A 72089-nucleotide genomic window follows, 5' to 3' on the forward strand; every position below is an offset into this window, starting at 1 on the left:
CATCTCATATGGTCCATGACGTTCAAAACGTCTTTGAAGTCCCGATTCTAAGCCGTTAAGCATGGTGCACTAAACTATCAAGTAGTCATCATATTGAGCTAGCCAAACGTTCATAACGTCTGCATCTGCTCCTGCAATAGGTATGTCCCCTAGCGGTGCATCAAGGACATAATTCTTCTGTGCAGCAATGAGGATAATCCTTAGATCACGGATCCAATCCGCATCTTTGCTACTAACATCTTTCAACATAATTTTTCTCTAGGAACATATCAAAAATAAACACAGGGAAGCAACAACGCGAGCTATTGATCTACAATATAATTTGCAAAATACTATCAGGACTAAGTTCATGATAAATTTAAGTTCAATTAATCATATTACTTAAGAACTCCCACTTAGATAGACATCCCTCTAATCCTCTCAGTGATCACGTGATCCATATCAACTAAACCATGTCCGATCATCACGTGAGATGGAGTAGTTTCAACGGTGAACATCACTATGTTGATCATATCTACTATATGATTCACGCTCGACCTTTCGGTCTCCGTGTTCCGAGGCCATATCTGTTATATGCTAGGCTCATCAAGTTTAACCTGAGTATTCCGCGTGTGCAACTGTTTTGCACCCGTTGTATTTGAACGTAGAGCCTATCACACCCGATCATCACGTGGTGTCTCAGCACGAAGAACTTTCGCAACGGTGCATACTCAGGGAGAACACTTATACTTTGATAATTTAGTGAAGGATCATCTTATAATGCTACCGTCAATCAAAGCAAGATAAGATGCATAAAACATAAACATCACATGCAATCAATATAAGTGATATGATATGGCCATCATCATCTTGTGCTTGTGATCTCCATCTCCGAAGCACCGTCATGATCACCATCGTCATCGGCGTGACACCTTGATCTCCATCGTAGCATCGTTGTCGTCTCGCCAACTATTGCTTCTACGACTATCGCTACCGCTTAGTGATAAAGTAAAACAATTACATGGCGATTGAATTGCATACAATAAAGCGACAACCATATGGCTCCTGCCAGTTGCCGATAACTCAGTTACAAAACATGATCATCTCATACAATAAAATTCAGTATCATGTCTTGACCATATCACATCACAACATGCCTTGCAAAAACAAGTTAGACGTCCTCTACTTTGTTGTTGCAAGTTTTACGTGGCTGCTACGGGCTTAGCAAGAACCGTTCTTACCTACGCATCAAAACCACAACAATAGTTTGTCAAGTTGGTGTTGTTTTAACCTTCGCAAGGACCGGGCATAGCCACACTCGGTTCAACTAAAGTGAGAGAGACAGACACCCGCCGGTCACCTTTAAGCAACGAGTGCTCGCAACAGTGAAACCAGTCTCGCGTAAGCGTACGCGTAATGTCGGTCCGGGCCGCTTCATCTCACAATACCGCCGAACCAAAGTATGACATGCTGGTAAGCAGTATGACTTATATCGCCCACAACTCACTTGTGTTCTACTCGTGCATAACATCAACGCATAAAACCAGGCTCTGATACCACTGTTGGGGAACGTAGTAATTTCAAAATTTCCTACGCACACGCAAGATCATGGTGATGCATAGCAACGAGAGGGGAGAGTGTTGTCCACGTACCCTCGTAGATCGAAAGCGGAAGCGTTAACACAACGCGGTTGATGTAGTCGTACGTCTTCACGATCCGACCGATCAAGTACCGAACGCACGACACCTCCGAGTTCAGCACACGTTCAGCTCGATGACGTCCCTCGAACTCCGATCCAGCCGAGTGTTGAGGGAGAGTTTCGTCAGCACGACGGCGTGGTGACGATGGTGATGTTCTACCGACGCAGGGCTTCGCCTAAGCACCGCTACGATATTATCGAGGTGTAATATGGTGGAGGGGGGCACCGCACACGGCTAAGAGATCAATAGATCAATTGTTGTGTCTCTGGGGTGCCCCCTGCCCCCGTATATAAAGGAGCAAGGGGGGAGGCGGCCGGCCTAGGAGGAGGGCGCGCCAAGGGGGGAGTCCTACTCCCACCGGGAGTAGGACTCCTCCTTTCCTTGTTGGAGTAGGAGAAGGGAAGGAAGAAGGAGAAGGAAGGAAGGGGGCGCCCCCCCTCCCTAGTCCAATTCGGACTAGTCCATGGGGAGGGGTGCGGCCACCCTTTGGGGCCTTTCTCTCCTTTCCCGTATGGCCCATTAAGGCCCAATACGAATTCCCGTAACTCTCCGGTACTCCAAAAAATACCCGAATCACTCGGAACCTTTCCGATGTCCGAATATAGTCGTCCAGTATATCGATTTTTACGTCTCGGCCATTTCGAGACTCCTCGTCATGTCCCCGATCTCATCCGGGACTCCGAACTACCTTCGTTACATCAAAACACATAAACTCATAATATAACCGTCATCGAACTTTAAGCGTGCGGACCCTACGGGTTCGAGAACTATGTAGACATGACCGAGACACGTCTCCGGTCAATAACCAATAGCGGAACCTGGATGCTCATATTGGCTCCCACATATTCTACGAAGATCTTTATCGGTCAGACCGCATAACAACATACGTTGTTCCCTTTGTCATCGGTATGTTACTTGCCCGAGATTCGATCGTCGGTATCTCAATACCTAGTTCAATCTCGTTACCGGCAAGTCTCTTTACTCGTTCCGTAATACATCATCTCGCAACTAGCTCATTAGTTGCAATGCTTGCAAGGCTTAAGTGATGTGCATTACCGAGACGGCCCAGAGATACCTCTCCGACAATCGGAGTGACAAATCCTAATCTCGAAATACGCCAACCCAACAATTACCTTCGGAGACACCTGTAGAGCACCTTTATAATCACCCAGTTACGTTGTGACGTTTGGTAGCACACAAAGTGTTCCTCCGGTAAACGGGAGTTGCATAATCTCATAGTCATAGGAACATGTATAAGTCATGAAGAAAGCAGTAGCAACATACTAAACGATCGAGTGCTAAGCTAACGGAATGGGTCAAGTCAATCACATCATTCTCCTAATGATGTGATCCCGTTAATCAAATGACAACTCATCTCTATGGCTAGGAAACATAACCATCTTTGATCAACGAGCTAGTCAAGTAGAGGCATACTAGTGACACTCTGTTTGTCTATGTATTCACACAAGTATTATGTTTACGGTTAATACAATTCTAGCATGAATAATAAACATTTATCATTATATAAGGAAATAAATAATAACTTTATTATTGCCTCTAGGGCATATTTCCTTCAGGCATTCCTGCCGAGTTGCTTGAGGAGGCACTTCTGCATGCAGCGCTAAAACGTGGCACCGGCATTTCTCAAGCCGAATGTCATTGTCAGGTAGCAGAAGGCTTCGAATGGTGTGATGAAGGCGGTCTTCAGGCGGTCTGCTGGGTTCAACTTGATCTGGTGGCAACCTGAGTAGGCATCCAAGAAACTCAACAGCTCGCATCCAGCTGTGGAGTCTATCACTTGGTCAATCCGAGGCAATGCAAACGGATCCTTGGGGCAGGCTTTGTTGAGACTGGTGTAATCAATGCACATGCTCCACTTGTTATTCTTCTTCAGTACAAGGACTGGGTTGGCAAGCCATTCTGGGAAGAAAATTTCCATGATGAAGCCGGCTGCCAACAGGCGGGCGATCTCTTCTCCAACGATTGTTCTCTTCTCTTCCGACAGTCGGCGGAGGGGTTGCTTGACAGGCTTGGCATCTGCTCTAACATGTAGCTTGTGCTCGGCGAAATCCGTCGGAACACCTGGCATGTCTTTGGGATACCATGCAAAGATGTCCCGATTCTCACAAAGGAAATCGATGAGCTCGCTTTCCTATTTGCTATCAAGGTTGGTACCTACGATAGCGTGCCTTTCCGGGTGCTGAGGGTCCAAGGGAATCTTCTTTGTTTCTTTGGCCGGCTGGAAGGAGCCCTGGGTCTCTGAATCTTTGGGTTCTGATGATGGGCCCGACTGCTTGCCGGCCATGGCCACCACCTAGTCCAGGAGCTTCTTCTCAGCGGCAATCACAAGGTACTCGGCCAGCCGGCTGCTGGCTGCAGCACAGGCGGACGACTTCTCATAGTCTTCGTTTATCGTGATAATGCCCTTGGTTCCTGGCATCTTCATCTTGAGGTAGGCATAATGTGGCACTGCCATGAACTTGGCTAGAGCTGGCCGGCCTAAGAGCACGTGGTAAGGGCTCTTCAGGTCGACCACCTCAAACCAGATTTCCTCACGGCGGAAATGATTCTTGTCTCCAAAGATGACATCTATCTTGATCTTGCCGATTGGTGAGCAGGAAAGGCCAGGCACAATGCCATGAAATACAGTCCGACTGGGCAGCTGCTGCTTCTCTTTGATGTTCAACTTCCCCATGGTATCGCGGTAAAGGATGTTGATGCTGCTACCGCCATCTATCAGGATTCAGGAGAAACGAGCAGCTCGCCTCTTCGTGGCAAGGGTAGCATCCAACACCAGGGCATAAGAACCCGGAGAAGGCATCACTTCCGGGGGGTCAGCTCGGCTCCAGCTAATAGGCTTCTCAAACCAGTGCATGAATTCTGGAGTGGTCGAGGCAACTGCATTCACATCACGGTGCTGCTGACGTCGGTTGTGTCTGTCGTTGGCCACATTGGTGAAGACAACGTAAGCTCCATGTTCCTCAGGGAAATCATCTTGGACCGCGCCGACTACTGGACGGGCGGCCGGCTGCTGAGGAGGCGGAGCCGGCGGGCCAGCAGGCGGAGGAGGCAGTCCTTCTCCCTTGGCGGTGCGGACAAGCCTGTGGCACTTCCGAGTTGTATGGTTGGACGGCTTTGCGCCGCTGTGGAACTTGCAGGGGGCATCAAGGGTCTGCTCAAAGGAGAAAGAGGGCAGCCACGCCGGCTTGCCACCCTTCTGATGCTTGGGGAGGGGTTGTCCTTCAGGCGGCTGGTCCTCAACTGTCACCACCAGCCGGCTGGTGGAAGCCGGCTGGGGGGCTTTGCGCTTGTTGTCGTTCGGCTGCTGGCGCTGACTGTTGTCTCCAGCCGGCGTTCGAGGAGTCGGAGGGAGCACTTTCCCAGAAGCATCCACTCGGAGCTCCGACTTCATGGAGGAGTCGGCGGTAGCGTACTTGTCTGCTATGATCAGCAGCTCGTCGAGTGTAGCCGGCTCATCGCAGAGGAGTCGATGTTTGAGTAAGGTGCCTTCTCGGCACCCGGCAGTGAAGTACTCGATTGCTTGGACCTCATGCACCCCTTCGCAGGAGTTGCGCAGTTTAGCCCATCGCGTCAGGTAGTCGCGGGTGGACTCGTCAGGGCCTTGAACGCACAGCGAGAGCTGGTGGGGCTTGGGAGGCCGCTTGTAGGTGCTGGTGAAGTTGCGGACGAAGACTTCAATGAAATCTACCCAGTTGTTGATGCTGCGGGGCTTCAGGCTGTTCAACCATGTCCGGACCGTGCCCTGGAGCATGAGCGGAACGTACTTCACGGCAACGCGCTTGTTGCCGTTTGCTATGCTGACGGCAGTTGAGTAGTCAACCAACCAATCTTCCGGCTTCATGGAGCCGTTGTACTTGGGCGTGTCTCTCGGGAGCGAGAACCCTTTGGGAAAGGGCTCGTCGCGGATGCGGGGGCCGAAACAAGGCGGGCCCATCGCGTCTTCTTCTTCTAACGCCAGGGATCGAGCAAGGCGGTCAATCCGGTGGCATGCGTCGTTCTCTCCGACTCCTTCTCGGCGGCCCAGCCGGTCGCCGAGTGTCGGGTGCTCAACAGACGGAGGGGAGGCGCGCCTCTCCCTATGGGGAGGGGGAGGAGGCGGATAGTCGTCCCGTCGATCCACACTCATGGGCGGCCATCTTGGTCGCGCTCGATGGTGAGGCGTGTGCGGCTGCGGCTAGCAGCCGGCTCTTTGTCTCGTCTGTCGCAGACGCCGCCTGTCGGCGTCCGAGATGTCGCGCCTTGATCTCGGCGAGGGGCGGGTTTTCAATCCGCTGGCCGGCTTCTTCCACACAGCAACCGGCTTCTTGCTGCGCGGCAACCACGCCGAGGAGCTGCTGGACGCGCTCCGCCATGCAGCATCGCTCGTCACCCTCCAGGTGGTCCAGCTCGTCTGCTGCCGCCTGGCCGGCTCGTATGTTTTCCATGGGCGTGGCATAGACAGGGCGGTCTGCCCCAAACATGCTGGCGACAGCAGCGCCGCACTACCGGACCGTGCCGATGCGGCTGGGCCCGCCAGCAGCCGGCGTGCTGCCAACAGTGCGGTCGATCTCGCGCTGGTAGGCCTCTGAGAGGCGTCTCATAGTGGCCAACTTCTTGGTGCTTTCGACGAGCGAGACGCGGTGGGCTTCCAGCATTTCAGTGTCGGCGTCTTCTGTGATGGGTGCAGACAGATCCCGCAGCGCTGCCTGCAGCGGGTCTTGGGCACCCCCACCAGAGGCTCCTTCGTGGCTGATGACGAGCACCTCCGTGACGGTGTTGCCGCCGCTGTCGGCGCGAGGGAGCGGGTCGTCGATGATCACCACGTTGGTGGGGAAGGCGTCAAGGGATGCGGTGTCGGAGTCGACAAGTATCGGGTCGGTGGAGCCGATCGACTCCAGGTCGGAGGCCGGCTCGTTGGCGATGTCGAGCTTGCCAAGGAGGTCGAGGAGGCAGCTCTCGGAGCTGGCTGCTCCCGTGTCGGGCGCGGGATCATCGGAGAGGCAGATCTCGCCGATGAGGTCAGCGAGGCAGTTCGCCGCGCAGGCCTCCTCCGCGCCCTGCAGCGCATCGGCGCAAACGCCATCAGGCGTGCCAGGCTGGCTGCGCTCGCCAGGGAGAAACAAGGTTCCCGTCCAGAAAAGATCTTCGGACGACGGTGCACCTAGCCCCACGGTGGGCGCCAAATGTCGGGGGTGTCGTGCGACATATGCCAAAGGATGGCTTATCATGGAGGGGGCTAATAATACGTCGCCGGTGCCAGGAAACGGGATAAGGCACAAACATGCCCGCCGACGAATCTTACCCAGGTTCAGGGCTCTCCTACGAGATAACACCCCTACTCCTGCTCTGCGGAGTCTCCGCATGATTACTCAAGCAACAATGGTGGCTACAAGCTTGCTCCTTGAGCTGTTTCTCTAAAGGGGGAAGAAGAGCAAGGCTAGCCATAACTTCCTGTGTGTGTGTGTGAGTGGGCTAAGGTCTGAACCCTTTGCATGGGTGCCCTGGGGGGTTTATATAGGTCTACCCCTCAGGGGTACAAAGGTAATCTGGCTGGGTGTAGGACCCGACTATTAGTGTCTGCGGTCGCCGGCTTCTCCGCCGGCCGCTGGGGCCCGCCGCCTGGTGGGCCCTGCTGGCTGTCTCGTACTTAGCCGACAGGTCGCGCCCGCTGCTGGCGGGTCCTGCCGGCTGCTTAGTACTGTGGCAATGCCACTGATGATGCATGCTTTGTCGGGGAAGGTGTGGCTACAGTACCGCCGCCTGGCGGGCGATCACTGTAGCCACTCCCTGTCTCTTCTAATTAATGGCACACAGACTTTGAGGGAGGGGGAGGGCCGCCTGCTGGGAGCCGGCCTCCCCCATGCCGACTGATGGGAGCTTGCCGCCTTCTGGCTTCTCATGGACAGGTAGGGCCCGCCGCCTGGGGCCGTACCGACAGCCCGTAGTGGGAGCATGGCCTTCTCTGCCATGGGTGATGTCATGGACTGCGTGGCAACAGTGCCGCGCCGGGCGGGGGATGTCCGCCCAGTACGCCGCACTGTGGCCATGCTCTGCCTTGGATTCGGGGGTGGCAGGCTGCACTGTAGCCACGCCCCGTCTCGTCGTCATAATGTGGTGCAAACTTAAAGGGGCGGAGGGGCCGCCTGCTAGGAGCCGGCCTCTCTGGGGGCCGCCTGCTAGGAGCGTTCCGCTCGGCGATCGTCTGCTGTGCTTTGCTGCCTTCTGGCAGCCGGCCATATGGACCAGCCGGCCCCAAGGAGGCAGCCTTCGGTCTTTGATTCTTGAGGGGCGCAGCCGGCCCCGATGTCTTGAAATACCATGGGAGGCTGATGAGGCTACCTGTGGTCATTTACTCCGAAACTCATCATTCAAATATTTTGTGCCAAACATTTTATTGACTTATTCTTCTAACAATTAAGCACAATTTTTCGATCCATCATTTTCAACTTGTGCTTCCAAGTAGACACGTGTTGGGCCTCCAAGTGCAGAGTTTTGTAGGACAGTAGAAATTTTCCCTCAAGTGGATGACCTAAGGTTTATCAATCCGTGAGAGGCGTAGGATGAAGATGGTCTCTCTCAAATAACCCTGCAACCAAATAATAAAAAGTCTCTTGTGTCCCCAACACACCAAATACAATGGTAATTTGTATAGGTGCACTAGTTCGGCGAAGAGATGGTGATACAAGTGTAATATGGATAGTAGATATTGATTTTTGTAATAAGAACAATAAAAACAGCAAGGTAGCAATTGATAAAACGGAGCACAAACGGTATTGCAATGCTTTAAAATGAGGCCTAGGGTCCGTACTTTCGCTAGTGCAATCTCTCAACAATGCTAATATAATTGGATCATATAACCATCCCTCAACGTGCAACGAAGAATCACTCCAAAGTTCCTATCTAGCGGAGAACATAAGAAAAAATCGTTTGTAGGGTACGAAACCACCTCGAAGCTATTCTTTCCGATCGATCTATCAAGAGTTCGTACTAAAATAACATCAAATAATTTCAGATTCATAGTACTCAATCCAACACAAAGAACCTCAAAGAGTGCCCCAAGATTTCTACCGGAGAAACAAAGACAAGAACGTGCATCAACCCCTATGCATAGATTACCCCAATGTCACCTCGGGAATCCGCGAGTTGAGTGCCAAAACATATATCAAGTGAATCAATATGATACCCCATTGTCACCACGAGTATTCATTTGCAAGACATATATCAAGTGCTCTCAAATCCATAAAAGTATTCAATCTGATAAAACGAAATCTCAAAGGGAAAACTCAATTCATCACAACAAGATAGAGAGGGGGAAACACCAAATGATCCGACTATGTTAACAAAGCCCGCGATACATCAAGATTGTGATATCTCAAGAACACGAAAGAGAGAGACTAAACACATAACTACTGGTACAAACCCTCAGCCCCGAGGGTGGACTACTCCCTCCTGTAAGTGCATCTAGTGCCCCTTAGTGATTTTGGTGTATTGAAGACTTATAGGTTAAGGGACTAATGCGTTTGTGAGTGTACACAGATCTATAAGTCTATGAGGAGTTTGATAATTACAGAGAAAGTCGACCCCTAAAAATGAAGTTCTTCGACTGAAGACTTTGGATTTCTGAAGACTTTCTGAAGACTTTGAAGGGGAAGAAATTGGTGTGACCTTGAAGACTTGGTATTCATTTGAGGAATATGAAGCGTGAAGACTTTTGTTTTCGTAGTTTCATTTTCTCTTTCTTCAGTCTGAGTACTTCTGCAAGTAATTCTTCGCTAAGGAATTTCCTCACCCGCAAATTCCTTAGTGAAGAATTCATAAAAATCGCCTATTCACCCCCCTCTAGTTGATATAACGCACTTTCACCTCCTCATCGTGGTGGCCGCCGGGATGATGAAGATGGCCACCGGTGATGATTCCCCCCTTCGACGGAGTGCCGGAACGGGGTCTAGATTGGTTTTCAGTGGCTACATAGGCCTGCGGCGGCGGAACTTCTGATCTAGGTTAACCCCGAGGGTTTTTGGAATATTCGGGAATTTATAGGGCGAAGAGGCGATGCGTGAGGCCACCGAGGTGGGCACAATCCACCTGGGCGCGCCTGGGGTGGGTTGTGCCCCCCTCGGGGGCACCCCCCAAGTGCTGCTCTGGCCCATTGGATGTCTTCTGGTCTATAAAAAATCCATAAAAAGTTTCGCAGTGTTTGGACTCCGTTTGATATTGATTTCCTGCGATGTAAAAAACAAGCAAAAAACAGTAACTGGCACTGGGCACTGGGTCAATAGGTTAGTCCCAAAAAATGTTATAAAGTTGCTATAAAATGATTGTAAAACATCCAAGAATGAAAATATAACATCACAAATACTTCATAAATTATAGATACGTTGGAGACGTATCAGTCTCGGATTGAGGGTAACATGAATGAAGCAGACGATATTTATCCAGGTTCGAGCCCTCTTCATGGAGGTAAAACCCTACGTCTTGCTCTTGTTTATATTGATGAAGATGTATCGAATACATAGTTGATCTACCTCGAGATTGTAATATGTGGTTTAACTCTAGGGCTAGGTGAATGATTTTGCGTTGATGTCCCTCCTGCGGGCTAAACCTTCTGGCTTATATACACGCCAGGGAGGATATCTAGGGTTACAAGGTAGGTATCTAGGAGCAAGGCGGCAGCAAAGATCTTGGAGTATACGTCAAGTCTTTGGTGGAGGTAGTCTCACGCCTCCTGTGTACGGCCTCCTGAATCCATCTTGACCACGGATGAGGGTCCATCGGCCCAACCCTTAGAGAATGGGCCGACTAGGTTAGGACCCCCCAATCCAGGACACCGACAATATGGATACTTGGCCAAGGTAGCATGAGAAAGCATTTAAAAGTAGCAAGCAATTACCATGTCTTCTTCATCGCAATCACTAGGGTTCATGCGATCAACATTGGCCAAGCAACTCGCCCATTTTTGGCATTAGGTGTCGATGGTGGCTCATCGGTGGCGAATAGAATCCCTCGATCGATAGTGGCCACTTGTGTTGCATCCGTCGAATAAATCTTTGACGCGGTTCCAATATGTGGCCGCGGATTGGTCACTTTCCACGGATGCATCAAGAGAGACTTGCTTCCACGCCGTACAAATCAACACATCTTCGACGTTCGAATAATTTGTGGTTCTTCCCTTTCACATCATCAATGAAGCCCTCCTCTTTCATGTCAGGATTCTCATCATCAAATCAAGTTGAGTATCATATTCTTGTGATGCATACTGCTGAGAGACAAAATCTTTGTTCGTGACATTTGTCATGATCAAGACTACAAATGCACATACACACAATCTCACATTCTATTCATATGAAACATGAGAAAATAACAATAAAAAAGAAGAAATTCTTTTTTTACCTATGCGACATTTCGTCGAGCACGTTGGAGGTGGTGGCCGTGGGCATGGACGGGTCCTCCTAGACGGCCGACGGCGTGACTTGTGGTGGTGGGGGAGCAGCCGTGCCATCACCAGGCACACTCGGCGGCAAGTGAGCAGTCGAAGCAGCCGCGACCGCCTTGGTCTTATTCGGTCGGGATGAAGCCGCAGCGGGGTTGCGAGGCGGCCGCTGTCGGGCCGCCCCCACGAGGTTTGGCCACGGTCGCCTTCTTCGCCGGTGGCGCACCCATTCCAACGGCGACCACGGGACGGTGGGAGCAAATCCTGCGCGGCGAGTTGGGGGAGGCATAGCGGCGGTGGCGGAGTTGAAAAAGGTGGGAGACACGATGGCGGCCATGGCGAGGTGCGTAAGACCGGTGGCGGCCGCGGGGTTGGGGGAGTCGACCATGCGGTCTGGTGATGGCTGGTGGGCTGCGGGAGGCGGGAGGGCGGGCGTGCGACAGGAAATTTCCGCATGGCAGTTGGGGGTTCGCGCGACGCGTGGCTGTTTTACTTTTACTCACGCGGTGGCTGGTGATGTATATTTGCATCGCTTGGTGATTATTTTACATCTAAAGAGTAAAACCTGAGATTTTTTTTTTGCATCTACATCATGTGTTGGAGGGACGTTGTTAGGCCTTGGTGATGCATATTTCGGTTATTTTTACATGGGTGTCATAAATAAAAATAAATAATGTCGACAACAAATTCAACCATGGGTGTCATAAAAATCTACAAATCTTCTTAGACTGGTCATAGTGGGGAGTAACTTAGACTAGTAACATGCATATGTTACTAGTCCATGTTACTATCTCTATAGTGCATACTATCATACATTAGTATCATAGGTGATCTCATTTATTGCCATGCATGACACATAGTAGCATCATATTTATTATGTTACGATATCTATCTATGTTACTATAACCATCTCTCTTCTTTAATTACCTGCCACATAAGCATGTTTACGAGTCCCAAGTGCATGATACTACTTATGTTATCCCCACTATGACCAGCCTTATAGGAACCGGCTCCTCTACTGTGCAGCGGGCACGGCAGAGATGCTACAGTACCCCGAGACAGCGTAAATACAGAAGGCACGGCAGGGTGACTGTAGCCCAAATTACTGTTTGCACACTGTAGCAGAAATGTACTCTTTCGGTTCGGTTCTGTAGCATTCGCACTGTTTGCGCACTGTACCAAATAGATCTGAGCCATTTATACTGCATCTAACAGCTGATAGACGCCCAAAGGCAGGGTACTGTAGCGTCCCTGCCGTGCTCCCTGCACGGTAGAGGAGCCGGTTCCAGCCTTATAACCATGGGTGTCATAAAAATACCAAATCCAAGATCGATCGTACTTCAAAACTTCCGTTAAGGACAGTAGCAGATCGAACTGTGTTATAAGATCCATGCCCGAAATTAGAAAATCCCGCAATTTACCCACAGGAAAAAAATGGGGAAAAAAAGGCGCATCATGGAGGCACAGGCACCGAACCATTTCAGCGTCTCCACGGTCGCATCGCACTCCCACGGCCTCGCTCTCGCAAATCTCTCAGATCTCCTCCTCTTTCCTCCCTCCCCCGCTTCTGTCGCGGCCATGGTTGACGAGCCCCTCGACCCGCCGCAGCCGACGCCGGCGGCGGCGGCGCCTCCCGCGCCGCTCCTCCGCCCGCGGCGCGAGGCGTTCGAGCACGGCCTCCTGCCCATCCCCAAGCTCATCTTCCCGGAGGGCACGCTGGCGCAGACCCTCTCCCAGCTTAAGGAGAAGCTCGCGCCCGCGGCCGCCGCCGCGGGAGACGGGCGCGTGGGCGCCGCGGCCCTCGCGGAGGCGCTGCAGATCCCGCCCGACCAGGCGGCGCTTGCGATCGGCATACTCGCGGCGGTCCTCCCCGCGGAGGACCCGACGCTAGACGCCGGCGGGGGTGGTGCTGGCGCCGACCTCCGCGACGTTCTGCTCTTCCTCTACATCCAGTCGTACAAGCGCCTCGTGCCGCGCCCGCACAAGGACTCGCCCGCCGTCGCCGACGTCTGGCCATCCACCTCAGCGTTCGACGGCTACCTGTCCGCTCTCTCTCCGATCCAGGTCAGGACGCGGTTCCGTTGGTTCGAATGCTCCCGTTAGAATTTTGCTGCTCGCATAGAAGTATATAGAACAACGTAGATGGGAGCTGAAAGGATTAAACCACTTGACGTTTACCAATTGCCATCCGCTTGGAAACTACATCCTATATTATCAACAATGGAACTGGGACATTGAATCAAGCAACGAAACAATTGTGTGTTGCCTTTTGCGTGGATGGATTATTGATTGCACAGAAGTCGTGCTATTCTGGACAAACATGCATTGCTAAGTCCAGTGGTGCATATCGCTGCCATGGGAAACCTAGTATTAAATTTACTTCTAGATGAGCTGCCATATTGCCTACTATCATCCTGTATTCATATAAAACTAGTGTGACTTGCCAAAGCATGCCAAATGTTTTCTAGAGGAAACTGGTGACACGTTTCATCAGACATTTCTTTCATCACCTTCAGTGCTCCAGCAATTGTATCCTTGAACTTTCTACTGCGCTAGTTAACTGTCAACATATTAATGGGGACTTGGAACTCATGTCCCAAACATCTCCGCACAGGCTCTGCTTAGAATAAGAGGTATCTTGCAGTGATATTCATCTAAGCTTGTGTCCATAATCCCATCTTGGAATGCGTTGAGAGCCGCCTGCACTTTTTTTTCCTATATAAATCTGTCATTTGGGGGTTTCTTATCTGTTCCAGTTCCATATTTTGTATTTTTGTAGCAACCATGGCTTATGTTACATGTTTTCTTGTATAATAGACGTTCTTTTTGAGTTAATCGTTATCGTTTGAAAGGGTGCCAATTGCCCTTAGCCCATATCAGTCGTACCATATCGGCACCCTTGTAATTTCTTTTCTTTTGCAAATACAACTAGTTAGCTTATCTTTTCTTTTGACATCATCCTCACTTAGTGCTTCGTATGTCTATTGTTTGGCAGCTTGTACGCAGTAATAGCCGTCGCTTTATACCTTCTCAAGCAGATGAAGAAATTCACCAGTTATCTTATCTGCAAAAGCATATGGCTAATATTCTCACTCTATTGGCTGATTCTGTTGAGGGGGAGGGGGATGATTCTCTGGTATGTCATCTTCTCTTTAAGTTACTCAAATTGTTACTATTCATTATATATTGATCATTCTTCATTCTCCACCTTATTTTTCTAGGTGAGTGAAATATTACTTGGCCTCCGTTTGCTGTTGTTGAACTGTGCCGTATTGTGTTGATTGTATAATCTGCTATAGAAGATTTAGCCACAAAGCTAGGCAAAATCGGGCCAAACAAACACTAAAATAGGCAAAATGGGTTTTGCAAACGAGATTATCATTTGACTGTAGATCCACAATGCCAAATACAGCCTTACAGTTCTTACCTCCAATCCTCCATGTAGGTTATGAAGTCTGTTAGGGTGTGTTTAGTTGTAGAACCAAGTGGAATGGAATGGAACGGTTCCATTCCATTGGAACGGAATGGTTCCGTCTTAGTGTTCAGTAGAGCTAATGAGATGGAACGGAATGGTTCCGTCTCAGCGTTTGGTTAGAGGAATAGTTTAAGAACATGTCACGAAGAATTATTTTCTCCAAGTGCTAGTATGGTGATTAAATACGTATCAACTAGTACTGGTACTGAGCATCAACAGCAGCGCATCAACTAGTAACATCAAGCAGGGTGGAAGGGAAATAGATTTCTTCCGTCGCCAACCAGGTGAAGATTGCTGCTCTCGCCGTCAAATTCAGAAGTATCAAGTAGTATGAAGATTGCTGCTCACGGAAATCAATTCGAATGTATCAACTAGTATCAAGGTAGGTGCTCCCGGAAATCAATCTGAAGTCAGGCAAATCGCTCCAACCGAGCGGTGTCAGGCACCAATAGCGGCGAGGCGCTGTTGTCCTGCTCGTGCTCTGCTTCGCTCGTTGTGGCGACAGGCACCAACAGCAGCGACGACAGGAACAAGGCGCGGGAAAAGAAGACCCACGAGTCCGTCGGGACGACGCGGCGGCCACCGACGACGACAGGAACAGGCAACCGCGTCCTGCTCTCTGTTTATGTTGCTCCGCTGGCTACTAGCCTGCTGCCTGCTGCTAGATCGCCTCCAAGCTGTTGCTGCACGCCATGGGAGAGGATAGACGACTGGGACGCGAGGTACTGAGGTACAGCCGGCGCCGGAGAGCGAGAGAGGTGTTTTGGGCGGCGGCGGCGGCTCAGATAGAGAGAGGGAGAGGTGCGGGAGGGACGCGGCGCTGAGGGGGAGAGGCACGCGAGAGAGGTGGTTCCGCGTGGTCCGCTCCTTTTCGAGGAACGCCTCGGTTCGGCATAATCAGCGAATATGCTGTTTCATGGAACTAGTGGGTTCCGATTCCTTCGACTAACTAAACACGGGAACGGGTCCTAGGGATGGAACCGACCCATTACATTCCATCCGATGACAGAAACCAAACACACCCTTAGGTGTTAACTATAACCAGAGGCTAGAACCATCCGTGGATAACATGTCTACAATAAATGTATCAAGCAATCGAAACAAAAGATCAAGGGTAGAACAACCCACTGACATATACGTCTGCAGACACAAATTGTATAAAACACATAAAGCAAAAGGTCAATGGTAGCACACAGTTGATTCAGTTAAATATATATTACTTAAGTGAGTTCTTGTCTTCATGTGCAACTGAGAATAGATCTATTTTCTTCTCACATCTGAGGACATATTGTGAAGGTAATTCTTTGTTGGAACTTGACAAAGGGGCTTAGTTTCGACTACAAATAATCGGCTAGCTAGTGTTCTTTTCAATGGAGGAAATATGAAAGACGATCTTGATGTTATGCTGCTAAAATCTGATGATATGGTAACTGTATTATGCCATCTTTTGTGCAGGTACTAACAATGGAGACTTTTGAGCACCTTGGATTTCTAGTGCATTTTTCGGAAGGAACATCCCTAAGCCAGGCAGCCACATTTTTTGCAAATTCTGATCCAGACATGCCGGCTGCTCCAGTATCTGCTGCTCAGGTCCATGATTGGATTTTGCAGAATATTGTTTCTTCATTGGAGTTTTATACTGAGAAATCTACAGCAAAGGAAGGGAGCCAGCAGATAGCGTCTGATCTTGATGTTACCATGGCAGATGCCAATACAAGTCATCCAAGGAACAGCACACCTACTGTTGCCAATCCCGCATTCCATAGAAATTCTACATTTGTGGAGGGTTTCTCCAAAACTTCTGTTGTCAAGCATGCATCTGATGTCAAAGGAAATTCAGTGAAGGTATAAATCGTAGTTATTTTAGTATTAGTACCAGAATGCTTTGTTTAATACTCCTTCCAAGATACTTATTTTGGGACGGAGGGAGTAACAGGTAGCCCACTTGGATGTTTGAAAGGAATGAAGAGATTTAACACGTTTAATCCCAACATGTTCGCATTGTCCCACCCCAGATGCAATGTAGTGTTGATCAAGAAATTTTGTATGTGTCTAGTGTCATAAGTGATTGCATGGTTGAATTTTCTCCTGGGGCCACTGTAACCATAGTCAAGAATCTTTTGATCACTGGATTTGCAGTGAAGCATTGCTTTCTCTTAGAAGGAAAGAAGTACTATGTAGCCAGGTCTGTATTATTAACGGAATAATCATGCAAAGTTGCATTACTTGGGTCAGGATATATATACAAGGTTAAAGCAGACGAGAAATATGCAGGCCGTTGATCTGATCTGGAAAGAACCAATATAAAATCTCCTGTTGTGCTGGACACTTTGGAACACCCTCTATCCTCTCTAATTGTCAGTGTTGAAATATGTTTTGTGTAAATTATCAGCATTGTTTAACACGTACTGCAAACTGTATGTGTAGGTTTTGAACTGCCATGATTCCGTTATTTATATATTAGCACCGGTGAAGTATGCTACTGTGTATGGATGTTCTGATACTACCGTTGTTCTTGGTGCTGTCGGCAAGGTATGCATGCATGGCATTTGGTCATTCCTCACCCCCTCTGTTAATGTGTATTCAATTTGCTTTGAGGCAATTTGTGTCTTGGTAGAGCTAAATAGCATAATATCTGCTTCAGTATACACTGTGTTCTGTGCATGCAAATAACCATTAGCCACATGCAACACATATGGATTATGGACTTGAAATACTTGTATGATCAATCTTAGTTCCTATGTTCTCCCTACTAATCTTGACTCGTCTTGTTCTTGTTTGACATGAACCTCATAGTGGCTCTCCTTCTAACGATAGCATCACACAGGCAGTTGGCGTGATGCCAATGATGGTGGTATGATACTGTTCGTCACATGAAGAGTTCATGTGATTCCACCAACAGTGACGTGATTTGTCCAAAGAAGAGTCGGTGTGCGATGTCAATGCCAAACGTGAACCGACTTGTCAAGATTAGGGGGAGAATGTTGGAGCTAGTATTATCTGTTTAAATATTTTGAGTCCTTGCATGCTACATATGACTAATCGTTAGCTCCATGCATAGAAGCTAGCGTGTCTTGGACTGTGTAATTAGAACTAATTCCACAGGTGTTTGTGCTGCATGTGGTCTAGTGTGGATGTATCTAGACGTATTTAAGTTCTAGATACATCCATTTTTATCCATTTCTCTCCGTCCCAAAATTCTTGTCTTAGTTTTGTCTAAATACGGATGTATCTAGTTACGTTTTAGTGTTAGATACATCCGTATCTAGACAAATCTAAGACAAGAATTTTGGGACGGAGGGAGTATTATATATGATATGTTTGGATGCAACAACGAAACATAACAGCCTACGACCTACATGTTACGTGTCTGTATTTTCAGTCACTGGTGGACAGTAGCCACCTGGATTCTGCTTTTGCAGCATTGCAGAAAATTCACTTGTTTGTTTTGGAATTGGGGAACCGTTTTTCATTTTGTCTAATGATCGAGTCAACCCTATCACTGAGAGGATAGATGAATATTCATTATTTTTGGCTTTTCGTCCCCATGGAAAAAAAACTAGATGGTGAGAATAATGGCAATAGAGGGGTGGTTCATATTGTTGTGGACCATTGCTGGAAAATTCTTATGACACGGATAAAAATTTCAAGAAGTTATTTGAGTTGATATGCTGTATAAGTAGCAAAGAGGAAAAATGGGAAATATGATCGCAGATGGATAATTGGTGTCTTGTTGGTCATTCGATTTTTGCTATTTTTGCCTCAACTCTGCCAATTACATTTCAAGAATATAATGTTTCGTGTTGTCAGGTTATAAAGGTGGAGCATTGTGAAAGAGTGCATATTATTGCAGCTGCAAAACGAATCTGTATTGCCAACTGTCGTGAGTGCATCTTCTACTTGGGAGTAAATCACCAGCCTCTTATCGTGGGGGACAACCATAAATTACATGTGAGGTTCTGCTACTCTTTCTGTTCTAAACTGTTAGTCAGGACTAGCTGCTGCGTAGCAATTAAGTGGCGTATGATGAACAGTTGTAAATTATTAACAATTCATTGACATGTCTAGTCATCATGTGTAATAATACACCATGAATGAATCATACATCATTTGTGCGGTACATACTGTGTATGTCACTACACCTAGAACTAAGATCCGTAAACTGTATTTATGAGTGAAAATCTGCTGCTCTGTTACTATTAAGTGAAAAAGGAAGATTAATCGCCAATTGTATACGAGTAACCATTCATGACTGCCGAATACTCTGAATACATAGGTTACAGTTGGAAAAGGTGTGACAGTCAATGTTGTGAACTTCTCGACACGATAGTATAGTAACAGTAATGCTTTAATTTTTAAATTTTGACATTGTGAAATTTCTCCATTCATGTATGAACAGATTGCTCCATTTAATACTTACTATCCAAGATTGGGTGAGCATCTGACACAAGTTGGTGTAGATCCCTCTACCAATAAATGGGACCAACCTTTTGTATTGGGAGTCGTTGATCTGCATGATTCATTGTCCCATCCTGCTGGGGTTTCTGATGTTCAAGCCGAATCTGCTACTTGTGTAGATCCTGATCTATTCACAAACTTTTTGGTATGTTAAGTACATTGTAAGCTTTTAGCTATAGCATGATAGTATGCTTCTCGGGCCTTGTTTATCTTTTCACAATAATTTTCTCTTGTATAAAAACAACTAAACATGACTACTTCCGTCTGCAGATTCCTAATTGGTTTGAGGATGAAGTACAAGAGCCTACAAAATGCAATCCTTTTCCATTGCCTGAAATTTATCAGGCATCGCAAAGCAAGAAGGTACATTAACTTCGATAAACTTCCCTAGAATGATGTTTCTATTATAATTTACTCAATGCTAAGGCTGTCTAGTGTGATTCACACTGCCTCATGGCCATAATGCAAATCAGTATTGATTTGTTAATGTTGTTTGGGTACAGTTTGTTCACTTCTCTATATTTTACTAGCACAATGCTCGTGCGTTGCTACGAACTGCTTAAGAGCATAATTTTGAGTTGGAGTCACATTTTTACAATTTTTATTTGTTCATTCTGCTAGTGTTGGTCTCACATGAAAGTAGTAGTATACTTGTTTATTTGTTTTAGGTCTCACATATAAGTAAAAGCACATTTTTTTATTTATGTATCTTGGAAGGTTGCTAGTCGAGTACTCTTGCTAGTCCCACAAGTGGGTAAGGGTGTATTTTTTATTGATGAAGGTTGTTGGTTCTACATGTGGATAAGGGTGTATTTTTTATTGATGAAGGTTGTTGGTCCCACATATGAACTCACCACCAACTCCAATCTTTATAAGTAGGAAAGATTTACTGTTTAGTATTCCTAAAAGTCACATGTTCCTAAACATGCCATATCATCTTCAGCAAGCTGTTCTGGAAGATTCTAAAAAAACTATTCGGGAGCTGCAACTTGACGAAAATAGGAAAAAGGAATTAGCAAGCGCCCTTCACTCGCAGTTCAAAGATTGGCTATATGGTAATTTTTCATCTGTGCATTCAGTTATTTCATAGCACGTACATATCACTTCTGCCTTTTATATGTCAGTAGTTACACTTGGTGCTTTATCTCCATGTCTCCATCTGTTTCATTATTGTGGTGACGGGGTAAATACCACATAAGATAGGATGCAATGCAACCTTATTTAACTATTTGGAATGCAGTCCAATCTTATTTAACTATTTCGTTAATGCCCTTGGAATGCAACTGGAAGGAAAACAGGACCGGTATGTCATGTCTTCTTGGATTCCTATGAAAATTCTTTAAAGAGGCCTTAAGTTTTTTTTTTGAAACCGAGGCAGTGCCGAAAGCTTTGCCTCTTCTTTGATACTTCCTCCATTACAAAAAAATGATGTTTTGAGAATTTTAAGACAGACTAAGGAGGTGGCTGGAATCTCCTTTATATCCTTCGTTTTTCTGCTAGTGACCGAACAGCCAACATTAGAGTGGAGGAGGGGCACGGTAAGAGAACATGTTGGGAAATGTGGAAAAATGTTACTCCCTCCGTCCCATAATATAAGGACGTTTTTCAAGCTATGTTAACTTGAAAAACGTTCTTATATTATGGGACGGAGGGAGTAGCTAGCTAGGACGTCACTTAAATTGGAAGAGAGGTAGTATTTGCCAAAATGGCGGGTGGTGGCATAGATTTCTCTTGGAACACATGAGCATTTTGCTCGTTTCAAATGATCCAATTGGTTAGCATGGCAAGGGAGGTCATTGGCTCGCAGTTGATGATGTCGCTAGACGTCATGTTGATCCGCCAATTCTTGATTGAGTGCTTCGCCGCTCACCGAGCTAAATCAAGCGCTCCAAGGCCTAGCCATTCCTTGACCATTCTCCAAACATGCAAGTTCTTTTACGCTGGCTGGGAGGATTTCTGCGATTCCAATCTCAATACCAGTCAACCAATCAATAGTACTCCCTACAACAACAACAACAAGCCTTTACCCCAAACAAGTTGGGGTAGGCTAGAGCTGAAACCCATAAGATCTTGCGACCAACTCATGGTTCGGGCACATGGATAGCAAGCTTCCATGCACCCCTGTCCATAGCTAGTTCTTGGTGATACTCCAATCCTTCAGATATCTCTTTATGGACTCCTCCCATGTCAAATTCGGTCTACCCCGACCTCTCTTGACATTCTCCGCACGCTTTAGCCGTCCTCTATGCACTGGAGCTTCTGGAGGCCTGCGCTGAATATGCCCAAACCATCTCAGACGATGTTGAACAAGCTTCTCTTCAATTGGTGCTACCCCAGATCTATCTTGGGGTACTCCCTCCGTTTCTAAATATAAGCCTTGTTAGAGATTTTTTTTTTTGAAACGGAGGCAAAAGCTTTGCCTCATCCATTAAATAAGAGAGAATAGAGTTTCAATACGGCTATATACGGATGTATATAGACTTATTTTAGAGTGTAGATTCACTCATTTTGCTCCGTATGTAGGTCGTATTGGAATCTGTAAAGACTTATATTTAGGAACGGAGGCAGTACAAGTTATGTCGGTATAAATGATACACCGCTGTACTGTATGTTTGTAGTCCACAACATTTACTGTATTTTCCATCAGTGCTCAATGGAGTATTGCTGATTGTGTGCATTGAGTAATGCAAACAATATCTGTTCATGTTTGCAGCTACGGGCAACATCCGCCAGCTCTACTGTCTGCAAGGCGACTAACCATGCAGTCAGCTGCTTTCGTCAACAGAGGTGTGCATCCGCAAGACTGTTCTTCATCCTCTTTGCTGGCTAGTTGGTGCGACTCCTGAAACATTCGGCGGCACATCGTCGAAGCTGACCTTACTCCCAGGAGTGGTTTCCGCCTGCTCTTCAGCCTTGTGTAGAACCGAAAGAAAAGTGTAAAAAGGAACAGGTGTTGTTGCCTCTTTTTTCTTCTCTTTTGCAAAGTAGCTTGATATGTTTCCCCCAATATCTTTAGGTCGTTAGGATATTTGGTCTTGGTTTCCCGGTGGTTGCACAGTTTTTTTTTGGGCTCCAGAAGTTCCACGGATACTTAACAGGCATTGTTAACCACTCAACTTTGCAAAAGAAATGAACATTTGAAATCCCATCATTGTATTTCTGATTTCTAATAGTACTCATATGCCGATAAATAAAATACTAATATTCAACACTAACTTCTAACGGATTGCTATAGCACACGTAAGTGCCATTTTTTTTTTGAGTCGGCACACGTTTTTTTTTTAGTCCTTGAGTTGGCACACGTAAGTACTGCGGTGCTGTGAGGGAGGAATGCTTGCTAAGCCGGAAAAAAAGCCCATGCCTCGGGCTGGGTCGCAACTTGCCTGCTCCCGTCTCCCGAACCAGCCCTCCTTTCTCTCTGAGATCCTCTGTGTCTTACGTACATCTGATGTTCTACATGTGCAGTCTGGTTGCAGGGCCTCTTTTAGTACGCAAGATTTTGAAAACATAGAAATAAGGGAAAAAACAAGAATATGTATAAATAAACGAAAATGATAAATCTCAAACGTTTGGGATTTGACCATGGCAAATCGATCGTTTGTTGTATGACAATTTTAGTGACGTGAGGATGATAAGTTTAGTTGACTCATAAGGCAATTTTCTGGCAAAAAATACACTGAGCACGGATTTGCTATGAATGTTCGGGTGTTGGGTCCTAAACAAGTGTGTAAAGCAGAGTATTGAACACATGGGAATTTTGCAACCGTGTGTGTTTGGTTCATAGGAATAGGAAGATACACATGAATCATGATAAACACAGTCAAATCACATGAAAAAAACTATAATTAGGATGTTGTGTCGTCTAAAAGAAAAAAAAGGATGTTACTGTGTCACTAAAGGTCACATCTCGTATTTTGTGTGTATGAATTCTAGAAAAGGGTCCTAAGTGGATTGTAAATTCTTCTTTCTTCAAAACTGAGATGAGAGGAAATTTTCATCAATTTTTCATTTGTTACACTCTTCCGAACTAACCGTATGAACCATGTCATCAAAAGAAAATATTCATTCATTGTTCCTATAAACCAAAGAGGCCCTTAACTTTTGCTAGGACAATTACCTTTCCGTGGCTTGATTTTTTTATTCTTCAAAACTGATTGAGTGTTTCAGCACATAATGTTTTCTGATACAATTTTTCTGTAGCATAACATTATACCACAATCGTTGCGGCAATTTGATTATCATATGCATAGAGTGTTCCAATCATGGGGTATCTCGTCGTACTGATTTCTGTTTTTCCTTCAATCAATCAATCAAAAAGAAAAAGGTATCGATATGGGTTCGGGTCGTACTCATAGGGCCACGGCCCGAATGCCATGCAAATACGTACCGCTGCCTATCCAGTTTAATCACCCACGCGCGCTGCGCCTGGCGCACACTACTACCGGCAGCGTTGTTCATGCACGATTTTTCTTTTGGATCAATGCATGCATGATTGAATGCATGGGCGTTCACGTACGTATTTGTTGCATACCGCGCCCTGTCTTTCCAGCTTGTCAATCGTCGTTGGCTTGAACCAGGGTTGCCTCAAGGGTTTTTCCCCGGAAAACTAGGAGCCCTCGTTACGGGCGGCTAGGGTTTCGGTGGAGACGGAGGCGGCCGCTGTCATCTCGCCGGCGGGTCGCAACACTCCTAGGGTTGAGGATGGCCTCGTCCTCGGATCCCAGCAAGGGGAAGCAAGGGGCTGCGCCGGACAGGTCGGCGAGGGCTCAGATGGAAGAAGCCATGGGTAGATTGGATCTCACAGAGGAGGAAGCCAGCCCCCTGGTGGTGGACGATCTTGAGGAAGGACCGCAACAGAAGTGGGCGATTGCTGGGAAAATTCTGCACCGCAAAGTATTCCACATCCAGACGATCGCAAACGCATTGAGGCCGGCTTGGGGAAACCCTAGGGGTTTGTTCTTCAGGCCAGCAGGAGAGAATATTTTCGTGGCGGAGTTTGAAAATCGCCGCGATCATGATCGTGTGCGTGAAGGATCTCCGTGGCACGTCAGTAGGCACGCAGTGATTCTAACTGATTTCGATGACAGCATGCGTCCGTCGGGGCTCAGTTTCGATAAGCTTCAATTGTGGGTTAGGGTTCTAAACCGTCCCTTCAACATGCAGAACGAAGTCAGGGGACTGGCGGTGGCCAAGCAAATTGACAATACTTTGGCGTCAGTACAGTTTGATCCTGTTGGGGGGTTTCTCAGAGCACATGTGACTATTGATGTATCAAAACCCCTGCGACGTTGGATCTTGATTGATTCTGCAAAGAGAAAGAGTAGAGATTGGTACGATGTGTAGTATGAACATGTGCCAAATTTCTGTTTCTCGTGTGGTCGTCTTGGCCACGCTGATATGGTTTGTCCTACACCTGGTACCCGAGATGAGAAAGGAGATTTGCCGTTCAACACGAGTCTGCGAGCACCGGAGGATAGCAAACCTAGTGGCTCAGGGGATAGCTCATCAAAGGACCATCAGAGCTCTAACAATAGTAGGACTGATGCGGCTGCCCAAAAGAATAAGGCAAGTGGATCAGCTGAGGTTACCTCCCCCAGGAAGAATCGAGAGAACTTCAATAAGCATAAGGGAGGCCCCCAGCAGAATCAAGTCTACCGTAGGGTGGAGAGTTCTGCTTTGGCAAATTCTGGTAAGGAACAAACTGACAAAACAGCAGCAGCGCCAATGGATATGGTTTTGTTCAATGCAAAGGGCAGGATAATTCAGAAGGAACTGAAGGTCGGGGCGAAGCTTCGGTAGAACCTGATGCAAAGAAAAAGAAACCAACGCCTCCAACATCTGAAGACTCGGCAGCGGCTGCTAGTCAGCCTTGCCGGGGCCAATGAATTATCTAAGCTGGAACTGCCGGGGGCTTGGGAACCCCGAGGCAGTTCGAGAGCTTCGCAAGATTGTGAAGAAAGAAGGGCCTTCCCTGGTTTTTGTTATGGAGACAAAGATTAGGGCGACAAGGGTGGAAAATCTAAAGCATTCACTTGGGTTTGCGGGATGTTTCGCGGTTGATAGTACTGGTCTCAGTGGTGGAATTGGATTGTTTTGGTCCAAGGATGTAACGGTTGAACTAAAAAACTTCAGTTCTAGTCATATAGATGTTATGGTCCGGAAAGCTGATGGTACTGCTCCGGCATGGAGATTTACCGGGTTCTATGGAGCCCCAAGAAGTGAGGAAAGGCATCACAGTTGGAGGTGTTTACGCACACTGCATGCTATTCAACATCAGGCATGGTTGTGTGTCGGCGGTTTTAACGAGACGGCGTACGGCACCGAGCACTTCAGTCGCGCTGCTAGGCCGGAGTGGCAGATGCGTGCGTTTCGGGAGGTGTTGGAGGACTGCTCTTTGCAGGACTTGGGCTTCTCTGGTGTACCTTTTACATGGGATAATAGACAGGCAGGTGGTGCTAATGTGAAAGCCCGCCTTGATCGTGCTGTAGCAAATGCTGAGTTTCTACAACGTAATGAGAATTCACGTGTACGCCATATTAGTTCTGTAGAATCATACCATTGCTTTGTTTTGATTGAAACTCGTGATTCATTGAATAAAGGGGGACCACGACAGTTTCGATATGAGAATGTGTGGCAGACTCATGCTGACTATGATAGTGTTGTGATGGATATGTGGCGTCGGAACCATACTGGGCAGGGTCTTGCATCGATATCGGCTACTTTGCAATGTATGCAGAGGGAGCTGGGGTCTTGGGGGGCACGAGAGTTCGGCTGCCTCGCAAAGACAGTAAGGAAACTTCAGAAAAAACTTGAAATACTCCGAAAACAGTCGGTTGGGAGAGGGCCCACCGAGGAGGAGAAAGTAACGGTGGTTAAACTGCGGGAGGCACTCCGGCAGGAGGAAGTATGGATGAGACAGAGATCGAGGGTGCCGTGGCTGCGACAGGGTGATCGGAACACAAAATACTACCAGGCTCAAGCAGCCCAGAGGAAACGTATGAACAGAATTTCTAACCTTCAGAGAGCTGACGGCACAATGTGTGCTACTGAAGAGGAAGATAAAACCGAGATTCAGTCGTTCTATCAAGCATTATTTACGACTCAAGGCTTCCATGAGATGGATGAACTGCTGCAATATGTTCCTGAACGGGTGTCTATGGAGATGAACACCTCCCTGGATAAACCCTTCGAGGCTGATGAAGTGAAGACGACATTGTTTCAGATGTCACCGTCCAAAGCGCCGGGTGTGGATGGATTCACTGTGGGTTTTTTTCCAGAGGCATTGGGAAGTTATTAAAGATGATCTGGTGCCAGCTATTCTGGACTTTGTTAATGGAGGGGAGATTCCGTCGGGATTTAACGATACGTCAATTACTCTTATACCCAAGGTACGGAACCCCAGTCTATCTCATAATACCGTCCTATATCCTTGTGTCCGGTTCCCTATAAAATTGCTTCGAAGATGATCACCAATCGTCTCAAGCTTTTGATGGATATAGTTGTGGGGGAGGAACAGAGTGCGTTTGTTCCCGGTCGCCTAATCACGGATAACGTACTTGTGGCTTTTGAAAGCGTACATACGATGAGGAGAAGAAAGAAGGGGAAAAAATATTCGTGTGCAGTTAAGTTAGACATGATGAAGGCCTACGATCGAATGGAGTGGCATTATTCGGAAGCAATCATGTTGAAACTTGGCTTCAGTGCAACTTTTGTGAGGTTGATTATGAAGTGTGTCTCATGGGTGAGATACACCGTTCGTGTTAATGGCGAGTTGATGCCTTTTTTCACCCCCTCAAGGGGATTTCAGCAGGGGACCCAGTCTCACCCTTCTTGTTCCTGCTTTGTGCGGAAGGGCTGACATCTTTACTAAAGTTTTATGGAGGAGGCCACATTGACAGAGGTATACGCGTGTCGTACAGAGCTCCATGGGTCAACCATCTTTTGTTCGCCGATGATTGCTTAGTCTTTATCAGCGCAACAACAGAAAGTGCGGATAGACTGAATAGAATTTTACTCATCTATGCTTCCTGCTCGGGGCAGTCAGTCAATCGCGAGAAGAGTGCTGTGTTCTTTTCTCCTAATACACCTGCTAGTAGAAGAGAAGCTCTCAAACAAATTCTTGGCGTTTTGGTGGAAGCTTTCAGTGACAGATACTTGGGTCTCCCGACCGCGGTCGGGAGGATCACTAGTGGTACGTTTGATCATATCAGGGAGAGCTCACGTAGCAAAATGAATGGATGGGCGGAACAGCTGCTAGCTTGTGCGGGCAGAGAGATTCTTATAAAATCAGTGATCCAGGCCATTCCTACTTTTAGTATGAGCTACTTCCTATTGACTAAGAAGGTATGCAAAAAGTTGACATCTTGCATGGCAAAATTCTGGTGGAGCGGTTCCCTTGATAGACGATCTTTGCACTGGATATCATGGGACAGTCTCGCATCCCCAAAGGTTAACGGTGGTATGGGTTTCCGAGATCTACCATTGTTTAACTTGGCATTACTTGGGAAGCATGGGTGGAGGTTCATTACAAATCCGGGATCCCTGTGCAGCCGCGTTATGAAGGGTCGCTATTTTCCTGATGGAGAGTTCATGGATGCTGTGGTGCCACGCTCGTCGTTGGCTGTATGGCGGGCCATTGTTGCTGGCCGTGAAGCTCTCCAGGAAGGACTTGTGAAGCGTGTGGGGACGGGTTCTACCATCTCCATATGGGAAGACAAATGGATTCCGGGATTGTCAACTCTTCAACCGACAGTCATACCGGGGGGCACTACTCTGTCCTGTGTGAGTGAACTTATAGATGAAGAGAACTGGACATGGAAGAGGGACTTGATTCGGGATTTTTTTATTCCCCCTGAAGCGGAAGCAATACCAAATATACCACTTCGTAATGGCGGCGGGGAGGATTTTTGTAACATCCCAAATTTTCAATTTGGAATGTTATACATTACATCATTATGCATAACATATTTTATTGCATTTTGTTTTGCGATCCTAGAAATTCTACGCAACTCGAGGACCCACGGAGAGAGTTGGGGATTTCGTTATTTTCATATTTTGGGTTTTCTCAAATTTTGAAAATAGGATCATTTGTTTTAATTATTTTTCTCTCCGAAAATATTTCATATCAAAATATATGAGAGGGGATAAAATGACTTCTCCACAAATAATGAAATATTGGAGGAAAAATATTAAAAAAACAAATATTTGATTTTATTTGATTATTATTTGAATTAGGAAAAATACGCATTTTTCAAAATTGCATTTAGGCCCCAAATAAATGTTCATCTTGTCCGGCTTGATTTTAGAAGTCGGGGAAAATTTGTTTCAGGATTTTTGGAGTCCGTTTAGTATTTCTTTTATTTGTTTTTCTACGCGAAATTATTAAAAAAAACGCGAACCGACCTTGGGGCGTATTCGTCCAGGACTCCGCCCGGCCAGGCCTTTATAAGGCGCCGCCCCGAGCCCGTCAGCCCACCCGAGCCCCGCGCCAACCCTAACCCTAACCGCCGCCGCCGCCGTCGCCGAGCCGCCGCCGCCCGCCGTCCCGCCGCCCGACGCCGGAGCCGCCGCAGCCGACCCGCCGGACGCCGCCGCCCCGTCCCGCCGGACCCCACCGCCGACCCGCCGGACGCCACCGCCCCGTCCCGCCGGACCCCGCCGCCCCACCCGCCGGACCCCGCTACCCCACGCCGGAGGTAGCCGCCGCCCCCGCCGCCGGCGGTTTTCCTCGAGAGAACCGTACGGTTTTTCGTTCGGTTTTGTTAAAAAAACCTAGATCTGTTTTTTTTCGGTTTCGTTTATTTAGCGGACGTTCGTCCGTACGTTCATTTTAACGAACGATTTTCATTTTTTTTCGCAGGCAGCAAACGTGTTGGGGAACGTAGCAGAAATTCAAAATTTTCTACGCATCACCAAGATCAATCTATGGAGTAATCTAGCACCGAGGGGAAGGAGAGTGCATCTTCATACCCTTGAAGATCGCGATGCGGAAGCGTTGCAAGAACGCGGATGAAGGAGTCGTACTCGTAGCGATTCAGAACGCGGTTGATTCCGATCTAAGCGCCGAACCACGGCGCCTCCGCGTTCAACACACGTGCAGCCCGGTGACGTCTCCCACGCCTTGATCCAGCAAGGAAAGAGGGAGAGGTTGGGGAAGACTCCGTCCAGCAGCAGCACAACGGCATGGTGGTGGTGGAGGAGCGTGGCACTCCAGCAGGGCTTCGCCAAGCACCGCAAGAGACGAGGAGGGAGAGGGGTAGGGCTGCGATATGAGGGAGATGTTCTCGTGTGTATGGCAGCCCCAAACCCCCACTATATATAGGGGAAAGGGAGGGGCTGCGCCCCCACCTAGGTTTCCACCTCTAGGGGTGGCGGCCAGTCCTAGATGGGACTTGGAGGGGCGGCCAAGGGGGGAGAGAGGGGGGGCGCACCACTAGGTGGGCCTTAGGCCCATCTGAGCCTAGGGTTTCCCCTTTTCCCTTCTCTCTTCACCTTGGGCCTTGGTGGGGGGGGGGGGGCGCACCAGCTCACCTGGGGCTGGTCCCCTCCCACACTTGGCCCACGCAGCCCTCTGGGGCCGGTGGCCCCACCTGGTGGACCCCCGGGACCCTCCCGGTGGTCCCGGTACATTACCGATAGCACCCGAAACTTTTCCGGTGACCAAAATAGGACTTCCCATATATAAATCTTTACCCCCGGACCATTCCGGAACTCCTCGTGACGTCCGGGATCTCATCAGGGACTCCAAACAACATTCGGTAACCACGTATATCTATTCCCTATAACCCTAGCGTCATCGAACCTTAAGTGTGTAGACCCTACGGGTTCGGGAACCATGCAGACATGACCGAGACGTTCTCCGGCCAATAACCAACAGCGGGATCTGGATACCCATGTTGGCTCCCACATGTTCCACGATGATTTCATCGGATGAACCACGATGTCGGGGATTCAATCAATCCCGTATACAATTCCCTTTGTCAATCGGTATGTTACTTGCCGGAGATTCGATCGTCGGTATCCCGATACCTTGTTCAATCTCGTTACCGGCGAGTCTCTTTACTCGTTCCGTAACACATCATCCCGTGATCATCTCCTTGGTCACATTGTGCACATTATGATGATGTCCTACCGAGTGGGCCCAGAGATACCTCTCCGTTTACACGGAGTGACAAATCCCAGTCTCGATTCGCGCCAACCCAACAGACACTTTCGGAGATACCTGTAGTGTACCTTTATAGCCACCCAGTTACGTTGTGACGTTTGGTACACCCAAAGCATTCCTACGGTATCCGGGAGTTGCACAATCTCATGGTCTAAGGAAATGATACTTGACATTAGAAAAGCTCTTAGCAAACGAACTACACGATCTTGTGCTAGGCTTAGGATTGGGTCTTGTCCATCACATCATTCTCCTAATGATGTGATCCCGTTATCAACGACATCCAATGTCCATGGTCAGGAAACCGTAACCATCTATTGATCAACGAGCTAGTCAACTAGAGGCTTACTAGGGACATGGTGTTGTCTATGTATCCACACATGTATCTGAGTTTCCTATCAATACAATTTTAGCATGGATAATAAACGATTATCATGAACAAGGAAATATAATAATAATAACCAATTTATTATTGCCTCTAGGGCATATTTCTAACAGTCTCCCACTTCACTAGAGTCAATAATCTAGTTCACATCGCCATGTGATTAATACCCAAGAGTTTACTAGAGTCAATAATCTAGTTCCCATCACCATGTGATTGTAATGAATCCAACACCCATGGGGTTTGTTCATATCTCGCTTGTGAGAGAGGTTATTAGTCAATGGGTCTGAACCTTTCAGATCCGTGTGTGCTTTACGAATATCTATGTCATCTTGTAGATGCAGCTACCACGCGCTACTTGGAGCTATTCCAAATAACTGCTCTACTATACGAATCCGGTTTACTACTCAGAGTCATCCGGATTAGTGTCAAAGTTTGCATTGACGTAACCCTTTACGACGAACTCCTTTTCCACCTCCATAATCGAGAAAATTTCCTTAGTCCACTAGATACTAAGGATAAGTTCGACCGCTGTCATGTGATCCATTCCCGGATCACTATTGTACCCCTTGACTAACTCATGGCAAGGCACACTTCAGGTGCGGTACACAGCATAGCATACTGAAGATCCTACGTCTTAAGCATAGGGGACGACCTTCGTCCTTTCTCTCTCTTCTGCCGTGGTCAGGTCTTGAGTCTTACTCAATACTCACACCTTGTAACACAGCCAAGAACTCCTTCTTTGCTGATCTATTTTGAACTCCTTCAAAATCTTGTCACGGTACGTATTCATTTGAAAGTACTATTAAGCATTTTAGATCCATCCTTATAGATCTTGATGCTCAATGTTCAAGTAGCTTAATCCAGGTTTTCCATTGAAAAACACTTTTCAAATAACCCTGTATGCTCATCAAAAATTCTCATAAACTTTGGAAATATGTCAACAACATATACTCATCAAAAATTCAATAGTGCTCCCACTCACTTCTTTGGAAATATAAGTTTCTCATAAACTTTGTATAAACCCAAAATCTTTGATCATCTCATCAAAGCGTATATTCCAACTCCGAGATGCTTACTCCAGTCCTTAGAAGGATTGCTGGAGCTTTGCATACTTGTTAGCATCTTTCAGGATTGACAAAACCTTCTGGTTGTATCACATACAACCTTTCCTCAAGAAAATCGTCGAGGAAACAATGTTTTGACATCCTATCTGCAAGATTTCATAAATAATGCAGTAACTGCTAATATAATTCCAACAGACTCTTAGCATTGCTACGAGTGAGAAAATCTCATCGTAGTCAACTCCTTGAACTTGTCGAAAAACATCTTAACGACAAGCCGAGCTTTCTTAGTGGTGACACTTACCATCATTGTCTGTCTTCCTTTTAAAATCCATCTGTACCCAACAGCCTTACGACCATCAAGTAGTTCTTTCAAAGTCTATACTTTGTTTTTATACATGGATCCTCTCTCGGATTTTATGGCCTCGAGCCATTCGTCGGAATCCGGGCCCACCATCGCTTCTCCATAGCTCGTAGGTTCATTGTTGTCTAGCAACATGACTTCCAAGGCAGGATTACGTACCACTCTGAAGTAGTACGCATCCTTGTCGACCTATGTGGTTTGGTAGTGACTTGATCGAAGTTTCATGATCACTATCATAAGCTTCCACTTCAATTGGTGTAGGTGCCACAGGAACAACTTCCTGTGCCCTGCTACACACTAGTTGAAGTCATGGTTCAATAACCTCATCAAGTCTCCACCATCCTCCCACTCAATTCTTTCGAGAGAAACTTTTCCTCGAGAAAGGACCCGTTTCTAGAAGCAATTACTTTTGCTTCCAGATCTGAAATAGGAGGTATACCCAACTGTTTTGGGTATTCTATGAAGATGCGTTTATTCGCTTTGGGTTCGAGCTTATCAGCCTGAAACTTTTTCACATAAGCATCGCAGCCCCAAACTTTTAAGAAACGACAACTTAGGTTTCTCTAAACGGTGTCGTCTCAACGGAATTGCGTGGTGCCCCTTTTAAAGTGAATGCGGTTGTCTCTAATGCCTAACCCATAAACGATAGTGGTAATTCGATAAGAGACATCATGGTATGCACCATATCCAATAGGGTGCAGTTATGATGTTCGGACACACCATCACACTGTGGTGTTCCAGGCGGTATTAATTGTGAAACACTTTCCACAATGTCTTAATTGTGTGCCAAACTCGTAACTCAGATATCTCTATGATCATATCATAGACATTTTCTCCTCTTGTCATGACGATCTTCAACTTCACTCTGAAATTACTTGAACCTTTCAATAATTCAGACTTGTGTTTCATCAAGTAAATACACTCAACATCTACTCAAATCATTTGTGAAGTAAGAACATAACGATATCCACTGCGTGCCTCAACACTCATTGGACTGCACACATCAAATGTATTACTTCCAACAAGTTGCTCTCTTGTTCCATCTTACTGAAAACGAGGCCTTTCAGTCATCTTGCCCATGTGGTATGATTTGCATGTCTCAAGTGATTCAAAATCAAGTGAGTCCAAACGATCCATCTGCATGGAGTTTCTTCGTGCATATATACCACTAGACATGGTTCACATGTCTCAATCTTTTCAAAACGAGTGAGTCCAAAGATCCATCTACATGGAGCTTCTTCATGCGTTCTATACCAATATGACTCAAATGGCAGTGCCACAAGTATGTGGTACTATCATTACTATTTTATATCTTTTTGGCACGAACATGTGTATCACTGCGATCGAGATTCATTTTAGGTGCAAGACCATTGAAGGTATTATTCAAATAAACAGAGTAATCATTATTCTCCTTAAATGAATAACCGTATTGCGATAAACATAACCCAATCATGTTTATGCTCAACGCAAACACCAAATAACAATTATTTAGGTTTAACACCAATCTCGATGGTAGAGGGAGCATGCGATGCTTGATCACATCAACCTTGGAAACACTTCCAACACATATCGTCATCTCACCTTTAGCTAGTCTCCGTTTATTCTGCAGCTATTATTTCGAGTTACTAACACTTAGCAACCGAACCGGTATCTAACACCCTGGTGCTACTAGGAGTACTAGTAAAGTACACATTCATATAATGTATATCCAATATACTTCTGTCGACCTTGCCTGCCTTCTCATCTACCAAGTATCTAGGGCAGTTCTGCTTCAGTGACCGTTTCCCTCATTACAGAAGCACTTAGTCTCGGGTTTGGGTTCAACCTTGGGATTCTTCACTAGAGCAGCAAATGATTTGCCGTTTCATGAAGTATCCCTTTTTGCCCTTGCCCTTCTTGAAACTAGTGGTTTTACTAACCATCAACAATTGATGCTCCTATTTGATTTCTACTTTTACGGTGTCAAACATCGCGAATAGCTCAAGGATCACCATATCTATCCCTGATATGTTATAGTTCATCACGAAGCTCTAATAGCTTGGTGGCAGTGACTATGGAGAACCATCACTATCTCATTTGGAAGATTAACTCCCACTCGATTCAAGCGATTTTGGTACTCAGACAATCTGAGCACATGCTCAACGATTGAGCTTTTCTCCCTTAGTTTGCAGGCTTAAGAAACTTGTCAGGGGTCTCATACCTCTTGACGTGGGCACTAGTCTGAAATCCCAATTTCAGTCTTCGGAACATCTCATATGTTCTGTGACATTTCAAAAACGTCTTTGGTGCCACAATTCTAAACCGTTAGCATTACGCACTGAACTATCATGTAGTCATCAAAACGTGTATGCCAGATGTCTCGCAACATCTACAGACGACGCTGAGGTTCAGCACACCGAGCGGTGCATTAAGGACATAAGCCTTCTGTGCAACAATGAGGACAATCCTCAGTTCACGGACCCGGTCCGCATAATTGCTACTATCAACTTTCAACTAAATTTTCTCTAGGAACATATCTTAAACAGTAGAACTAAAGCGTAAGCTATGACATAATTTGCAAAGACCTTTTGACTATGTTCATGATAATTAAGTTCATCTAATTATTTAATGAACTCCCACTCAGATAGACATCCCTCTAGTCATCTAAGTGATACATGATCCGAGTCAAACTAGGCCGTGTCCGATCATCACGTGAGACGGACTAGTCATCATCGGTGAACATCTCCATGTTGATCGCATCTACTATACGACTCATGTTCGACCTTTCGATCTCTTGTGTTCCGAGGCCATGTCTGTACATGCCAGGCTCGTCAAGTCAACCTAAGTGTTTCGCATGTGTTCCGAGGCCATGTTTGTACATGCTAGGCTCGTCAACACCCGTTGTATTCGAACGTTAGAATCTATCACACCCGATCATCACGTGGTGCTTCGAAACAACGAACCTTCGCAACGGTGCACAGTTAGGGGGAACACGTCTCTTGAAATTTTAGTGAGGGATCATCTTATTTATGCTACCGTCGTTCTAAGCAAATAAGATGTAAACATGACAAACATCACATGCAAATCATAAAGTGACATGATATGGCCAATATCATCTTGCGCCTTTGATCTCCATCTTCGAGGCGCGGCATGATCACCTTCGTCACCGGCATGACACCATGATCTCCATCATCGTGTCTTCATGAAGTTGTCTCGCCAACTATTACTTCTACTACTATGGCTAACGGTTAGCAATAAAGTAAAGTAATTACATGGCGTTTTTCAATGACACGCAGGTCATACAATAAATTAAGACAACTCCTATGGCTCCTGCCGGTTGTCATACTCATCGACATGCAAGTCGTGATTCCTATTACAAGAACATGATCAATCTCATACATCACATATATCATTCATCACATCCTTTTGGCCATATCACATCACATAGCATACCTGCAAAAACAAGTTAGACGTCCTCTAATTGTTGTTGCATGTTTTACGTGGCTGCTATGGGTTTCTAGCAAGAACGTTTCTTACCTACGCAAAAACCACAACGTGATATGCCAATTTCTATTTACCCTTCATAAGGACCCTTTTCATCGAATCCGATCCGACTAAAGTGGGAGAGACAGACACCCGCTAGCCACCTTATGCAACTAGTGCATGTCAGTCGGTGGAACCTGTCTCACGTAAGTGTACGTGTAAGGTCGGTCCGGGCCGCTTCATCCCACGATGCCGCCGAATCAAGATAAGACTAGTAACGGCAAGTAAATTGACCAAAGTCGACGCCCACAACTACTTTGTGTTCTACTCGTGCATAGAAACTACGCATAGACCTAGCTCTGATACCACTGTTGGGGAACGTAGCAGAAATTCAAAATTTTCTACGCATCACCAAGATCAATCTATGGAGTAATCTAGCACCGAGGGGAAGGAGAGTGCATCTTCATACCCTTGAAGATCGCGATGCGGAAGCGTTGCAAGAACGCGGATGAAGGAGTCGTACTCGTAGCGATTCAGATCGCGGTTGATTCCGATCTAAGCGCCGAACCACGGCACCTCCGCGTTCAACACACGTGCAGCCCGGTGACGTCTCCCACGCCTTGATCCAGCAAGGAGAGAGGGAGAGGTTGGGGAAGACTCCGTCCAGCAGCAGCACAACGGCGTGGTGGTGGTGGAGGAGCGTGGCACTCCAGCAGGGCTTCGCCAAGCACCGCAAGAGACGAGGAGGGAGAGGGGTAGGGTTGCGACATGAGGGAGATGTTCTCGTGTGTATGGCAGCCCCAAACCCCCACTATATATAGGGGAAAGGAAGGGGCTGCGCCCCCACCTAGGTTTCCACCTCTAGGGGTGGCGGCCAGCCCTAGATGGGACTTGGAGGGGCGGCTAAGGGGGGAGAGAGGGGGGGCACACCACTAGGTGGGCCTTAGGCCCATCTGAGCCTAGGGTTTCCCCTTTTCCCTTCTCTCTTCGCCTTGGGCCTTGGTGGGGGGGCGCACCAGCTCACCTGGGGGTGGTCCCCTCCCACACTTGGCCCACGCAGCCCTCTGGGGCCGGTGGCCCCACCTGGTGGACCCCCGGGACCCTCCCGGTGGTCCCGATACGTTACCGATAGCACCCGAAACTTTTCCGGTGACCAAAACAGGACTTCCCATATATAAATCTTTACCTCCGGACCATTCCGGAACTCCTCGTGACGTCCGGGATCTCATCAGGGACTCCAAACAACATTCGGTAACCACGTATATCTATTCCCTATAACCCTAGCGTCATCGAACCTTAAGTGTGTAGACCCTACGGGTTCGGGAACCATGCAGACATGACCGAGACGTTCTCCGGCCAATAACCAACAGCGGGATCTGAATACCCATGTTGGCTCCCACATGTTCCACGATGATTTCATCGGATGAACCACGATGTCGGGGATTCAATCAATCCCGTATAAAATTCCCTTTGTCAATTGGTATGTTACTTGCCCGAGATTCAATCGTCGGTATCCCGATACCTTGTTCAATCTCGTTACCGGCAAGTCTCTTTACTTGTTCCGTAACACATCATCCTGTGATCATCTCCTTGGTCACATTGTGCACATTATGATGATGTCCTACCGAGTGGGCCCAGAGATACCTCTCCGTTTACACGGAGTGACAAATCCCAGTCTCGATTCGCGCCAACCCAACAGACACTTTCGGAGATACCTGTAGTGTACCTTTATAGCCACCCAGTTACGTTGTGACGTTTGGTACACCCAAAGCATTCCTACGGTATCCGGGAGTTGCACAATCTCATGGTCTAAGGAAATGATACTTGACACTAGAAAAGCTCTTAGCAAACGAACTACACGATCTTGTGCTAGGCTTAGGATTGGGTCTTGTCCATCACATCATTCTCCTAATGATGTGATCCCGTTATCAACGACATCCAATGTCCATGGTCAGGAAACCGTAACCATCTATTGATCAACGAGCTAGTCAACTAGAGGCTTACTAGGGACATGGTGTTGTCTATGTATCCACACATGTATCTGAGTTTTCTATCAATACAATTTTAGCATGGATAATAAACGATTATCATGAACAAGGAAATATAATAATAACCAATTTATTATTGCCTCTAGGGCATATTTCTAACAAAATGTTCGTTCTTTAGCCTGTTCGTCCGTTTTTCTTTTTCTCGGATTTTCCGCGATTATTTCTGATCGCGATTTCCGATCTGTTTTTCGTTCTAGTATAACTTTTCGCTCGTTTATCGGAATCAGGCGATTCAAGCGCCTAGAGTTTCGTCTCGAAACCCTCTTTCTGTTTAACCAACTCAAACAAGTTTTTGCTACTGTAAATTTTGACTTAGGTCCAGATTAGTAAACGAAGCTTGTTTCTTTCGCCGTTTTACTTTCGTTGCTTCGTTTGATTTGATTCTTTTTGCAAACCGGAGTTCTTAAGTTGAACTTTCTGGTTAGATATCTTATTTGAGTTTTACCTGTGCATTAGATGAGTACTTATTGTATGCTTGTTTGTTTGCGATAGAGTACCCGGAGTGCGCCGCTTGCTACTTAGAATCCCTAGGTTTCACGGATCATCAGCAAGGCAAGTAACACTTTGATCATACCTCTTTTCATACCCAGTTTTATTGCATTAGATCAATCCTCAAACAATTGCATGATTAGGATCTGATTAAATTGTGGGTTGGGAAGTAGCTGATGAGGTAGAACCTATTGCCCTGTTTATTACCAAACCCTTGGGAGTTACTTCTACGTTTGCTTATATTGCTATGCTATGCTAGTAGACGTGGATTGGGTGAGTGTATCCATGACAGATGTGAGATTGTTAATTAAAGGTTCAGTTTAAGGTGGCTACTTAAACACACATCTGGGTGGATTGAGGCACCTGGGTATTCTAGCGATTGCCTGTTTTTTTTATGGACCGCCACCCAGGCTCAAAGGGATCATGAGATTATTCATGCTAGAAACTTCCGTGTGCAGCCACAAGCTATTATGGGCTCTAGCATAGTTGATTAAGTTGTGTGAACTCTTACAGTGGTAGACTAGCAGATGTAGGGGTTGTAGGTGGTACTGTCTACCCGATCGTAAGGTGCAAACGCTTCTGAAAGACTATGTCTCGGTCATCCGTTTCTCAAACATCATGTAGTCCGAGAATCTCAACGGAGGAGATCGAGTCTTGTGGGGAAAAGTGCGCAAACCTCTGCAGAGTGTATAAACTAATCATGGTTAGTCGTGTCCCCGGTTATGGACAACTTGAGTATCTATTACTTGGATTATCATGTGAATCTCATCATGTTACTTTAATTAATTTTGTTGGGATTAATGTTGAAACTTAATTGGGATTGAGATGGTGTCACCCATTCTCAATGTTTAACAACCACCAAGATAGTAAATAAAATTTATTCCTTTGCAGTAGGGAAAAATTGTCTTTTCGCAAAACTGTAACCATAGAGCTTTCCACCAGCCAAATATGCATGTAGTATAGTATTATTCTGTTCATTACTCTCTATGTGTTACATTGCCAGCATATTCCATGTGCTAACCCGTTTTCGGGCTGCAACATTTCATGTTGCAGACTTTTCAGACGACGAGTAAGGTGCCTTAGGTCGTGGTTCTATACTCAGTGATGCCGTTGGAGTTGATGGACTCGTTTATCTTCCAAGTCTTCCGCTGTTATCGTTTTTAGATGGCCTTAAGCCATATTTATTGTATTAAGTTCTCTTTTGAGACATTCGATGTAATAAGTGTGTGATTGCTACTCTGTTATAAATCCTTCGAGTACTGTGCATGTCAGCATTACTGATTCAGGGATGAGCCGTCTGAGGTCTGATCGCTAGAAGATGGTATCAGAGCACACGCTGACTGTAGGACACGACCACTAAGCTTAAACCCTAGATCACTATTCTCTTCTCATTTCTGACTCCTCTCCATTTTTCACTCTTTTAGGATGGCGGATGCAAAGAACAAGTTCATGCAACCAGATGAAGATACACCCTTTGGACGCCACTTGAAGGAAGTCACTAGATACCTGAACATCGGAATACCTAGCTTCACCGGAACCTACAACGCCACACTACCAGAAGAGGAGCGTTGGATGATTCAAGTTCAAGTTCCAGGAAGGACGTTCATGCCCGTCACCGAGCCCATAGAGTTTTCCTTTGATGCACCAACCTGGAGTCTAGGAAAGAGCATGGCAGCCCACATCACCATGGGACGCATTGGAGAAGTTTACCACAAGGAGCTTAAGGATACCATTTACCAGATTTGTGGGCGCCGAGATGAGCAATGGGAGATGATCAGCACCAAGAAGGATAGATCAATTGCAGCATTCACCCAGGAGCAAAACCAGCACATTCGTCGCCAGGAGAACCAAATGTGCGCAGGCATGGCGGATCTGAAGAAGGCATTGACCAAGATCACGGAGCTGGAGGAAGAACTCAAGGCTACACGCGAGGATTATACGGAGGAAATCGTCGCACTGGTGGAGAAGAATGACGACCTGGAAAAGAAGATCGGAGTATTCATGGGAGACCCAGCACCAGGAGGAGAAGAAGATGATTGCGCTTGCCCGAATAACTACATCATCATCGACGACACCGACTCGGACCCCAGTGAAGATGACTTTGTTGATGAAGCTGGAGCAGATATCATGCAGTCTTCGACCAATCAAAATTTCTAGTAGACCACCATAATCAGTAGTAGTATTCCCCCATGTATATAGTATAGTCCGAGCACTTTGTGACGATAGTTAGATCGATTGTATGCCTTGTTTGAATTGATTTGAGTGATATTGATTGTGTTTGTCCCATGTGCATATGGGTAGTGTTTTCTCTCTAGACCTCATTCTATTCTAAATTCTCATCTTTTCTAAACCCATCAGATGCCTCCGAGACGCGACACCGGATTTGTTTTCCCACCGGAGATCACTCAGTTGATTCAGCAGAAGAATGTCTTGATGCAAGCACTAGTACAGAACCAAGGCAACAACAACAAAAACAACCCACCACCACCACCTGTTGATCATTTGACCCGTTTCTTGAGGCTAAATCCGCCGGTGTATTCCAGTAGCACCGAGCCGATTGTTGCAGATGATTGGCTCCGCAAGGTTGGAAGGAAGTTGACCACTACAGGATGCACAGATGCGGAGAGAGTGCGTTTTGCCGCACACCAGCTTGATGGACCCGCAGCATCGTGGTGGGAGAATTACACAGCCACCCACCCTATTGACACTGTCACATGGGACCAGTTTCAGCAAGCTTTCCGTACTGCCCATGTTTCAGCAGGAGCTATGGCCATGAAGAAGCGTGAGTTTCGCAACTTACGCCAAGGAGGACGCACCGTAGGCCAGTATGTGGAGGACTTTAGTAAGTTAGCACGTTATGCCCCAGATGACGTTGCTACAGATGCAGCCAAGCAGGAGAAGTTTCTGGAAGGGCTGAATGATGAGCTGAGCATGCAGTTGATGGTAGCAACCTTCAACAACTACCAGGAGTTGGTAGATAGAGCTCTCATGATTGAAGGGAAGCAGCAGCAGATTGAAAGCCGCAAGAGGAAGTATGGACAAGGGAAGTACAATTCTGGAGCTCATCAGAAGCCACATTTTACCCCGAATTCGGGAGGACCTTTTCAGCATACCCATGGAGCAGGAGGTTCGCACAACCATAGTGGACCCAAGAATGGGAATGGGAATGGAGGAAGCAACAGACAGAACCGTACCAACCCATCAACCCCAGCTAAGAGAGATCTGAGCCAAGTCACTTGCTACAAGTGCCGGAAGACTGGACATTATGCTAATGAGTGTCCTGAAGCTAAGAATGGAAATGGCGATGGAAGCTCTGGGAAGAAGCCCAACCCTTTCAACAAAGGACATGTGAACCACGTGAATGTGGAGGAGGTTGAAGCACAGCCCGATGTAGTAATAGGTAAGTTTTTGGTTAAGTCATTTACTACAATCGTTCTTTTTGATACTGGTGCATCGCATTCATACATATCAAGGGGATTTGTGGATAAGTTTAAGTTGCCCACCAAAGTTCTTAGAACACCTACGTTAGTAACCTCGCCAGGAGCAGAGTATATGGCAAGCCAAGGATGTTTTCAGATGCCATTGGCCATAGGTAGGCATGTTTTCCCCTCAGACCTAATAGTTTTGGAGTCGAAAGGTTTGGATGTGATTTTGGGAATGGATTGGCTATCGATGTATGGAGGAAACATCGATTGCGCCAGTAAGACGATCCTGCTTACTACTCCAGAAGGAAGAAGGATTAAGTATGTATCCCGGCATGTGTCGAAGAGGACTCAAGTGAATTCCTTATCAGGAGTTGTACAGGAGGAAGTGCCAGTGGTGAAGGATTTCCCTGACGTATTTCCAGAGGAGTTGCCAGGCATGCCACCGGATAGAGACATTGAGTTTTTGACTGAGCTTTTACCAAGCACAGGGCCAATATCTAAGAGACCGTACAGGATGCCCGCAAAGGATTTGGAGGAGATTAAGAAGCAGATTAAGGAGTTGCTGGATAAAGGCTATATTCGCCCAAGTTCTTCACCTTGGGGATCGCCAGTGCTTCTAGTGGAGAAGAAGGATGGATCGTTAAGGATGGTTGTTGATTATCGAGGACTGAATGAAGTGACCATCAAAAACAAGTACCCACTGCCGATGATCAATGATCTGTTTGACCGCTTACAAGGAGCTAAGGTATTTTCCAAGATCGATCTGCGGTCAGGATACCATCAGTTGAAGATTCGAGAGCAGGATATACCTAAGACGGCTTTTACCACCAGGTATGGGTTGTACGAGTATACTGTTATGTCATTTGGTCTGACTAACGCACCTGCCTATTTCATGAACCTGATGAACAAGGTGTTTATGGAGTTTTTGGATAAGTTCGTCGTGGTGTTCATTGATGATATTTTGGTCTACTCCAAGAATGAAGAGGAGCATAAGGAACATTTGCGTTTGGTACTTGAGAAGCTCAGAGAACATCAGTTATACGTCAAGTTCAGCAAATGTGAGTTTTGGTTGAAGGAAGTTGGATTCCTCGGACATGTTATATCCGGAGAAGGAATAGCAGTAGACCCCACCAAAGTTGACACTATGACAAACTGGGAATCACCCACATCAGTTGGAGAGATCCGGAGTTTTCTTGGACTTGCAGGATACTACCGGAGATTCATTGAGAATTTCTCGAGGATTGCAAAGCCCATGACGGAGCTGTTGAAGAAGGACACCATGTTCAACTGGACTGAGGAATGTGAAGCTAGTTTCCAGGAGTTGAAGAAACGTTTGGTTACATCGCCAGTATTGATTCTGCCAGATCAACGCAAGGATTATGAAGTATATTGCAACGCTTCTCATCGAGGACTTGGAGCAGTGCTAATACAGGAGGGAAGAGTTGTTTCATATGCCTCACGACAACTTAAACCCCATGAGTTGAATTATGCTACACATGATTTGGAGCTAGCAGCCGTAGTGCATGCGTTGAAGACATGGAGACATTTTCTCATCGGAAACCATTGTGAGGTGTACACGGATCACAAGAGTTTGAAGTACATTTTGACGCAGAAGGAGTTGAATCTCAGGCAAAGGAGATGGTTGGAGCTCATTAAGGATTATGATATGAGATTGCATTATCACCCAGGGAAGGCTAACGTAGTAGCTGATGCGTTGAGCCGCAAGAGCCATGTCAACACACTCATGACTGGAGAGTTACCCAAGGAGTTAGCAGAGGATCTTCGTGAACTATGTTTGGAAATAGTTCCGAGAGGCTATGTAGCAGCATTGGAGATTCAGTCTACTTTGATGGATAAGATCAGAGAAGCTCAGAAGACAGACAAGGAGATTGCTGAGATAAAGGAAAGGTTGAGTAAAGGAAAAGCCAAGGGATTTCGTGAGGATGAGCACGATACCTTATGGTTTGAGGACTGCGTTTATGTGCCCAATGATCCGGAGATTAGGAAGTTGATTTTGCAAGAGGCCCATGATTCACCATATTTGATTCACCCAGGAAATACCAAGATGTATCTGGATTTGAAGGACAGTTTCTGGTGGACCGGAATGAAGAAGGATATTGCGGAGTATGTAGCAGTTTGTGATGTATGTCAGAGAGTGAAGGCAGAGCATCAGAAGCCAGCAGGATTGCTACAACCATTGCCGATACCCGAATGGAAGTGGGATAAGCTAGGCATGGATTTTATCACGGGATTGCCCAGGACTCGTTCAGGCTATGACTCGATATGGGTTGTAGTCGATCGTTTGACGAAGGTAGCTCATTTCATCCCAGTAAAGACCACTTATACCAGTGCTAAGTTGGCAAAGATATACATGACCAGGATCGTATGTCTGCATGGAGTTCCGAGGACCATTGTATCAGATAGAGGAACCCAGTTTACTTCAATGTTTTGGAATCAGTTGCACGAAACTTTGGGTACCAGGCTAGAGTTCAGTACCGCTTTTCATCCACAGACAGACGGACAGACCGAGAGAGTCAATCAGATTTTGGAGGACATGCTGAGAGCTTGTGCGCTAGATTATGGATCCAGTTGGGACGACAATTTGCCATATGCAGAGTTTTCTTACAACAATAACTACCAATCAAGTTTGAAGATGGCCCCTTTCGAAGCTCTGTACGGAAGGAGGTGCAGGACACCGTTGTTGTGGGACGAAGTTGGAGACCGTCAGTTGTTTGGACCAGATTTGATTAAAGAGTCTGAACAGAAGGTGAAGTTGATTCACGATAGGCTCAAGGTAGCCCAGTCCAGGCAGAAGAGCTATGCGGATTCTAAACGCAAGGAGACAGTTTACGAAGTCGGAGACAGAGTTTATCTTCGAGTATCACCACTTCGAGGAGTGAAGCGCTTTGGAGTTAAAGGAAAGTTAGCGCCACGTTTTGTAGGACCATACAAAGTTTTGGAGCGTATGGGAGAAGTTGCTTACAAGTTGGAATTGCCCGAAGGATTGTCGGGAGTTCACGATGTGTTCCACGTATTCCAGTTGAAGAAGTGCCACGCGAAGATGGCTAAGATACCACTGAGAGATACAGTACCCCTGGAAGCGATTCAGTTGGATAGTAATTTGACCTACGAGGAGAAACCAGTTAAGATTCTCGAATATGCCAGCCGAGTCACCCGCGGCAAGGTTATCAAGTTTTGCAAAGTTCTGTGGAGTCACCATACCGAGGATGAAGCCACCTGGGAGCGAGAGGAAGATCTACGGAAGGACCACTCTCACCTATTTTCTAGCCAACCCGAATCTCGAGGGCGAGATTCATCTTAAGGGGGGTAGGTTTGTAACATCCCAAATTTTCAATTTGAAATGTTATACATTAGATCATCATGCATAACATATTTTATTGCATTTTGTTTTGCGATCCTAGAAATTGTACGCAACTCGAGGACCCACGGAGAGAGTTGGGGATTTCGTTATTTTCATACTTTGGGTTTTCTCAAATTTTGAAAATAGGATCATTTGTTTTAATTATTTTTCTCTCCGAAAATATTTCATATCAAAATATATGAGAGGGGATAAAATGACTTCTCCACAAATAATGAAATATTGGAGGACAAATATTAAAAAACAAATATTTGATTTTATTTGATTATTATTTGATTTAGGAAAAATACGCGTTTCTCAAAATTGCATTTAGGCCCCAAATAAATGTTCATCTTGTCCGGCTTGATTTTAGAAGTCGGGGAAATTTTGTTTCAGGATTTTTGGAGTCCGTTTAATATTTCTTTATTTGTTTTTCTGCGCGAAATTATTTAAAAAAAACGCGAACCGACCTTGGGCCGTATTCGGCCAGGACTCCGCCCGACCAGGCCTTTATAAGGCGCCGCCCCGAGCCCGTCAGCCCACCCGAGCCCCGCGCCAACCCTAACCCTAACCGCCCCCGCCGCCGCCGCCGCCCGCCGTCCCGCCGCCCGACGCCGGAGCCGCCGCCGCCGACTCGCCGGACGCCGCCACCCCGTCCCGCCGGACCCCGCCGCCGACCCGCCGGACGCTGCCGCCCTGTCCCGCCGGACCCCGCCGCCCCACGCCGGAGGTAGCCGCCGCCCCCGCCGCCGGCAGTTTTCCTCGACAGAACCGTACTGTTTTTCCGCCGGTTTTTCGTTCGGTTTTGTTAAAAATAACTAGATCTGTTTTTTTCGGTTTCGTTTATTTAGCGGACGTTCGTCCGTACATTCGTTTTAACGAACGGTTTTCGTTTTTTTTCGCAGACAGCGAACGTTCGTTCGTTAGCCTGTTCGTCCGTTTTTCCTTTTCTCGGATTTTCCGCGATTATTTCTGATCACGATTTCCGATCTGTTTTTCGTTCTAGTATAACTTTTCGCTCGTTTATCGGAATCAGGCGATTCAAGCGCCTAGAGTTTCGTCTCGAAACCCTCTTTCTGTTTAACCAACTCAAACAAGTTTTTGCTACTGTAAAATTTGAATTAGGTCCAGATTAGTAAACGAAGCTTGTTTCTTTCGCCGTTTGACTTTCGTTGCTTCGTTTGATTTGATTCTTTTTGCAACCGGAGTTCTTAAGTTGAACTTTCTGGTTAGATTTATTATTTGAGTTTTACCTGTGCATTAGACGAGTACTTATTGTATGCTTGTTTGTTTGCGATAGAGTACCCGGAGTGCGCCGCTTGCTACTTAGAATCCCTAGGTTTCACGGATCATCAGCAAGGCAAGTAATACTTTGATCATACCTCTTTTCATTCCCAGTTTTATTGCATTAGATCAATCCTCAAACAATTGCATGATTAGGATCTGATTAAATTGTGGGTTGGGAAGTAGCTGATGAGGTAGAATCTATTGCCCTGTTTATTACCAAACCCTTGGGAGTTACTTCTACGTTTGCTTATATTGCTATGCTATGCTAGTAGACGTGGATTGGGTGAGTGTATCCATGACAGATGTGAGATTGTTAATTAAAGGTTCAATTTAAGGTGGCTACTTAAACACACATCTGGGTGGATTGAGGCACCTGGGTATTCTAGCGATTGCCTGTTTTTTTTATGGACCGCCACCCAGGCTCAAAGGGATCATGAGATTATTCATGCTAGAAACTTCCGTGTGCAGCCACAAGCTATTATGGGCTCTAGCATAGTTGATTAAGTTGTGTGAACTCTTACAGTGGTAGACTAGCAGATGTAGGGGTTGTAGGTGGTACTGTCTACCCGATTGTAAGGTGCAAACGCTTCTGAAAGACTATGTCTCGGTCATCCGTTTCTCAAACATCATGTAGTGCGAGAATCCCAACGGAGGAGATCGAGTCTTGTGGGAAAAAGTGCGCAAACCTCTACAGAGTGTATAAACTAATCATGGTTAGCCGTGTCCCCGGTTATGGACAACTTGAGTGTCTAGTACTTGGATTATCATATGAATCTCATCATGTTACTTTAATTAATTTTGTTGGGATTAATGTTGAAACTTAATTGGGATTGAGATGGTGTCACCCATTCTCAATGTTTAACAACCACCAAGATAGTAAATAAAATTTATTCCTTTGCAGTAGGGAAAAATTGGCTTTTCGCAAAACTGTAACCATAGAGCTTTCCACCAGCCAAATATGCATGTAGTATAGCATTATTCTATTCATTACTCTCTATGTGTTACATTGCCAGCATATTCCATGTGCTGACCCGTTTTCGGGCTGCAACGTTTCATGTTGCAGACTTTTCAGACGACGAGTAAGGTGCCTTAGGTCGTGGTTCTATACTCAGTGATGCCGTTGGAGTTGATGGACTCGCTTATCTTCCAAGTCTTCCGCTGTTATCGTTTTTAGATGGCCTTAAGCCATATTTATTGTATTAAGTTCTCTTTTGAGACATTCGATGTAATAAGTGTGTGATTGCTACTCTGTTATAAATCCTTCGAGTACTGTGCGTGTCAGCATTATTTATCCAGGGATGACACTGATGCACAGAGACTTGACCGTCTGAGGTCTGGTCGCTACAATTTTCTTGATTGGGCTCATGAAGTTAATGGAAACTACTCTGTCAAATCCGCGTACCGTGCTCTCGTGACTCTCAAAGAGTGTGCAGCTCTAGAGGAAGGGGCGGCTACAAGCACCTCACAGACGGAAGGACAGATGTGGAAGCGACTATGGAGGCTTAAGGTGTTGCCTAAAGTGCGCGTATTCTGGTGGCGAGTTGTTAGAAAGATTCTGCCAGATGAATGCACTCTTCGGCATAGACATATACAACCACTTTTTTTAGAAAAGGAGGATGACCCCCGGCCTCTGCATCTGGGAGATGCATGCGGCCACTTTATTGATTATTCTCAAGGACCTTACAAAGTATTACAACAATATGCCTGAATCCGCCATCTTGGCTACATATGCCACTACTCGTATCCATATGATGAAGGGGTGCTAGCTGGGCCAAATACCCAGACCACTCACCTAAGCATATCATCAAAAGCCAGAAGCCCCAGCCGAGCCACATACCGGGTCTAGGGCATAAACTGGTCTGACGCACTCACAAGTGTCGTCGCCGCCATCTTCCACATGTCCGTCTTCAGACCAGATATTGAGGCTTTTACCTTGTCAGGCCACTCTGCCATCGACGCCACCATGACGCCGGACAACTACCTCCTCCTGCGTGAGTCCACCACCGCGCATCGGGCGCCGAGTCTCCACTGCGCCACGCCGCCGAGATCCGCCGTCATCAATGTGTAGGATGAAGCACCGCCCCACCAAAAAATACGCCCACTGGTCACTCGATCCCGTGTACGCCTCCAAGAATGACGCCCCCAAGGAGGAAACGACACCAATGCGCCGCCGTCATCCGATCTACTGATCTAGGATTTCCCCCGGAGGTAGCGGATAGAGGTCTGGAGCTTCACCACGGCGATGCCTTCAAGAAGGTAATGACACAAAAGAGTGCCGCCAAGGCCGGTCTTGGCATCAAGCCGAGAACGAGGTTTTCACCCGGATCCGCTCGAAGAACCTCCATCAAGCATCGTGTGCACAGGGCGCCGCCGATCTGAGCCGCCACACATCGAGCAAGCCGCACCGGCCAGATCAGATCTGTCCGGAGGGAAAACCACGCATGGCGACGACCCAACCCCCAGGCTCTCCATGCCGCCACCGCTGATCCGAGGTCAGATGGTCCATCGCCGCAGACCCGGCCGCCGCCGCCGAACGAAGCCAAGGCCGCTGCCAGACGCAGGGCCGGCCGCCGCACCCGCCACCATCGCCTCCCTAGGCCGAGGCCGCCGCCGGTCAAGGCAGGCCCGCCACGCCACCAAGGCCAGATCGGCCGTGCCACCACACGCCGCAGGGCTCCGCACCGCCCCCATGGCGCAGGAGAGAGGAAAGGCCCCCGCCACCGCCGTCAGCCCCCGAGCTATAGGCCGGCGGCGTCCTTCGGCGACGGCGGATGGAGGGACAGAAGGAAGGGGAGCCCCCAGCGGCTAGGGTTGGGATCCCGCCCGAGTCGCCCGAGCGGGGGCGACGCGGGGGGAGCGGGGCGAGATGGAATCCGTCCCCGTTTTGACATATACAACCACTTAGTAGATGCAAAGTGTGTTTGGCAATGGATGAGGATTTGATGCACGCCTTAGTGCATTGCACTCATGCGAAGATGTTCTAGGAAGAAGCTTATGCCTGGTTGGGTGTGAGTCGGCCACGGCTACACCCGGACACGTGGGCTCGTGACATTCTGTCTGACCCACAGTTCACGGACACTCAGAGGGCGCAGATGATTTCCGTTATGTGGGCGATCTGGCATTCTAGAAACAGAATTACGCACGACGGTGAGAAACTGGGCCCGTTGACAACTGTTCGGCGGATTAAGGAAGACATGTCCGTCTTGGAAATACCGAGTTCTGCTGCTGCTATCTTACCGGGGTACAGACGGGTGCCTCCGGAACCGGGGGTGGTAAAAATGAATACAGATGCAGCAATGCGTTCGGTCTTGGCTCAGTGTGGTGCAGGAGGAGTTGCTCGTTCTGACACTCGTTTGCTGGGAGCTTGGAGCAAACCCCATCACGGGGTTACGGATCCGTTCTTTGGTGAGACGATGGCGCTAAGAGATGGAGTTATCTTTGCAAGACTGCGCGGGTTCTCACATGTGATTGTGGAGACAGACTGCCTGGAGGTAGTGAACCTCTGGAAATCTCGCCATAATAGTCGCTCTGTTGTGGCATCTTTATTTGTAGAAATTGGTGAGCTAGCTGCCAACTTTACTTTTTTTTGTATTCAACATGTAAACAGGTCAGCCAATCTACCGGCCCATCTTTGTGCTAAACATGCATGTTCACTGATGGCAATCGAGAGTTGGACTGACACTAGACCTTCCTTCCTGCTCACTAGCCTGTTGGCTGATGATGCTAGGAGTGCCTCAGTTGAATAAAGCTCGCAAGTTTGAACGCAAAAAAAAAATCATCATTGGCTTGTGTTGGGACGTATACGTACGAACGTGGCCCGGTCGCGTGGTGCACAGGCGCGTCGGAGCCATGCATGGATGCTCCCTCGGGGAGATCGGTTATAATAACACCAAGTCGCAGCAGAATCGGCCTGGCAGGCTAGATCTACGGGCACGTTGTGGGGGCCGATAAACGAAGTCCGGAGGGGCTTCGTATCTGCTCTCTGCTCGTCAGACATGCATCACACTCGAGGTCGTAGTAGTACGTAACTAGAACATGGAGGCGCGCGTTGTCGCGCCCGCCAATATTAACAAAAGAACAAAATATTTGAGCAAATTTAGTCATTGAAAAAATTAAAGAAAATTGAAAGGTTCAAAATTACAGTGTTGAATGTGGATTTGGGATGATAATTTTGAATAATTCAAATTATGGAACGGATCGACGACTCACGTGGTCGTCACTGGCGTGCAACAATCACTTGCACCATCGGTGTTCTCCAAGAGCACGAGGAGATCTTGTTGGAGGTATTAGAGTTACAGGGCATCCTATTAGGAATGTCAATTTGGGAAATCCATGGGCTTGAAACATGAAACAAATTTGAGTTATTTCCGCCAGTCTTCAGCATGTGTATTCAGGTCAGTGGCAGATCTTTTTGAAGGTGGAATGATCGAGAGTCACTTGCTAATACCTCTGCTAGAGTGATGGCACTTGAAGGAGGACAATACCAAGATGAGGTCTTTGGTGAACAAGATGCTAGATCTAGGAAAAAGAAAATAATTGTATGTATTCATCCATCTGTTTATTATGATCATCGGCCTTGTGAGCAACAAGGGGCTCTTTCTTTCCCGTTACAAAAAAAGGATCACAACAACAAAGAGAAGCATTTTGACTTGGTTGCTTCTGAGACCTAGACATCTCGTGTTGGGTTGATACTTTCTAGTTCAAGCATACAAAACCAGGCACAATAACTTACTGAATGTATATGGTGACAGTGTGAATGTATACCCTTAACTGTGTGAAAGTGTTATTCTGCTGCTGCGATGCAGATAGATCAAGCCGTGCTGGAACCTGCTAGGAAGAAAATATATTTTATTAGACACAAACAGTCATCGGCTCCTTGATCGTGTACTCGAGAATCTTTAGGCGTTTTATGCTAGTGGGGTATGTCGTGTGGCACAGATGGAATATGAACACTAAAAAATAGAGGACAGCCGACGACAGAAAAGGATACGGTGACTGGAATAAAAAGTGAAGAGATAGCCCACAATACACAGCAAGTTAAAAGGTGCAAAGGATTAAAAATTAGGAGGAGAAAGAAGAACCACCGGTCCGGAAGCCTTTTCTGCAAATGAAGCTCTGATCCGACACCCGGTAATTACTGTCATGAGAAAATTCTAACAGGTGACTCCTCATTCCTGAACAAGTATAAATATGTAAGCAAGGAATTTCACTGATGAACAGCAGGAGGTCAGACACGAGAAATAAGGTGGAAATGAAAGTAATGAAACGTAATACAAGCTGGATCATGCACGCGTTCCCGACCCAGCCTCTTCGCTACCGGAAATTTCAGGCGGCGCCGATTAATTGATGGGCTGATTATCCATGATCTTCCTCCCGTAATCGTCCTTGGTCAGAGCCTAAGGAGGAAGAAGAGAAGGCGCCCAGGCCCACATGCACGTGGAGAAGCGCGGAAGCGGGAGGAATGGCGACGGGGCGGGAAGGCAGGCGCGCCGCCGCTGCGGGGAACGAGCGGTCCCTTGGGATGGGATGGGCCTTTGCGCGCATTCGGCCTCTGAAGGGCCCAATTAAGCAGAGCACGTTTAGCTCGACCTGCGGAGCAGCGGCCCGATTACGTGTGTCGTGTAGGTCGCTGACGCAGTGAAAACGCTGGGCGCTGGGTGGGTGAATAACGGAACAATCTGGGACGTTTTTATGTTAATCTGACGGCTGACAACGTCAAATCGCTGTGGTGGCTCGTAGGTGGCTCTGTTATACTGTTTTGTAATGGGCTAATGGCTGAGGACTCCGACGCATTCCGCTAACTGTTATTTTTTCCCTGTAAAAAAACTGTTATTTTTTCAGTTACAACAGTTTTTTTTTTGAGAATCTTCCGTTACAACAGCTAAGTGAGTAATGTAAAGAGGAATTAGCCCGGTTTAAAGCAGGTCATAGTGGAAAATAGATTAGACTTGTAACATGCATATGCACCAGCTAATCTATGCTAGAGCAACTCTAACCGGACGATCCATTTCGTCCCCAAAGTCCGTTTGGATCACCGCGGACAAAAACGATGGCCCAACGCGTCGACCCATTCCCAAAACCCGTCCGCTTCGCGTCCGCCCGGATCCATTTTCGACCCAAACTTGCGCCTGAAATGCGTCGGAGCGGACACGTCACGCGTCCCCTCTGTGTCCGTCGCGGTCCCACATGACGGCGGGCCAACAACCGAATGCGGTCATATTAATAGCGGCACCGACACCGGGCCCACGCGTCATCCAGTGGAAGCGTCCTTTTTAAATCCATGCGTGCGCGGGGGAGGGGGGTGGGGGCTCATCCACTTACACTTCCGTCCACATCCCACCACACCCTCGTGCTTCCTCGCCGACAAGCGAAACTGTAACATCCCAAATTTTCAATTTGGAATGTTATACATTAGATCATCATTGCATAGCATATTTTATTGCATTTTGGCAAATCCTCGATAAATCCTAAGCAACTCAAGGACCCTCGGAGAGAGTTGGGGATTTTCCCGGTTTTTCATATTTGATTTTTATCAAATAATAAAACGAGGATTTTTGGTTTTAATTATTTTTCTCTCAGAAAAAATATTTCATATTAAAATAAATGAGAGGAGAAAATATGACTTCTCCACAATAATTGAAATATTCGAGGAAAAATATTAAAATCAAATATTTGATTTTATTCGGATTTTATTTGCGATTCTAATTGCATTAAAAAAATTAGCACGTTTTCAAAACTGCATTTTTGGGCCAAAAAAATGTTCATCTTGTTCTAATTATTTTAATTAGACGGGAAAAATTTGTTGTAGCATTTTTGGATTTTTATTTCTTTTTCTGTGAATTTTTTTTAGATTCAGCGAATTAAAAAAACGCCAAGCGCGCCGACTGGGCCGAAGCCTAGCCGACGGCCCAGCCTGCCCCGCGCCCGTCTCCCTCCCAAGCACGGCTCCCGCGCAGCCGCCGAGTCCGGCTCGAGCACGCCGCCCGCCGCCGCCTTGCCCCCTCCTCCACGCCACCCCCTCCCCCTCCTATAAGTACCCCCCCCGCCCCGCCACCTCTCGTCACCCCGCCGCCCCAACCCGCACCCGCCGCCGCCGCCAGGAGCGCCCGCGCCGCCGCCGAAGACGCCGCCGCCCGCCGCCTCCCGTCGCCGCCCGAGCCCCGCCGCCCGAGCCTCGCCGCCCTCGCCGCCCCTCGCCCGACCCGCCGGAAGCCCCGCGGGAGCTACTCGCCGAGGTAGCCGAACGCCGTCGCCGTGCCCGGTTTCTAAAAAAAAACGCCCCGGTTTTTTTTCTAAACCCTAGTTTTTTTATATATAGATCGGTTTATTTTTTTTCAGTTTTATTACTTAGTGAACGTTCACCGATTCGTTCGTTTTAATGAACGCGTTCGTCGGTTTGACGCTGTTAACGAACGTTCGTTCGTTTAACCGTTCGTCAGTTTTCTTTTTCGTCGGATTTTTCGCGATTATTCCAGATCGCGATTTCTGATCAGATTTTCGTTCTGGTTTAACTTTTCGCTCGTTTATCGGAATCAGGCGATTCAAGCGCCTAGAGTTTCATCTCGAAATTCTCTTTCCGTTTAACCTACTCAAACAAGTTTTTGCTACTGTAAAATTTGACTTAGATCCAGATTAGTAAACGAAGCTTGTTTCTTTCGCCGTTTGACTTTCGTTGCTTCGTTTGAGTTGAATCTTTTTGCAAACCGGAGTTCTTAAGTTGAACTTTCTGGTTAGATCTTTATTTGAGTTTTACTTGTGCATTAGATGAGTACTTATTGTTTGCTTGTTTGTTTGCGATAGAGTACCCGGAGTGCGCCGCTTGCTACTTCGAATCTCTAGGTTTCACGGATCATCAGCAAGGCAAGTAACACTTTGATCATACTTTTCACTACCCAGTTTTATTGCATTAGATCAATCCTCAAACATTGCATGGTTAGGATCTAATTAAATTGTGGGTATTGGGAAGTAGTTGAGGTAGTACCTATTACCTGTTTTATTATCAAACCCTTGGGAGTTATTTCTACGTTTGCTTATATTGCTATGCTATGCTAGTAGACGTGGATTGGTTTTGAGTGTATCCATGACAGATGTGAGATTGTTAATATATGGTTAAACTTAAGGTGGCAACTAAAACTCACATCTGGGTGGATCGAGGCACCTGGAGAACCCAGTGCTGCCTGTATTTTTGGATATCCCGGAGTACCCGTGCGATCATCCTATGGACCGCCACCCAGGCTCAAAGGGATCATGAGATTATTCATGCTAGAAACTTCCGTGTGCAGCCACAAGCTATTATGGGCTCTAGCATAGTTGATTAAGTTGTGTGAGCTCTTGAAGAGGTAGACTAGCAGATGTAGGGGATGTAGGTGGTACTGTCTACCCGGAGTAGAGAGTTAACGCTTCTGAAAGACTGTGTCTCGGTCATCCGTCTCTCAAACATCATGTAGTGCGAGAATCAAGCGGAGGTGATCGAGTCTTGTGGGGAAAAGTGCACAAACCTCTACAGAGTGTACAAACTAATCATGATTAGCCGTGTCCCCGGTTATGGACAACTTGAGTATCTAGTACCTGGATTATCATGTGATTCTCATCATGTTACTTTAATTAATATTGTTGGGTTAATGATGATACTTAATTGGGATTGAGTTGGAGGTACCTTCTCAATGTTTAACAACCACCATGATAGTTAAATAAAATTTATTCCTTTGAAGTAGGGAAAAATTGGCTTTTCGCAAAACTGTAACCATAGAGCTTTCTACCAGCCACATATGCATGTAGTATATTATTATTCTGTTCATTACTCTCTATGTGTTGCATTGCCAGCATATTCCATGTGCTGACCCGTTTTCAGGCTGCAACGTTTCATGTTGCAGACTTTTCAGACGACGAGTAAGGTGCCTTAGGTCGTGGTCTTATACTCAGTGATGCCGTTGGAGTTGATGGACTCACTTATCTTCCAAGCCTTCCGCTGATATCGTATTAGATGGCCTTAAGCCATATTTATCATACTTATTCTCTCTTGAGATATTCGTTGTAATAAGTGTGTGATTGCTACTCTGTTATAAATCCTCTATTTGTACTGTGCGTGTCAGCATTACTGATCCAGGGATGACACTGGTGCACAGCAGCACAGACTGTTTGAGGTCTGGTCGCTACAAAAGGTGGTATCGGAGCACACGCTGACTGTAGGACACGACCACTAAGCTTAAACCCTAGAACATTTCTCTCTTCTCATTTCTGACTCCTCTCCACTTTCTACTCTTTTAGGAATGGCGGATGCAAGGAACAAGTTCATGCAACCAGATGAAGACACGCCTTTTGGACGACACTTGAAGGAAGTCACTAAGTACTTGAACATTGGAATACCAAGCATCACCGGAACCTACAACGCCACATTACCTGAAGAGGAGAGCTGGAAGATTCAAGTTCAAGTTCCAGGAAGGACGTTTACGCCAGTCACTGAGCCTATAAAGTTGTCATTTGAAGCACCAACCTGGAGTTTAGGGAAGAGCATGGCAGCCCACATCTCTATGGGACGCATTGGAGAAGTCTACCACAGGGAGCTTAAGGATACTATTTATCAAATTTCTGGACGCTAAGACGAGTAATGGGAGATGATTAGCACCAAGAAGGATGGATCCATTGCAGCTTTCATCCAGGAGCAAAACCAACACATTCGTCGCCAGGAGAACCAGATGTGCTCAGACAAGATAGATCTGAAGAAGGCATTGACGAGGATCAAGGAGTTGGAGGAAGAACTCAAGGCTACACGCGAGGATTACTTGGAGGAAATCGTCGCACTAGTAGGGAAGAATGACGACCTGGAGAAGATTGGAGTATTCATGGGAAATCCAGTATCAAAAGCAGAAGATGATGAATGCGCTTGCCCGGATAACTACATCATCATCGACGACACCGACTCGGACCCCAGTGAAGATGACTTTGTTGATGAAGCTGGAGCAGATATCATGGAGTCTTTGACTTATCAAAATTTCTAGTAGACCACCATATCAGTAGTAGTTTTCCCCATATATATAGTATAGTTCAAGCACTTTTGTAACGCTAGTTAGATCGATTGTATGCCTTGTTTGAATTGATTGAGTGATATTGATTGTGTTTGTCTCATGAGCATATGGGTAGTGTTTTCTCTCTAGACCTCATTTCTATTCTAGACTCTCATCTTTTCTAACCTATCAGATGCCTCCGAGACGCGACACCGGATTTGTTTTCCCACCGGAGATCACACAGTTGATTCAACAACAGAATGCCCTGATGCAAGTGTTAGTACAGAACCAAGGCAACAACAACAACAACAACCCACCACCACCACCTGTTGATCACCTAGCCCGTTTCTTGAGACTAAATCCGCCGGTGTTTTCTAGCAGCACCGAGCCGATTGTTGCAGATGATTGGCTCCGCAAAGTTGGAAGGGAGTTGACCACTGCAGGATGCACAGATGCGGAAAGAGTGCGTTTTGCCGCACATCAGCTTGATGGACCCGCAGCATCATGGTGGGAGAATTACACCGCCACACACCCTATTGACACTGTCACATGGGACCAGTTTCAGCAAGCTTTCCGTACAACCCATGTTTCAGCAGGAGCTATGGCTATGAAGAAGCGTGAGTTTTGCAACCTACGCCAAGGAGGACGCACCGTAGGCCAGTATGTGGAGGATTTCAGTAAGTTAGCACGTTATGCACCAGATGACGTTGCCACAGATGCAGCCAAGCAGGAGAAGTTTTTGGAAGGACTGAATGATGAGCTGAGCATGCAGCTAATGGTAGCAACCTTCAGCAACTACCAGGAGTTGGTAGATAGAGCACTCATGATTGAAGGGAAGCAGCAGCAGATTGAAAACCGTAAGAGGAAGTATGGACAAGGGGAGTATAATTCTGGAGCCCAGCAGAAGCCATGTTTTACCCCGAAATCGGGAGGATAGTTTCAGCATACCCATGGAGGAGGTAGTTCGCACAACCCTAATGGCCCCAAAAATGGTAATGGGAATGGAGGAAGCAACGGGCAGAACCGTAATAACCCATCTACCCCAGCCAAGACTGGACATTATGCAACTGACTGTCCTGAAGCCCAGAATGGAAATGTCAATGGAAGATCTGGGAAGAAGCCGAACCCTTTCAACAAAGGACCTGTGAACCATGTTAGCGTGGAAGAGGTTGAAGCACAGCCTGATGCAGTAATAGGTAAGTTTTGGTTAAGTCATTTACTGCACTCGTTCTTTTTGATACTGGTGCATCGCATTCATACATATCAAAGGGATTTGTGGATAAGTATAAACTGCCAACCCGAGCCCTTAGGTCACCCATGTTAGTAACCTCGCCAGGAGCAGAGTATATGGCTAGTTTATGGTGTGATCGGTTACCATTAAGGATTGGTAACTATGTTTTTCCCTCAGACCTAATAATATTGGAATCGCAAGGATTGGATGTGATATTAGGCATGGATTGGTTATCAAAGTATGGAGGGAACATCGATTGTGCCAGTAAGTCGATTTTGCTTACCACCCCAGAAGGAAGAAGGATTAAGTATGTATCCCGGCATGTGCCGAAGAGGACTCAAGTGAATTCCTTATCAGGAGTTGTACAGGAGGAAGTACCAGTGGTGAAATATTACCCGGATGTATTTCCAGAAGAGTTGCCAGGCATGCCACCGGATAGAGACATTGAGTTTCTGATTGAACTTTTGCCAGGCACAGGACCGATATCTAAGAGACCGTACAGGATGCCCGCAAAAGATTTGGAGGAAATTAAGAAGCAGATTAAGGAGTTACTGGATAAAGGCTATATTCGCCCAAGTTCGTCACCTTGGGGATCGCCTGTACTTCTAGTGGAGAAGAAGGATGGATCGTTAAGGATGGTCGTTGATTACCGTGGATTGAATGAAGTAACCATCAAAAACAAGTACCCACTGCCGATGATCAATGATCTGTTTGACCGATTACAAGGAGCTAAGGTATTTTCCAAGATCGATCTACGATCAGGATACCATCAGTTAAAGATTCGAGAGTAGGATATACCTAAGACGGCTTTTACCACCAGGTATGGGCTATACGAGTATACCATTATGTCATTTGGTCTGACTAACGCACCTGCCTATTTCATGAACCTGATGAACAAAGTGTTTATGGAGTTTTTGGATAAGTTCGTCGTGGTGTTCATTGACGATATTTTAGTCTACTCCAAAAATGAAGAAGAGCATAAGGAGCATTTGCGTTTGGTACTTGAGAAGCTCAGAGAACACCAGTTATACGCCAAGTTCAGCAAATGTGAATTTTGGCTGAAGGAAGTTGAATTCCTCGGACATGTTATATCCGGAGAAGGAATAGCAGTAGACCCCGCCAAAGTTGACACAGTAACAAGTTGGGAATCACCCACGTCAGTTGGAGAGATCCGGAGTTTCCTTGGACTCGCAGGATACTACCGGAGATTCATTGAGAATTTCTCAAGGATTGCAAAACCCATGACTGAGCTATTGACGAAGGACACCAAATTCAATTGGACTGAGGAATGTGAAACTAGTTTCCAAGAGTTGAAGAAACGATTGGTTACATCACCAGTGTTGATTCTGCCAGATCAACGCAAGGATTATGAAGTTTATTGCGACGCTTCTCGTCGAGGACTTGGAGCAGTGCTTATGCAGGAAGGAAGAGTTGTGTCATATGCTTCACGACAACTTAAACCCCATGAGAAGAATTATGCCACGCATGATTTGGAATTAGCAGCCGTAGTGCATGCGTTGAAGACATGGAGACATTTTCTCATCGGAAACCATTGTGAGGTGTACACGGATCACAAGAGTTTGAAGTACATTTTCACGCAGAAGGAGTTAAATCTCAGGCAGAGGAGATGGTTGGAGCTTATTAAGGACTATGATATGAGATTGCATTATCACCCAGGGAAGGCTAACGTAGTAGCTGATGCGTTGAGCCGCAAGAGCCATGTCAACACACTCATGACAGGAGAGCTACCCCAGGAGTTAGCCGAGGATCTTCGCGAGCTATGTTTGGAGATAGTTCCAAGAGGCTATTTAGAAACATTGGAGATTCAGTCTACCCTGATGGAAAAGATCAGAGAAGCTCAGAAGACAGACAAGGAAATTAACGAGATAAAGGAAAAGATGAGCAAAGGAAAAGCCAAGGGATTTCGTGAGGATGAGCACGATACCTTATGGTTTGAGGACCGCGTTTACGTGCCCAATGATCCGGAGATCAGGAAATTGATCTTGCAAGAGGCCCATGATTCACCGTACTCGATTCACCCAAGAAATACCAAGATGTATTTGGATTTGACGGATACTTTCTGGTGGACCGGACTAAAGAAGGATATTGCGGAGTATGTAGCAGTTTGTGATGTATGTCAGAGAGTGAAGGCAGAACATCAGAAGCCAGCAGGATTGCTACAACCATTGCCGATACCCGAATGGAAGTGGGATAAACTAGGCATGGATTTTATCACGGGATTACCCAGGACTCGATCAGGCTATGACTCAATATGGGTTGTAGTCGACCGTTTGACGAAAGTAGCTCATTTTATCCCAGTGAAGACCACTTACACCAGTGCTAAGTTGGCAAAGATATACATGACCAGAATCGTATGTTTGCATGGAGTTCCGAGGACCATTGTATCAGATAGAGGAACCCAGTTTACCTCGAAGTTTTGGAATAAGTTACATGAAACCTTGGGAACCAGGCTAGAATTCAGTACAGCCTTTCACCCACAGACAGATGGACAGACCGAGAGAGTCAATCAGATTTTGGAAGACATGTTGAGAGCTTGTGCGCTAGATTATGGATCTAGTTGGGACGAAAATTTGCCATATGCAGAGTTTTCTTACAACAACAGTTATCAAACCAGTTTGAAGATGGTCCCTTTCGAAGCTTTGTACGGAAGGAGGTGTAGAACACCATTGTTATGGGACAAAGTTGGGGACCGTCAGTTGTTTGGACCAGATTTGATTAAAGAGTCTGAACAGAAAATGAGGTTGATTCGCGATAGGCTCAAGGTAGCCCAGTCCAGGCAGAAGAGTTATGCGGATTCTAAACGTAAGGAGACAGTTCACGAAGTCGGAGACAGAGTTTATCTTCGAGTATCACCTCTTCGAGGAGTGAAGCGCTTTGGAGTTAAGGGAAAGTTAGCGCCTCATTTTGTAGGACCATACAGAGTTTTGGAACGTATGGGAGAAGTTGCCTACAAGCTGGAATTGCCTGAAGGATTGTCAGGAGTTCATGATGTATTTCATGTTTCCCAGTTGAAGAAGTGCCACGCAGAGATGGCTGAGATACCACTGAGAGATACAGTGCCACTGGAAGCGATTCAGCTGGAAAGTGATTTGACCTATGAGGAGAAACCAGTTAAGATTCTTGAGTATGCCAGCCGAGTCACCCGCAGTAAGGTTATCAAGTTTTGCAAAGTCCAGTGGAGTCACCATACTGAAGATGAAGCCACCTGGGAGCGAGAGGAAGATCTACGGAAGGACCACTCTCACCTATTTTCTAGCCAACCCGAATCTCGAGGGCGAGATTCATCTTAAAGGGGTAGGTTTGTAACATCCCAAATTTTCAATTTGGAATGTTATACATTAGATCATCATTGCATAGCATATTTTATTGCATTTTGGCAAATCCTCGATAAATCCTAAGCAACTCAAGGACCCTCGGAGAGAGTTGGGGATTTTCCCGGTTTTTCATATTTGATTTTTATCAAATAAAAAAACGAGGATTTTTGGTTTTAATTATTTTTCTCTCCGAAAAAATATTTCATATTAAAATAAATGAGAGGAGAAAATATGACTTCTCCACAATAATTGAAATATTGGAGGAAAAATATTAAAATCAAATATTTGATTTTATTCGGATTTTATTTGCGATTTTAATTGCATTAAAAAAATTTGCACGTTTTCAAAACTGCATTTTTTGGCCAAGAAAATGTTCATTTTGTTCTAATTATTTTAATTAGACGGGAAACATTTGTTTTAGCATTTTTGGATTTTTATTTATTTTTCGGTGAATTTTTTTTAGATTCGGCGAATTAAAAAAAAAATGCCAAGCGCGCCGACTGGGCCGAAGCCCAGCCGACGGCCCAGCCTGCCCCGCGCCCGTCTCCATCCCGAGCACGGCTCCCGCGCCGCCGCCGAGTCCGGCTCGAGCACGCCGCCCGCCGCCGCCTTGCCCCCTCCTCCACGCCACCCCTCCCCCTCCTATAAGTACCCCCTGCCCCGCCACCTCTCGTCACCCCGCCGCCCCAACCCGCACCCGCCGCCGCCGCCAGGAGCGCCCGCACCGCCGCCGAAGACGCCGCCGCCCCGGAGCCCGTGCGCCACCGCCCGCCGCCTCCCGTCGTCGCCCCGTCGCCGCCCGAGCCCCGCCGCCCTCGCCGCCCCTCGCTCGACCCGCCAGAAGCCCCGCCGGCGCTACTCGCCGAGGTAGCCGAACGCCGTCGCCGTGCCCGGTTTCTAAAAAAAAACGCCCCGGTTTTTTTCTAAACCCTAGTTTTTTTATATATAGATCGGTTTATTTTTCGGTTTTATTACTTAGTGAACGTTCACCGATTCATTCGTTTTAATGAACGTGTTCATCGGTTTGACGCTGTTAACGAACGTTCGTTCGTTTAACCGTTCGTCAGTTTTCTTTTTCGTCGGATTTTCCGCGATTATTCCAGATCGCGATTTCTGATCAGATTTTCATTCTGGTTTAACTTTTCGCTCGTTTATCGGAATCAGGCGATTCAAGCGCCTAGAGTTTCATCTCGAAATTCTCTTTCCGTTTAACCTACTCAAACAAGTTTTTGCTACTGTAAAATTTGACTTAGATCCAGATTAGTAAACGAAGCTTGTTTCTTTCGCCGTTTGACTTTCGTTGCTTCGTTTGAGTTGAATCTTTTTGCAAACCGGAGTTCTTAAGTTGAACTTTCTGGTTAGATCTTTATTTGAGTTTTACTTGTGCATTAGATGAGTACTTATTGTTTGCTTGTTTGTTTGCGATAGAGTATCCGGAGTGCGCCGCTTGCTACTTCGAATCTCTAGGTTTCACGGATCATCAGCAAGGCAAGTAACACTTTGATCATACTTTTCACTACCCAGTTTTATTGCATTAGATCAATCCTCAAACATTGCATGGTTAGGATCTAATTAAATTGTGGGTATTGGGAAGTAGTTGAGGTAGTACCTATTACCTGTTTTATTATCAAACCCTTGGGAGTTATTTCTACGTTTGCTTATATTGCTATGCTATGCTAGTAGACGTGGATTGGTTTTGAGTGTATCCATGACAGATGTGAGATTGTTAATATATGGTTAAACTTAAGGTGGCAACTAAAACTCACATCTGGGTGGATCGAGGCACCTGGAGAACCCAGTGCTGCCTGTATTTTTGGATATCCCGGAGTACCCGTGCGATCATCCTATGGACCGCCACCCAGGCTCAAAGGGATCATGAGATTATTCATGCTAGAAACTTTCGTGTGCAGCCACAAGCTATTATGGGCTCTAGCATAGTTGATTAAGTTGTGTGAGCTCTTGAAGAGGTAGACTAGCAGATGTAAGGGATGTAGGTGGTACTGTCTACCCGGAGTAGAGAGTTAACGCTTCTGAAAGACTGTGTCTCGGTCATCCGTCTCTCAAACATCATGTAGTGCGAGAATCAAGCGGAGGCGATCGAGTCTTGTGGGGAAAAGTGCACAAACCTCTGCAGAGTGTACAAACTAATCATGATTAGCCGTGTCCCCGGTTATGGACAATTTGAGTATCTAGTACCTGGATTATCATGTGAATCTCATCATGTTACTTTAATTAATATTGTTGGGTTAATGATGATACTTAATTGGGATTGAGTTGGAGGTACCTTCTCAATGTTTAACAACCACCATGATAGTTAAATAAAATTTATTCCTTTGAAGTAGGGAAAATTGGCTTTTCGCAAAACTATAACCATAGAGCTTTCTACGAGCCACATATGCATGTAGTATATTATTATTCTGTTCATTACTCTCTATGTGTTGCATTGCCAGCATATTCCATGTGCTGACCCGTTTTCGGGCTGCAACGTTTCATGTTGCAGACTTTTCAGACGACGAGTAAGGTGCCTTAGGTCGTGGTCTTATACTCAGTGATGCCGTTGGAGTTGATGGACTTACTTATCTTCCAAGCCTTCCGCTGTTATCGTATTAGATGGCCTTAAGCCATATTTATCATACTTATTCTCTCTTGAGATATTCGTTGTAATAAGTGTGTGATTGCTACTCTGTTATAAATCCTCCATTTGTACTGTGCGTGTCAGCATTACTGATCCAGGGATGACACTGGTATACAGCAGCACAGACTGTTTGAGGTTTGGTCGCTACAGAAACCCTAGACATGGGGTTCTTCAGTGGCAGTGGCTTCGGCAAGAGCAAGGGGAAGTTCACGCCGGCGCTTCCTCCTCCCGTGCTCCTCCATCGTTGTCGGCGCCTACCCACCCCGCGCGGCAACGTCTGCACATCCCGGTGCACCAAGCGCGGTGGCATTGGGAGTTCTAGCAGCTGCCGCCGTACCCCGACGTTACACTACCGCACCACTGGCATCTCGATCCGCAGCGGATCCCGGTGCCGGCGGTGTCGCGGTCACAGCGGGCGCACGCCGAGGAGGTGCGCAGGCGCCGGGAGCAGCTCATGGCAGAGCAACGACACATGCCCGAGTACGCGGCCGACTCTCCCCCTTGGGAGGTCTGGTTTGCCCTCGAACACGAGGAGCAATGGCGGCTCGGCGTGCACCACCACCACGTCAACCCTCGCCTCCCCTAGTTGTCAAGCCGGAGGAGGAGGAGGACGAAGTTGCCTACAAGGCGGCGCTGGTGGCGGCCTTGGCGAACTCCATCGAGGAGGAGCAGATGAAGGCGGAAGCGCAGGAGGCGGACTACCACGTGAGGCTGGCGGAGGCCATGGCCCTCTCCGCTGCCGGCGACCGCGTGGTGCCGCCGTCGCCGCCGCCGTTCACCCCCTCCCTCGACGCCCGCGCTCGAGCCGGCTGAGCGGTACGTCTGGACCGGCCAACTGCGGGAGTGGGTCAGCCCCCTCCCCGTTTGGCTCGGCACGACGCCGGCGCAGGAGGCCATGTACCTAGTGCAATGGAGGCAGCGCAGGCTGGCGGAGGAGCGCGCCGACGGCGAGCAGTGCATGCAGAGGGAGAGGGAGGAGGAGGAGCGCGCGCGCGTCGCCGCATTGCCGCCGCCGTAGTAGATGCCGGAGGAGGCAGCCCTGGCGGCCTATCAAGCCGCCTTCGGCTGGGCTGGGCCGCCTCCCGTCTTCATCGACCTCACCGGTGGCGATGACGACAACAAGGGCAAGGGCAAGGCGGACATCTAGGGCAACATACGGGCACGGACTTTTTCTATGTTTTAATTAATGTTTAATTATGTTTAAGTGGACTTTGGCCGACGGTTGATCGACCACTTATGTTTAATTAAATTTCTATTATATTTAGCTGTGTCACGTGTTTATCATTTGTATTATTTTTGGATGCTGGTAAATTTGGGTCAGTTTTCTGTTGAACGCACCAGCCGATCTATATGAAAAAATGGACGCCTCCGTTCGTCTGGCCGACCCTAAACAGACAAAAAGCAGACAAATCATGCGTCTCATTTAGATCGACCTATTGAAGTTGCTCTTGCACGAGCTGGACACACGCGCGCGCACAAGAGTACGCACAGAGACGCAGGCATCACCCCACAGTGCGTGCGCTCGCCCACACATGCGTACTGCACAGTACAATATCACAGTATCCTGAGGAGCTATTACTGCACTGCACAGTGCAATAGCTGATCGGTAGCCACTGAATCGGTTGGCCTGGAGGCCGAGAGAGATCAAGCGACTCTTCGTCCGCTCATTCCTGGAACCTATGTCGATAAGGCGCCTCAAGGCTGAGGGCGAAATCCGTCGTTTGGTCTGTTATAAGGCCACTCTCGATACAGAGAGTATCTATTGTCGCTGTTCAATATTATACGCCTGGTGGCCTGGGACCCTGGACGGAGATAGCTACTGCCTTGCTTAGATAAGCTCGCCGCCCGCTGGCTGACATCTTTGCCCCTGCACAATTAGAGCAAATACAACAGAGCTGAGTCAGTTGGCTATAAAAAATAAACTAGTATATTTTTGCTTAGTTGAAGGAAAGAAAAAAGGAAAGAGAAGGTAAGCAGGTTCTTGATGAAGAGCTAGCTCTAGCACGTGCTCCGAGGCACTTTGTGAGAATGAAAGATGAGCCATATAATAAAAAAGTAGTACACTCTTCTAATCAACTATTGTACATATTGACTATAAGATGGGCTATAGATGACATGGCAATGGCTTATAGCCAGCAGTTGGCTATACTATTAACCATGCTCTTAAGCTCACGCATGCGATAGTGCATCTTTACGACACAAGAATTCGGAAAACCCAAGGGAGAAAACATGATAGTTTTATCGAAAACCCAATTCAGTGCTCATGCTCATCTGCACCTGGTCAGAAAACAAATCAAAATAAATACTAAAAATTTCAAAAAAATCCTTTTTTTTTCTGCGTGATAGAAAATTGTATGCGTGAGGTTCGCTTCAAATTTCAACTTATTTGAACATCTGAGCAGCTCTCAGCAAAAAAATAAATCGGGTCAAAACAATGTGTGAACTGTAAACTTTTTACAGATCCTGAATTTGTCTTTTTTGCTGAGAGTTGCTCAGATGTCAAAATGAGTCGAAACTTGGAGCGCACCTCACGCATAAACTTATCTACCACATATTTTTTTTTGGAGTTTTTGGAATTTTTTTAGTATTTGTTTTGATTTTTTTCGTCGGAGGGGGTGCAGATGAGCTCGGGAGCAGAAACGCCACACTCTTAGTATTATGCTATTTTTTTAAAATAATACACTTTTTTTTAATAATTTAGGGGAATATTATGCCTTTTTTTATTTTTATTTTAAATAATACACCATTGGTCCAGGGGAAGCCGACAAGGCTCTCGGCTGCAGTCCGCCTTGGCGCGGCCGAATGGGGTCCTGTCGGCCCAGGGGAAGCCGACGGGGCTCTCGGCTGCAGGGTAAAGCTCCTGTCGGCTTTAGTGTGGCTGATTAGGACTAATTGGTTCTGCCTAAGCCGATAAGCTGCAATCGGCTATGCCGAGCTCGAATGCCCACCATATTTTGCCTTGTTGTGTGCAAAAATATCACCTGGCTAATCTAATTGAAAGAAATAGTCACCTCTAGACTAGAATGACAAAAAAGACCCCCTGGGTTCCCGCGTGGCACCTGCCGCTACTGGACCAGGCGGCAGCATTATTTCCCGCTCATTTCTCCCGCCAAAGTTTCCCGCTTCTGAGGTCCCGCGTACATCTTGTGCCGCCGTTTCCCGCTTATATCTCCCGCCATAGTGTCCCGCTTTCGAGTTCCTGCCTATATCTTGTTGGAAATATGCCCTAGAGGCAATAATAAAGTGGTTATTATTATACTTCCTTATGAATGATAAAGGTTTATTTTTCATGCTAGAATTGTATTGACCGGAAACTTAAATACATGTGTGGATACATAAACAAATACCGTGTCCCTAGTGAGCCTCTACTAGACTAGCTCGTTGATTAAAGATGGTTAAGGTTTCCTACATAGACATGAGTTGTCATTTGATAACGGGATCACATCATTAGGAGAATGATGTGATGGAGAAGACTCATCCGTTAGCTTAGCATATGATCGTTCAGTTTATCACTACTGCTTTCTTAATGTGAAATACATATTCCTTCGACCATGAGATCATGCAACTCCCGGATACCGGAGGAATACCTTGTGTGCTATCAAACGTCACGATGTAACTGGGTGATCATAAAGATGCTCTACAGGTATCTCCAAAGGTGTCTATTGAGTTGGCATGGATCGAGATTGAGATTTGTCACTCCATATGACGGAGAGGTATCTCTGGGCCCTCTCCGTAATACAACATCACAAGCAGCTTGCAAGCAAAGTGACTAAGGAGTTAGTTACGAGATGATGTATTACGAAACGAGTAAAGAGACTTGTCAGTAACGAGATTGAACTAGCTATGGAGATACCGATGATCGAATCTCGGGCAAGTAACATACCGACAGACAAAGGGAACTACGTATGTTGTCATAAAGGTTCGACCAATAAAGATCTTCGTAGAATATGTAGGAACCAATATGGGCATCTAGGTCCCGCTATTGGTTATTGACCGGAGAAGCGTCTCGGTCATGTCTACATCATTCTCGAACCCGTAGGGTCCGCACACTTAACGTTCGTTGATGATATATTATTATATGAGTTATGTGAAATAGTGTCTGAATGTTGTTGGTAGTCCCGGATGATATCACAGACATGATGAGGAGCTCCGGAATGGTCCGAAGGTAAAGATTGATATATATATGACAATACTATTTGGTCTCCGGAAAGGTTTCAGAATGCACCGGGTATTTATCGGATCACCGGACGGGGTTCCGGAAAGGCCACGGGGAGTTATTGTGCTTATTGGGCCATAGAGGGAAGCACAACGACCCACAAGGGGCTGGTGCACCCCACCTCTAGGCCCCCGGCCCTAGGGAAGGAAAGGGAGGAGGGCTAGCCCCTCCTGCTTTCCCCTCCACATGAGAGAAAGGAAAGGGGGGCGCCTCCCCTCCCGCCTTCTCCCTAGGCTCCAAAGAAGGAATTGGGGGGGGGGGGGCAGGGCAGTCCCTTGGGCTCGCCACCGGCCCCCTTGGGGGCGCCCTAGGCTGCCTCCCCTCCTCCCCACCTATATATATGAGAGGAGGGAGAGGGGCAACACACACCACAATCCCCAAGCCGTGTGCGGCGCCCTGTCTCCCTCTAGTTCTAGTTCCTCCTCCGTCCACGTCCGTTGTGCTTGGCGAAGCCCTGCGGATAGTTTCACCACCTCCGTCACTGATGTCTACTATGCAACCTTCTTTTTGTACTCGTGTTGGGCTTCCAAGAGCAGAGTTTTGTAGGACAATAGCAAATTTCCCTCAAGTGGATGACCTAAGGTTTATCAATCCGTGGGAGGCGTAGGATGAAGATGGTCTCTCTCAAACAACCCTGCAACCAAATAACAAAGAGTCTCTTGTGTCCCCAACACACCCAATACAATGGTGGATTGTATAGGTGCACTAGTTCGGCGAAGAGATGGTGATACAAGCGTAATATGGATAGTAGATATAGGTTTTTGTAATCTGAAAATATAAAAACAGCAAGGTAGCAAGTAGTAAAAGTGAGCAAAAACGGTATTCCAAATGCTTGGAAACAAGGCCTAGGGTTCATACTTTCACTAGTGCAAGTTCTCTCAACAATGATAAAATAATTAGATCATATGGCAATCCCTCAACGTGCGACAAAAGTCACTCCAAAGTTCCTATCGCGGAGAACATAAGATGAAATTGCTTGTAGGGTACGAAACCACCTCAAATTTATTCTTTCCGATCAATCCATTGAGCTATTCCTATAAGTTTCACAAACAGCCCTAGAGTTCGTAGTAAAATAACACCATATGACCTACATCAATCAACCCTAATGTCACCTAGATACTCCAATGTCACCACAAGTATCCGTGGATCAATTATATGACATGCATCAAACAACTTCAGATTCATAATATTCAATCCAACACAAAGAACCTCAAAGAGTGCCCCAAGATTCCTACCGGAGAAACAAGGACGAAAACATGCACCAACCCCTATGCATAGATTACCCCAATGTCACCTCGGGAATCCGCGAGTTGAGTGCCAAAACATACATCAAGTGAATCAATAGAACACCCCATTCTCACCACGGGAGGTATCCCACGCAAGACATACATCAAGTTTTCTCAAATCCATATATTCAATCCGATAATAGTGAAACCTCAAAGGTAAAACTCAATTCATCACAAGAATATAGAGGGGGAGAAACACCATATGATTCAACTATAGTAACAAAGCTCGCGGTACATCAAGATCGTGCCAAATCATGAACACGAGAGAGAGAGAGAGATGAAACACATAGCTACTGGTACATACCCTCAGCCCCGAGGGTGAACTACTCCCTCCTCGTCATGGAGAGTGCCGGGATGATGAAGATGGCCACCGGTGACGGTTTCCCCCTCCGGCAGGGTGCCGGAACGGGCTCTTGATTGTTTTTTCATGGTTATAGAGGCTTGCGGCGGCGGAACTCCCGATCTAGGTTTGTTTCTGGGGGTTTCTATATTTATAGAAACTTTTGGCGTCGGGAACAAGTCAGGGGAGTCCACGAGGCGACGACAAGGCAGGGGCGCACCCTAGTGGGGGTGCCCTCCACCCTTGTGGATGCCTCGTGGCTCCTCCGGCCCATCTCCGATACTCCGTGGGCTTCTTTTGGTCCATAAAAAATCATCGTAAAGTTTCAGCTCGTTTGGACTCTGTTTGGTATTCCTTTTCTGTAAAACTCAAAAACAAGGAAAAATAGAAACTGGCACTGGGCTCTAGGTTAATAGGTTAGTCCCAAAAATCATATAAAATAGCATATAAATGCATATAAAACATCCAAAATAGATAATATAATAGCATGGAACAATAAAAAAAATTATAGATACGTTGGAGACGTATCAAGCATCCCCGAGCTTAATTCCTGCTCGTTTTCGAGTAGGTAAATGATAAAAACAGAATTTTTGATGTGGAATGCTACCTAACATATTTATCCATGTAATCTTCTTCATTGGGGCATGAATGTTCAGATCCATAAGATTCAAAACAAAAGTTTAATATTGACATAAAAACGATAATACTTCAAGCATACTAATAAAGCAATCATGTCTTCTCAAAATAACATGGCCAAAGAAAGCTATCCCTACAAAATCATGTAGTCTGTCTATGCTCCATCTTCATCACTCAAAGTATTGAAATCATGCACAACCCCGATGACAAGCCAAGCAATTGTTTCATACTTTTGATGTTCTCGCACCCTTTCAACTTTCACGCAATACATGAGCGTGAGCCATGGACATTGCACTATAGGTGGAATAAAATATGGTGGTTGTGGAGAAGACAAAAAGAAGGAGATAGTCTCACATCAACTAGGCATATCAACGGGCTATGGAGATGCCCATCAATAGATATCAATGTGAGTGAGTAGGGATTTCCATGCAACGGATGCACTAGAGCTATAGATTTATGAAAGCTCAAAAGAAACTAAGTGGGTGTGCATCCAACTTGCTTGCTCATGAAGACCTAGGGCATTTGAGGAAGCCCATCATTGGAATATACAAGCCAAGTTCTATACTGAAAAATTCCCACTAGTATATGAAAGTGACAACATAGGAGACTCTCTATCATGAAGATCATGGTGCTACTTTGAAGCACAAGTGTGGAAAAAGGATAGCAACACTGCCCCTTCTCTCTTTTCTCTATTTTTTTTTCTTTTTTTGATTGGCTTCTTTGGCCTCTTTTTTTATTTGGCTTCTTTGCCCTCTTTTATTTTGATTTCCTCGCATGGGACAATGTTCTAATAATGATGATCATCACACTTTTATTTACTTACAACTCAAGAATTACAACTCGATACTTAGAACAAAATATGACTCTATATGAATGCATCCGGCGGTGTACCGGGATATGCAATGACTCAAGAGTGACATGTATGAAGAATTATGAATGGTGCCTTTGCCATAAATACTATGTCAACTAAACGATCATGCAAAGCAATATGACAATGATGAAGCGTGTCATAATAAACGGAACGGTGGAAAGTTGCATGGCAATATATCTCGGAATGGATATGGAAATGCCATAATAGGTAGGTATGGTGGCTGTTTTGAGGAAGGTATATGGTGGGTGTATGGTTTCGGCAAAAGTTGCTCGGTACTAGAGAGGCTAGCAATGGTGGAAGGGTGAGAGTGCGTATAATCCATGGACTCAACATTAGTCGTAAAGAACTCATACTTATTGCAAAAGTCTATTAGTCATCAAAACAAAGTACTACGCGCATGCTCCTAGGGGGATAGATTGGTAGGAAAAGACCATCGCTCGTCCCCGACCGCCACTCATAAGGAAGACAATCAATATATAAATCATGCTCCAACTTCGTTACATAACGGTTCACCATACGTACATGCTACGGGAATCACAAACCTCAACACAAGTATTTCCACAGTCCACATTTACTCACTAGCATGTTCTAATATCACCATCCTCATATCTCAAAACAAGCATAAGGAATCAAACTTTTCATAGTTTTCAATGCACTTTATGAAAGTTTTTATTATATCCCTCTTGGATGCCCATCATATTAGGACTAAATTCATAACCAAAACAAATTACCATGTTGTTTAAAACTCTCAAAATAATATAAGTGAAGCATGATAGTTCATCAATTTCTTCAAAATAAAACCACCGCCGTGCTCTAAAAAGATATAAGTGAAGCACTAGAGCAAACGACAAACTACTCCAAAAGATATAAGTGAAGATCAGTGAGTAGTTGAATAATTGTGCAACTATGTGAAGACTCTCTAACATTTAAGAATTTCATATCTTGGGATATTATTCAAACAACAAGCAAAACAAAATAAAATGACATTGCAAGGATAGCACATATCATGTGAAGAAGCAAAAACTTAGGCTCAACCAAAACTGACCGATATTTGTTGAAGAAGAAAGGTGGGATGCCAACCGGGCAACCCCAAGCTTAGATGACAGATACTTCTTGAAATATTAACTTGGGATGCCTTGGGCATCCCCAAGCTTGAGCTTTTGTGTCTCCTTAATTCCTCTTATATCACGGTTTTCCTAAATCTTAAAAACATCACACACACAAAACTCAACAAGAACTCGTGAGATAAGTTAGTATAAATCAATGCAAGATCACCAAGATCAATCTATGGAGTTTACTAGCAACGAGAGGGGAGGAGTGCATCTACATACCCTTGTAGATCGCGAGCGAAAGTGTTCAAGAGAGAATAACCCGCCTAACATGGAAGATAAGGACAGCCCTAGTTGAAACATGAGCTATTCGAGCATACAAAGCAGAATTTCATTTGAAGGTT

General features: G+C 46.4%; 2 protein-coding genes and 1 long non-coding RNA gene across 3 annotated transcripts; 2 read left to right on the top strand and 1 right to left on the bottom strand.

Moving 5' to 3' along the window:
• The first annotated feature begins 12549 nt into the window (after nucleotides 1-12549).
• LOC109766343 (uncharacterized) lies at nucleotides 12550-22188 on the top strand. Its single transcript, XM_020325111.3, has 9 exons — nucleotides 12550-13173; nucleotides 14105-14245; nucleotides 16040-16429; nucleotides 17012-17116; nucleotides 18395-18535; nucleotides 18984-19187; nucleotides 19313-19405; nucleotides 19986-20097; nucleotides 21756-22188. The coding sequence occupies exons 1-9, from the start codon at nucleotides 12565-12567 to the stop codon at nucleotides 21797-21799; spliced, it is 1839 nt and encodes a 612-aa protein (XP_020180700.2). The 5' UTR covers nucleotides 12550-12564; the 3' UTR covers nucleotides 21800-22188.
• A 1555-nt stretch (nucleotides 22189-23743) lies between these two features.
• Nucleotides 23744-26339, top strand: LOC141025909 (uncharacterized). Its single transcript, XM_073501848.1, has 3 exons — nucleotides 23744-23935; nucleotides 25320-25568; nucleotides 25779-26339. Exons 1-3 carry the CDS (start codon nucleotides 23744-23746, stop codon nucleotides 26337-26339), a joined length of 1002 nt encoding a protein of 333 aa, XP_073357949.1.
• Nucleotides 26340-50604: 24265 nt separating this feature from the next.
• LOC141025347 (uncharacterized) lies at nucleotides 50605-51827 on the bottom strand. Its single transcript, XR_012186825.1, has 2 exons — nucleotides 51167-51827; nucleotides 50605-50909 (listed from the first exon to the last, which is right to left on the bottom strand). It is a non-coding gene; the product is annotated as an uncharacterized lncRNA (long non-coding RNA).
• Between the last annotated feature and the right edge of the window lie 20262 nt (nucleotides 51828-72089).

The sequence above is a fragment of the Aegilops tauschii genome, chromosome 6 (assembly GCF_002575655.3).
Source record: "Aegilops tauschii subsp. strangulata cultivar AL8/78 chromosome 6, Aet v6.0, whole genome shotgun sequence".
Classification (NCBI taxonomy): domain Eukaryota; kingdom Viridiplantae; phylum Streptophyta; class Magnoliopsida; order Poales; family Poaceae; genus Aegilops; species Aegilops tauschii.

Bases quoted from the DNA above. Each gene is read 5' to 3' on its own strand.
- LOC109766343 (XM_020325111.3), top strand. From the start codon at position 12,565: ATGGAGGCACAGGCACCGAACCATTTCAGCGTCTCCACGGTCGCATCG. The intron at 14,246-16,039 runs GTATGTCATCTT...TCTTTTGTGCAG, and splicing joins GGGAGGGGGATGATTCTCTG to GTACTAACAATGGAGACTTT. The intron at 20,098-21,755 runs GTAATTTTTCAT...TCATGTTTGCAG, and splicing joins GTTCAAAGATTGGCTATATG to CTACGGGCAACATCCGCCAG.
- LOC141025909 (XM_073501848.1), top strand. From the start codon at position 23,744: ATGGCCTCGTCCTCGGATCCCAGCAAGGGGAAGCAAGGGGCTGCGCCG. The intron at 23,936-25,319 runs GTATTCCACATC...ATTCAACATCAG, and splicing joins GGAAAATTCTGCACCGCAAA to GCATGGTTGTGTGTCGGCGG. The intron at 25,569-25,778 runs GTACGCCATATT...CAATGTATGCAG, and splicing joins AACGTAATGAGAATTCACGT to AGGGAGCTGGGGTCTTGGGG.